This window comes from Triticum urartu, chromosome 1, assembly GCF_003073215.2.
Source record: "Triticum urartu cultivar G1812 chromosome 1, Tu2.1, whole genome shotgun sequence".
NCBI lineage: Eukaryota > Viridiplantae > Streptophyta > Magnoliopsida > Poales > Poaceae > Triticum > Triticum urartu.
In genome coordinates, this window is record NC_053022.1 from 226,812,176 (window position 1) to 226,884,264 (window position 72,089).

Sequence of the window (72,089 nt, forward strand, 5' to 3'; positions counted from 1 at the left end):
CCCGGGGTTAATTAAGGCGCGGGCCCATAGTCAGTGAGAGAGGAGGGTTAGTTAGCTGGGTCATTAGTGGCTAATGACAGCGCCACATCAGCGTCACGGGAGTTACGCCGGTGGCGACCAAAAACGCGCCGGAGGCACACTGGAGGGGCTCGGGTTTCGCCTATGGTGCACCGCTCGGTGCGCCCTTTGGCCCTACGAAGAGCTGGCGCGATAGCGCGTCGGAAGGGGGTGGTCTCCGGGCCTGGGGTGGCTGGAGTCAACGGCGGCGAGCTCGGTTGCGGTCGCCGGAGTTCGAGCGCGAGCTGGGACGCGGTTGTGGTGGCCGTGGCGGAGGGTCATCGGAGACGAGCGCGGGCGGCGGCGGGTTCTATTGCAGACGAGGTGACGGCTACGGCACATGAGGAGGAAAACGGAGAGAGGGAGCAGGAGCAAGGGCTCACGGCGAGGTCGTAGAGCAGCTCAGGGTGCTCGGGGAGGCGGCGGAGTCGGCGAATCGACGGGCAGCAATTGTCGGGGCAGAGGATGATGACGATGACGATGACGGCGTTCCAGGGCACCCGGCGTTGCGTGACTCGGCGAGGAGGACGAAGGCGATGAGGCGGACCCCTGGGGCACGTCGGGGAGGTGAGAGGGGGGCAGTGGCCATGGTGAACGGCGATGGTGGCGACGAGCTCCGCTCGGTGGTGCGTGCGAGAGGGGAGCAGAGGAGGTGAGAGGAACGGGGAGAGTGAGTATCGAGTGAGGGAGTGGAGAGAGGGGTCTTGAGGCATCTCCGTGGCATGTCCGGAGGGGTCGGGGCTGCGCGGCTGAAGCAGGAGGTGGCAAGGCGTCGTTGGCGCGCAAGCCACACACCTGTCTGTCCTCCTGGCAGGAGGAAGAAGACCACTCAGCCCCTGGTGGGCTGGGCCTCTTCTGCCAGGTAAGGCCCAGGTAGGTTTCCTCTCTCTCACTTCTATTTTCTAATTTGTTTTTGTTTTCTATTTATTTTGATTTGTTTTGAATTAGTAAAAATACTAACTCATTTTGTAAAATCCTGAAAAAAATTGTGGGCACTATTTGAATTATTTCCAACAGCCCCCGATTGTTTTCAGAAGTATTGAAGCATTTAAAATATTTATAGACATTAAATGCTCCAATTCAAATACAATATGATTTAACTCAAAAATCCATAAATGTCCAAGAAATATGCTCATCATTTTTGACAGAGGTTTTCACGTTTATCATAAATCATGAACATTTTCAAAAGGCATTTTGGGTTTATTGAAAATGATTTTATGTTGAACCTATTTGATTTGATTTGGTGCTAGAGTTTGATCAATCCCCATTTCAAGTTTCTGAGAAAATTAAACATGATGATATGATGATCATGCATGGACAAGCAAAGGCTAAGCTAGGGCTATGACACACGCGAAGATCTCCCCCCTATCGATTCACGTCCTAAATTAGCTAAGATCTCATGAACTAACTCGATGAACTCTCAATAGAAAGGACACAAGATTTATACTGGTTCGGTCCACCGTTGTGGTGTAATACCCTACTCCAATGTGGTGATGGTGGATTGGCTCTTGGGATGAAGACGAACAGTACAAGGGGAAGAGCAACCTCCTGAGGTTGAGGTGTTCTTGTGTGTGGTGAATTTGCGTGGTTGAGGATGAACTTGATGATCTGTCCCTGCCTATGGTGGTGGCTAGTCCTATTTATAGAGGCCCTGGTCGTCTCCCCAAATATTGAACGGGAAGGGAGCCAACAATGACCAATTTGAAAGGGGACAGCTAGTATAAGCTATCCTGACAAAAGGTGGTCTTTGCCTGCCAAAGGCTCTGGTGGTGAGGCCATCCTAGGCTCCATGGTGACCTCCGTCTTGCCGTCCTTCTGGTCTTGGTCTCGTTGCAGCAATATGGAAAGCTTTGCTTGATGCCTCGGTACTCCGCGCCTGTGCTTGCCCCCTTAGCACCAAAGAGGAAACAAGGACGCCACGCGCGCTGGCGCCCGCCTGGTCTCGATCGTCATGGCTTATGTCACAAGAACCTCGCGAGGTTTGCCCGACCTTGAACTCTCCGCCCCTCACGAGCCAGCCTGGAGGGGCCGCTCTTGAGGCTTGGCCCCTCGCGAGGGTCTTGATTCCTGGTTGATGAAGATGGGCCGTACATGCCTGCTAGCAAAGCCACGTCGTGGGCCGTAGGTAGGCAAGTCTGGGGAGCCCTGTTCCCAGAACACCGACAAATACCTCTGCTGCTGAGAACATGGGGGAACCGACCCCCATGGAAGCCGGCGACGGGAGCCATGCCAAATTCGGCCCCCAACCAAATATCATTTCGGAGACCGATACGGCTCCGGAATCCGGCGAGCAGCCTCCTTCGAAAGAAGGGGGTGCGTCGACTCCACCGGCGACCTCTGTTAATCTAGAGGCGCCGGGCACTCTGATGGAAGCGCTTTAGAGCGCCTCCATTGTTGAGGAACATCGTACCCTTATGGGTAAGGTGGTTGAAAACATTCAGTCCACTAAAAGGGGATTGAACGAGGCCTATATTAGCCTTCTGATAGGCTTTGAGGTACATGATGAAATATTTTTTAGCTATAAAAAGAATGCATGTGTATAGTCAGTAGCCTCTGAGACTCTGTTCGGCATTCGTTTATGAAAGGCCAAACGGAGGATCAAATAGTCCTCGCAGGAACATACACATGTATTTGAACAAACAATTGTCGAAGTTAGCGGCAGCCGCCCATGCCGATGAAGTGTCCAAACTAAAGTGGCGGCTGGAGCGGGCCGATGAATAGCTCATCCGCACCAACAAATTATTGGAGGACAAGCAAGGTATGCGATACGTGTTCACATGTGACATGATATGGCTTGTTGTTGTGCTAGGTTGCTGAGTTTTGTAATTATGCTCACAGTTGAGGCGTGTGAGGTCGAGACCCTCAAGAACACGCTGGCCGAGGCCAAGAAGGAGGCGGAGGGGGATCGAGCCGCCCGCTAAAAGCATGAATCACGGGTGGAGGAAGTCCAGCAAGAGCTCCGAGATGCCATAGGCAAATGTGAGTCATTGGAGCGCAAGATTACTGATCAAGATGCCGAACTTGCTAAGGCCCTCCAAAGCGCGTAAGAGGCCCAGGTTGAGGCCCAAGGCGCCTGCCGGGAGATTCAAGAGGCCAAGAAGATCGCGGCTGGTAAGGCCTTTAATATGTAGAGAAAATTTGTGAGGAGAAGGTACCTCTTACTGATCTGCCCCGGAGTATCGCTGATGCTGCAGAGCTCTTCTGAGCCGAAGAGGGGAGCTCAACGAAGAAGCTGTTCTGGTCACAGTACCTTGCGCCAGAGCATCCGGTGGCCCTTAGTGATCAGCTGAAATAGTTGACCTGTAACGCCCCGAGACCGATATGCCAGGTGTCGTCCAGTTATTCGTTGTTGTTGCCTTGTCATTGCTTGCGTGTCATTCATTGCATATCATGTCATCATGTGCATTTCATTTTCATACATGTTTGTCTCATGCATCCGAGCTTTTTCCCCGTTGTCCGTTTTGCATTCCGGCGCTTCGTTCTCCTCCGGTGGTCATTTCTAGCTTTCTTTCTTGTGTGGGGGTTAAACATTTCCGGATTGGACCGAGTCTTGCCAAGCGGCCTTGGTTTACTACTGGTAGACCGCCTGTCAAGTTTCGTACCATTTGGACTTCGTTTGATACTCCAACGGTTAACCGAGGGATCGTGAAGGCCTCGTGTATGTTGCAGCTCAACACCCTTCCAATTTGGCCCAAAACCCACCTAACTCTGCTCCATCATCTCGGTCGTTCGATCACGATCGCGTGGCCGAAAACCGCACCTCATTTGGACTCTCCTAGCTCCCTCTATGCCTATATATACACCCCCCCTCCGAAATTCGCGGTTCATTCTTCCCCTAACCCTAAAAATTCTCAGATCCGCGCCGCCGGACGTTTCTTCCCGTGCCAGACATGTCCGCGCCGCCCGCCGCGACCAACCACGGCGTGCCACGTCAGCGCCGCCGTCCTCTCTCTCCTCCTCCACCGCGCCAGGCCCGCCGGGCCCGAATCGGACCCGCGGAACCCAATCAATCGCCGCCGCCCGAGTCTCCCCGCCGCCACTCAGATCCGCCGCCGCCCGAGTCTTCCTCCGCCGCCGCCTCCGAGCCTCGTCGCCGGCGCCAACTCTCGCCGCCTCGCTGCCTCCGTCGCCGGATCTTCACCACCGCGGCCGGAAACGGACGGATCCCGTTCGGATCCGCACCTCAGGGGCCTCCTCTGCTCCTCCCCGAAGGTAAGCCGCCGCTGCCGCCTCGCCGTTGACCTCGGGCGCTGCCGCCCTTGCCTCCTGGGATCCCATCGGGATCGAGGGAGACGAGCGCCTCTGCCTCCTCCCCGCATGGGCCAAAGCTCCAAGGCCCAGCATCGCCGGCCCAGCTTCCCACAGCCAGCGCCAGGCCTCCTCTCCAGTCGCAGGCGCCAAGGCCCAGCGCCGCCTTGGCCTGCCAGGCCAGCTCCATCCGGCCCAGCGCGTCGTCCCCGCCTCGGCGTGCCTCCTCCTCTCTGCTAACGGGCCGGGCCCATGGGTGAGCCACCCCAGCGCCCTGCCTCTGTTTTTTTTCATGCGGTTGGGCCAGACAGATTCAGCCCGATCATGTTTTTTTCTCGTTCTGTGAATTTGTCCAATTATCCAGAGATTGCCAGTTTTACAGATTAGACCCTCATGTTCATGCATATGAAAACTCACTAACCGTGCATCGGATTAAAATGTTTTATATATGAAACTTGCTCAGAATTTTGTGTAGATTAATAATATCCAACTTTCATCTATGTTTGAAATGTTTAAAATGCTGTTTGTGTAACTTTGTCCATATGCCATGTTAAAATGATCTAATTCATAACTAAGTAATCGTAGCTTCGAATTTAATAAACTTTATATGTAAATGGGGTAGAAAAATGCATAGATTAACATGTTGCACTTTATTTTCCTGTTTAACAACAATAAAATAATGTTTAGGGCAGAACAGTACCAAACCTAATATATGCATATGAGGAGTTTCTGGAATTGTTGTTCGTTGCTTCCGGCCTCATTTAACCTTGACTAGATAGGTAGTTTACATTTGCTTCACCCTCTTGCCATGTTAATCAACATTTAATATTGTTGGGGTACATAAACAAGAGAGAACTAAATAATTGATGTGGTGTTTTGTCAATATGCATCCCGTTGCATATTGCGCTCCACTTAATTCGTAGGGTTGCTTGTGCGCTTTTCCATGCCATGCATACTTAAACCGGACATGCATCATTCTCGATTGTGCATCATGCCATGTCTATGTGGTGGTTGTTTACTATGTTGTGTGCTTCTTTCCGGTGTTTGCTTCTTCGGGTTGGTTCCGGTAACGTCGTGTTGTGAGGACTGTTCGACTACGTCCGTTTGTCTTCTTCATGGACTCGTTCTTCTTCCTTGCGGGATTTCAGGCAAGATGATCATACCCTCGGAACCACTACTATCTTTGCTATGCTAGTTTGCTCGCTCTTGCTATGCCAATGCTACGATGCCTACCTTTCTCTTGTCAGCCTCCCCATTGCCATGTCAAACCTCTAACCCACCATGTCCTAGCAAACCGTTGATTGGCTATGTTACCGCTTTGCTCAGCCCCTCTTATAGCGTTGTTAGTTGCAGGTGAAGATTGAAGTTTGTTCCTTGTTGGAACATGGAGATGTTGTTCCTTGTTGGAACATTGTTTACTTGTTGGGATATCACAATATATCTTATTTAATTAATGCATCTATATACTTGGTAAAGGGTGGAAGGCTCGGCCTTATGCCTGGTGTTTTGTTCCACTCTTGCCGCCCTAGTTTCCGTCATATCGGTGTTATGTTCCCGGATTTTGCGTTCCTCACGCGGTTGGGCTATAATGGGAACCCCTTGACAGTTCGCCTTAAGTAAAGCTCTTCCAGCAATGCCCAACATTGGTTTTACCATTCGCCACCTAGCCCTTTTCTTTCCCTGGGTTCTGCAGACTCAAGGGTCATCTTATTTTACCCCCCCCCGGGCCAGTGCTCCTCTGAGTGTTGGTCCAACTTGTCAGCCGTCGGTGGCCACCAGGGGCAACTCTGGGCTGGCCTACCGGAAGTTTAGGCAATCCGGTGTGCCCTAAGAAAGAGATATGTGCAGCTCCTATCGGGATTTGTCGGTCGGGCGGTGTTGCTGGTTTAGTTTTACCCTGTCGAAATGTCTGGTTGTACCGGGATACCGAGTCTGATCGGAACGTCTCGGGTGGAGGTCTATTCCTTCGTTGACCGTGAGAGCTTGTTATGGGCTAAGTTGGGACACCCCTGCAGGGATTTGAACTTTCGAAAGCCGTGCCCGCGGTTATGGGCAGATGGGAATTTGTTAACGTCCGGTTGTAGAAAACTTGAAGTCGACCTTAATTAAAATGAATCAACCGCGTGCGTAACCGTGATGGTCTCTTTTCGGCGGAGTCCGGGAAGTGAACATAGTTGTTGGAGTTATGCTTGACGTAGGTTGTCCAGGATCACTTCTTGATCATACTTTTATCGACCGTGCTTTGCCTTCTCTTCTCGCTCTCATTTGCGTATGTTAGCCACCATATATGCTAGTCGCTTGCTGTAGCTCCACCTCATACCTTTTACCTTACCCATAAGCTTAAATAGTCTTGATCGCGAGGGTGCGAGATTGCTAAGTCCCCGTGGCTCACAGATACTTCCAAAACCAGCTTGCAGGTGCCGATGAGTCTGTGCAGATGATGCAACCAAGCTCAGGAGGAGCTCGATGAAGATCTTGTCCTTTGTGTGGTTTCGTTCTAGTTGATCAGTAGTGGAGCCCAGTTGGGGTCGATCGGGGACCTTTGTCGCATTTGGGGTTCTTCTTTTATTTTGGTTCCGTAGTCAGACCATGAGTGTATTTGATTGATGTAATGTTTATTCAGGTAATTGTGTGAAGTGGCGATTGTAAGCCAACTATGTATCTTTTTCCCTTATGTATTACATGGGTTGTGTGAATATTACCTCACTTGCGACATATGCCTTCAATGCGATTATGTCTCTAAGTCGTGCCTCGACACGTGGGAGCTATAGTCGCATCGAGGGTGTTACAAGTTGGTATCAGAGCCTTCCCCGACCTTAGGAGCCCCATTGGTTGATCGTTATTAGCGGCCAAGTTGTGTCTAGAAAAATGTTTTGAGTCATTTAGGAATTATATATCGGAGAGTTTAGGAATTCTTTTTACTTCGAGTCTCCTCATCGCTCTGGTAAGGCATCCTGACGTAGAGTTTTGACTCTTCTCTTCTCAAATTTCACAAGAAAAATATTTAGTATCACGCGGGTATCTTGGAATCGTTCCGATGGTTTTATGATGAGAACATTGTCTTGGTGCCTCCTGTCAGGGGTTTTGTGGAAGTGTCCCGGGGAGTTGAGCTCTAAGGTGTTGTCATCATAATTTTATCGTTGCAGTTCTGGAATACCTGAGCTTAGTACGCCGACACCGAAAATCTCTTTTATGTAGTTCGTTCGTGAGATAACCTCGACGCCACCCAGTACTGGAGCGGGAGTTCGGGAGTATTGCCATAACTTGTATAACGGATGCTTTTCGAAGGTTGAGGTAGATGGTTTCCGAAGGATTCTTGGTTATGTGTTGAAGGATGGATACACCTGGATGTAGGATTTGCTAGTTTGGGTGACATATTATGCTTCCCCTGTATCCCCAACACCTGATTGCATAACCGGAAAATTTCGGGAGGTTCATAGGTGGGAAGTGAAGTAGCGCTTAGGATATCTTTTCGACAGATGTATGATATGAAATTGGGGTTCGACGTCTAGTGGTCCGCCTATTCACGGTCGGTTTTACAGTGGTCTCGTTGTGTCTTAAAGAGTCCTTGGCTATGCCGACTCAGGGACGCTTCGTACGTCATGTGCACTGCCTTGTACATGATGGTGCTGTACGATCGAGCCCGTGTAGGCCCCACCATGAAAACTTCGGACGAAATCTCTATCATATGTTTTTTCCCGCTTATTCTGCAAGCCAACCCCTTGTTTTTGTTTTGAGTTATGGTATTCGAGTTGCTTCAATGTCAAATGTTGATTCAATACCTTCTCTAAATGGTGTTCTCATACTTAGATGTGGATACCAATCCTTATTGATCATCAAGATTGTCTTGTCAATCCTTTTTACCGGAGTGTTTCTCTTCAAGTGGGTCCGATCATTTAAATATCAGCAAGTTTCAATCTCAGCTTTCTCAACGGTGTTCGTTTCATCCATCCCAAGTTGTCTTTATTGTCCCTCCCACCCAACCCTTGTTTCTTCAAGGACTCGGATTGCTTTATCAAGTATCCATCTTATTGATGTGAAGTCTTTCCATTCTTTTCTTTCAATGTTCTACCCGGTGGGTTCACATGAAGAAGCTTCAAGTTCGTCACTCTTCACTCATTTTTCTTCTCCGGTGGAACCAAGTCAAGCTTTGTGTATCATATCCTTTTTCCTTGTTTCAAATACCTTTTCTTACCGGTGCACCTCTTTATCATCTACTCCTCGCTATTAATTTGTTTCGGAGTGCAGAAGATATCTCAGAAGATTCCTGTTTCCACTCTGCTATCCTTCCAGCTCTTTCGAGGATGTTATCTCTTTCAAGTCATTTAATTCAACAGGTGCAATCTTTTTTTTTCAAGTAATCGTTCAACGGTGTTTCTTTTAAGTGGGCCCTAACCCATAGGTCTTTTCCCAGGATCTTACCTGACTCTTCTTATTCTCCCGGAGTTAGTCTCAAATTCTTTCCAAAAGTTTGACGTAAGATTGAATTATCATCAGTCAAATGCTTTTCTTCAAGATCTATCGAATTCTTTTCATAGTTGTCTCAACCTCTTCGCTTTTGATTCTCCCGGAGTGTCTAAATTATTTTTGGTGATGTTTCTCGTCGTCATTCTCGGAAGTTGAAGACCGAAGAAGAGTTTCTCTTTAATCTTGCTCCATTCTCTTCAAGAATCATGGTGCTAGCTTGTTGCCATCCTCTCATAATTGTTTTCGATTGTGAAAATTCTTTTCACCCATCCGAAGCAATTCAAGAGTCTTCTCAGTTTGTTATCCGGAGTTCATCAATTCAGGGATATTCATTCACAACTTTGAGTGATGGTTCTCCAAATCTTACCGGTGCATAATGCAAGTGATCTCTAATCAGTTCGTGATCTCTTCATTCTCATGTATAAAATTCCCTCAAGTAACTTCATTCGTTCTTTAATTCCTTCTTCCCGGTGTTTCCTTACCTTTTCTTCAATCGTTTTCAATTCTTACGGTGGTTCATGCAAGAGTTCTCGTCATTCGTCATCATATCAACTCTTTCGTTATTTTCAATCCTACCGGTGGATCATTGAAGACCTTTCTCAAGTTTATGTTATATCTCTATTAATCTTTTCTACGAGAATAAGTAATATGTCAAATCCGTTGTTTGTCATCAATTTAATTGGTGAAGGATACACATAACATAATTCTTATTCTTGTTTCATCAAGTTTATTCAATTTCTTTTCCGGAGTGGTTCATCGTATCACATTCTCAGTTCGAGTTGCTCATCTTTTCTTTCCCGGAGTTCCAAGCTCTAATTATCATTCCAAAGATCTATCTAACCATTGCAAGGGTTCAACTTGTGTTTTCAACTTCTCCTTCATTTCGTTTTGATCATCTTTTTGTTACCGGAGTTCTTCATGGAAGTTCTACATGATGGTTCATCAAGGATTTAATTTCTTCTCGAAGTGTTCATCAATATTCTGTTCAAGGGAACTCAAGTTTTTCTTCATCTTGCAATCCGGAGTGCAATTCTTTCACGCATATCTTTTGAGGTGGTGTTATGTCATTCTTGATAATTCCCCTTCGTGCTTCGTGTTTCACAAGTTACCAAGATGAGGTATTTTAATCCATTAATCTCATCATTGGAGTTATCTTGGGTTATATTTCACGTTAAGCTTTCCCTAAGGATTGTTTCTATCTATGGTGCTCATAAGTGACCCAAGTTCTTCATTTATCCTCCCAGAGAAATAAGTTTTCTCATCTCCTTGTTCATTCCAATCCAATTCTTTTCCCGTGATTGGCAGGTTGTCACCTCATATATTTAAGATATATTCCATAAGACCATATCAAGCTTAGTATTTTCATTGTTGGTTTTCCAACAACTCCGTTCGACCCTTCTCCTAAAGATGCCTTTTCAAACTCTTTTGTGGCAAAAATTGGCATTTTCTTCTCAATTCTCTTATTTCAATTATCTATCTTCTATTCTTTTGTTCCGGAGGCTTTCTGATGTTGCTCTCTTTAACCCATCTTTTCGTTCTGTCAGGATCATGTTCTTTTCATGCCTATCCTTTTAACCGGAGTGTTGTGTCCTCTTTTCAAGTATCCTCTCATCTTGTCAATTCCATTTACAGGCGGAGTGCTGTCCAAATTATATCACTCTTATTCCTTCCCTATCTTGTTTAACCGGAGTGTTGTGCCTTTTTGCTCAAGTTCTTTTCGCCTTATCAAGCCTTGCATCTCCTTTCAACCGGAGTGCTGCCTGAATTTGGTCTTCCTTGATCCCCTTCTTTAACCGGAGTGTTTTCAATATATATCTTGCCCTTCAACCTCAAGGTTTTTCGCAATGCTCTTTGTCCTTTTTTTTTCTAACGGAGTGTTTTTGACCTAGTTCACCTTCGTTGTATTCTTTTCTCGAACTTGTTCAACCTTTGTAAGGTTCTTTGGTTTCACTCGTTTGTCAAGAAGCAACTTAGTTTCACCTCTTCTCTTTCTCCTCCGTTTTCCCCTCCGGTGCCATTCTAGATCTCGGGACGAGATCCTTTCGTAGTGGTGGAGTGTTGTAACGCCCCGAGACCGATGTGCCAGGTGTCGTCCAGTTATTCGTTGTTGTTGCCTTGTCATTGCTTGCGTGTCATGCATTGCATATCATGTCATTATGTGAATTTCATTTGCATACGTGTTCATCTCATGCATCCGAGCTTTTTCCCCGTTGTCTGTTTTGCATTCCGGCGCTTCGTTCTCCTCCGGTGGTCATTTCTACCTTTCTTTCTTGTGTGGGGGTTAAACATTTCCGGATTGGACCGAGTCTTGCCAAGCGGCCTTGGTTTACTACCGGTAGACCGCCTGTCAAGTTTCGTACCATTTGGACTTCGTTTGATACTCCAACGGTTAACCGAGGGACCATGAAGGCCTCGTGTGTGTCGTTCGATCACGATCGCGTGGCCGAAAACCGCACCTCATTTGGACTCTCCTAGCTCCCTCTATGCCTATATATACACCCCCCTCCGAAATTCGCGGTTCATTCTTCCCCTAACCCTAAAAATTCTCAGATCCGCACCGCCGGACGTTTCTTCCCGCGCCGGACATGTCCGCGCCGCCCGCCGCGACCAACCACGGCGTGCCACGTCAGCGCCGCCGTCCTCTCTCTCCTGCTCCACCGCGCCAGGCCCGCCGGGCCCGGATCGCACCCGCGGAGCCCAATCGGTCGCCGCCGCCCGAGTCTCCCCGCCGCCACTCAGATCCGCCGCCGCTGCCTCCGAGCCTCGTCGCCGGCGCCGACTCTCGCCGCCTCGCTGCCTCCGTCGCCGGATCTTCACCACCGCGGCCGGAAACAGACGGATCCCGTCCGGATCCGCACCTCAGGGGCCTCCTCTGCTCCTCCCCGATGGCAAGCCGCCGCTGCTGCCTCGCCGTTGACCTCGGGCGCCGCCGCCCTTGCCTCCTGGGATCCCATCGGGATCGAGGGAGACGAGCGCCTCCGCCTCCTCCCCGCATGGGCCGAACCTCCAAGGCCCAGCATCGCCGGCCCAGCTTCCCGCAGCCAGCGCCAGGCCTCCTCTCCAGTCGCAGGCGCCAAGGCCCAGCGCCGCCTTGGCCTCCCAGGCCAGCTCCATACGGCCCAGCTCGCCGTCCCCGCCTCGGCCTGCCTCCTCCTCTCTGCTAACGGGCCAGGCCCATGGGTGAGCCGCCCCAGCGCCCCGCCTCTGTTTTTTTTCATGCGGTTGGGCCAGACAGATTCAGCCCGATCATGTTTTTTTCTCGTTCTGTGAATTTGTCCAATTATCCACAGATTGCCAGTTTTACAGATTAGACCCTCATGTTCATGCATATAAAAACTCACTAACCGTGCATCGGATTAAAATGTTTTATATATGAAACTTGCTCAGAATTTTGTGTAGATTAATAATATCCAACTTTCATCTATGTTTGAAATGTTTAAAATGCTGTTTGTGTAACTTTGTCCATATGCCATGTTAAAATGATCTAATTCATAACTAAGTAATCGTAGCTTCGAATTTAATAAACTTTATATGTAAATGGGGTAGAAAAATGCATAGATTAACATGTTGCACTTTATTTTCCTGTTTAACAACAATAAAATAATGTTTAGGGCAGAACAGTACCAAACCTAATATATGCATATGAGGAGTTTCTGGAATTGTTGTTCGTTGCTTCCGGCCTCATTTAACCTTGACTAGATAGGTAGTTTACATTTGCTTCACCCTCTTGCCATGTTAATCAACATTTAATATTGTTGGGGTACATAAACAAGAGAGAACTAAATAATTGATGTGGTGTTTTGTCAATATGCATCCCGTTGCATATTGCGCTCCACTTAATTCGTAGGGTTGCTTGTGCGCTTTGCCATGCCATGCATACTTAAACTGGACATGCATCATTCTCGATTGTGCATCATGCCATGTCTATGTGGTGGTTGTTTACTATGTTGTGTGCTTCTTTCCAGTGTTTGCTTCTTCGGGTTGGTTCCGGTAACGTCGTGTTGTGAGGACTGTTCGACTACGTCTGTTTGTCTTCTTCATGGACTCGTTCTTCTTCCTTGCGGGATTTCAGGCAAGATGATCATACCCTCGGAATCACTACTATCTTTGCTATGCTAGTTTGCTCGCTCTTGCTATGCCAATGCTACGATGCCTACCTTTTGCTTGTCAGCCTCCCCATTGCCATGTCAAACCTCTAACCCACCATGTCCTAGCAAACCGTTGATTGGCTATGTTACCGCTTTGCTCAGCCCCTCTTATAGCGTTGTTAGTTGCAGGTGAAGATTGAAGTTTGTTCCTTGTTGGAACATGGAGATGTTGTTCCTTGTTGGAACATTGTTTACTTGTTGGGATATCACTATATATCTTATTTAATTAATGCATCTATATACTTGGTAAAGGGTGGAAGGCTCGTCCTTATGCCTGGTGTTTTGTTCCACTCTTGCCGCCCTAGTTTCCGTCATATCGGTGTTATGTTCCCGGATTTTGTGTTCCTCACGCGGTTGGGCTATAATGGGAACCCCTTGACAGTTCGCCTTAAGTAAAGCTCTTCCGGCAATGCCCAACATTGGTTTTACCATTTTCCACCTAGCCTTTTCTTTTCCCTTGGGGGTCGTGCGCCCAAGGGTCATCATTATTTTCCCCCCCCCCCCCCGGGCCAGTGCTCCTCTGAGTGTTGGTCCAACTTGTCAGCCGCCGGTGGCCACCAGGGGCAACTCTGGGCTGGCCTACCGGAAGTTTAGACAATCCGGTGTGCCCTGAGAAAGAGATATGTGCAGCTCCTATCGGGATTTGTCGGCACATTCGGGCGGTGTTGCTGGTTTAGTTTTACCCTGTCGAAATGTCTTGTTGTACCGGGATACCGAGTCTGATCGGAACGTCTCGGGTGGAGGTCTATTCCTTCGTTGACCGTGAGAGCTTGTTATGGGCTAAGTTGGGACACCCCTGCAGGGATTTGAACTTTCGAAAGCCATGCCCGCGGTTATGGGCAGATGGGAATTTGTTAACGTCCGGTTGTAGAAAACCTGAAGTCGACCTTAATTAAAATGAATCAACCGCGTGCGTAAACCGTGATGGTCTCTTTCCGGCGGAGTCCGGGAAGTGAACACGGTTGTTGGAGTTAGGCTTGACGTAGGTAGTCCGTGCTTTGCCTTCTCTTCTCGCTCTCATTTGCGTATGTTAGCCACCATATATGCTAGTCGCTTGCTGCAGCTCCACCTCATACCTTTTACCTTACCCATAAGCTTAAATAGTCTTGATCGCGAGGGTGCGAGATTGCTGAGTCCCCGTGGCTCATAGATACTTCCAAAACCAGCTTGCAGGTGCCGATGAGTATGTGCAGATGACGCAACCAAGCTCAGGAGGAGCTCGATGAAGATCTTGTCCTTTGTGTGGTTTCGTTCTAGTTGATCAGTAGTGGAGCCCAGTTGGGGTCGATCGGGGACCTTTGTCGCATTTGGTATTCTTCTTTTATTTTGGTTCCATAGTCGGACCATGAGTGTATTTGATTTATGTAATGTTTATTCAGGTAATTGTGTGAAGTGGCGATTGTAAGCCAACTATGTATCTTTTTCCCTTATGTATTACATGGGTTGTGTGAAGATTACCTCACTTGCGACATATGCCTTCAATGCGATTATGTCTCTAAGTCGTGCCTCGACATGTGGGAGCTATAGTCGCATCGAGGGTGTTACATGACCGTACTGCATAGGGTGGACGGATTAGCTATGAGGGATATTACAATCCTTCTCTGGCCCACTGAGTCCATACCCGGAAGCTACTTCGGGCTCGTGAAGCGAATAGTCAGTGCCTGCCCCCGACTTGATGCCATAAAGCGGCCAGTCTGTATCGAAGGTGCCCGGATGGCCTTCGCCCGTGTCAAGGTACAGTGGGCGAAGTTGAACGCCGTCAAGCTGGCAACCGAGGGACCGCTCGCAGGCAAGGAGCACGGCACTCCGGAGCGGTATTTTGTTGATGTCTTGGAAGGTTCTCGCATTGTAGAGGGCCAGTGTTCGATGGACATTATCTTCGAATGAATGTACCCGTGCTGCCCGAACTTTGTATTATGAAAAAAGTCTTATGTGTAATATGTTGCTTGTTTTACCTCTAATTATTTTCCTCCTGTGCGGCCGATTATGGTATCTGAGAGTTGGTTAGTCGTCGGCTTCAGCCCCCACGTAGCTAGTACGGGGGTGTTCGTAATGGCACCTGGACACACTTGACCCAACAGCTTGGTCCTCGAAGGAGGTGTTAGTGCGGCAAACCAAGCAATCAGACTATGTGGCTTTATCGCTCTCACTTAGCCATAGGAGATTGACAGTGAGATTGTAGGCGCAGCCCCTAGTATTATTCAATTATCAAAACATGGGTGCTATAGACACCTACCCGGGTGGAGACCGGTTCTTCGTGTAATGCGGAAAAAATCATGAGAGATTTATATTTAGTCACCGAATAGCTGACCAGCTCTCGCCGCATCATGACAGTCAGTTTTTGGCTTTCTCTACTGAGGTGTTTATCCCTATGAACCGGAAACACAATCGCAGTAGTTCTCCCATTACTACCGTAGCCGAACAAGCGGAACATAAGGTAGTAACCACAGGAGCCGGGCAACCCAACTATTGACCAAAGACATGATTCGGAGACGATGCATATAATGCTATATTCGAGACGCCAAATTGTACTATAAAAGTGTTTGGACTAATTTTATTTTTAAGAAATGTATGTGGCTGAATATAGCCCCTGGCGATTTAAGTCGTACCAAGGTGTACAAGGCGATCAGACAAAAAAAGGGAATACGGATTAGGAAATAAGCTAGTACCGAATATGTTGGGTGAAAAATTGTTTCCGTTATAGTCTGATTGATACGTCAAAACGTATTATGAACAAGCCTATTTTAAATGCCGGGCGCCGGGAAAAACTGTGTGCGGGTCCTAAAAAGGAAGAGGTAATATTTAAAGATTATTTAGATACTCTGCCACACATCTATGTTGTTTTTCCATGTTGGTGTATTATCCTTCGTTAGGATCAACGATCGGGTTCTCATGAGGGACCTAGAAAAGGGCCCTTGGCACCGTCGGAAGGTGATGATGGTTGTAAGGCACTTGTAAAAGAAAAAATAAGAAAAAAGAAAGATGAGGGTCCAGATAGGGTCGAGCCGTATTGTGGACTTTGTCTTTACTATGCCTCCATCTTGGCCCATGGTATCTTTAGTGCGTATTTATGTACGCGTGGCACATATGCCGCAATTCGGTTGGGGCTGAGGCAGAGGCCGAATTGCTAATCGAGCTTTGGACGAGTTGGACCGTCGCTCTACCGAGTAGCCCGGACGTGTTTAACCGTGTCTGGGTGCTTGGTTGCTGATGTAGTGTTTGGCTTGATAAGGCCGCCCTGGACTTCCGCTGCAAGGGCCGCGGTGTGCTCCTCAATATGGACGGAGCGCTTCGTGTTTCCATTGGCTGTTATAACACCACGTGGTCCGGGCATCTTCAGTTTAAGATATGCATAATAAGGGATCACGTTGAAGCGAGCGAACGCGGTTCGTCCGAGCAGTGCTTGATAGCCAATACGGAAGGGGATGACATCGAAGATCAAGTCATTGCTTCGGAAGTTGTCCGGCGAACCAAAGACGACTTCCAATGTGATTGAGCGCGTGCAACGGGCCTCTACACCAGGAATTACTCCTTTAAAGGTACTTTTGGTGGGTTTAATTCTTGACGAATCAATACCAATTTTGTGGACCGTGTCCTAATAGAGCAAGTTAAGGCTAGTGGCGCCATCCATGAGGACCCACATAAGGTGGAATCCATCGATAATTGGGTTGAGTACCAATGCCGCCCAGCCTCCGTGACGGATACTAGTCGGATGGTCGCTACGATCGAAAGTGACCGGACAGGCTAACCATGGATTGAATTTTGGGGCGACTAGCTCTATCGCATAGACGTCCCTTAGAGCGCACTTGCACTCCCACTTGGGGATGTGAGTAGCGTATATCATATTCACCATTTTGAACTCGGGGGGAAATTTCTTCTATCCCCCGGTGTTCGGTGGGCGAGGCTCATCTTCATCGTCCTCACTGGGCGACCCCTCCTCCTTATGTCCGGTGTTTAGCTTACCGGCTTGTCTAAAGACCCAACAGCTTCTGTTGGTATGATTGGCAGACTTGTCGGGGGTGCCGTTAATTTGGCAAGGTCAATTGAGTATTCGGTCTAGGCTAGATGAACCGTCTTTATTTCTTTTAAACGGCTTCTTTCGTTGACAGGATTTGGAGCCACTGAATCTGGCATTGACCGCCATGTCTTCGGTATTATCATTGTTAATTCGACGCTTGTGTTTGTTGCATCGGGGCCTGTCACTTCCGTTTCTGGTTGGAGAAGTACTAGGGCCACTAGTACCATTGTTGCTACAGGCTAACCTACTATCCTCTCCCGCTCAAAAGCCGGTCATGAGTGTTGTATGTGCTGCCATGCACTTTGGCTTCTCTTGGCCGAGGTGTCGGGTGAGCCATTTGTCATGGATGCTATATTTAAAGGCCGCTAGGGCTTCAACGTCCGGCAGTCGACGATTTGGTTCTTTTTAATTAAGAACCTTGTCCAGAATTTGCAGGCTGACTCTCTGGGTTGGTGGACTATGTGACTAAGGTCATTGGTGTCCGAGGGCCGTGCATAGGTACCTTGGAAGTTGTATCTGAAGGATCTTCCAAATCTTCCTAGCTTCCAATAGAATTTTCTCAGAGGCTATTTAACCAGTGCCGAGCTGGTCCCTTAAGGTATTGGGGGAGGTATTTTGATGGCATGTAGATCGTCAACGCGAGCCATGTGAATGTGGAGAAGAAAATCTTTTGTCCATATTGCGGGATCTGTTGTACCATCATATGATTCAATGTTCACATGTTTTAAACCCTTCTGGGAATTGGTGCTCCGTTACCTCATCGGTGAAGCATAGGGGGTGTGTGGCACCTCTGTACCGGGTGACATCGCGGCGTAATTCAGACGGGGGTCGTATGTGGCTTTTGGCTAGTGCGAGGTTGTGTCTGTCCCGCCAAGTCTGAAGGTCGCCCTCGCGCGTTCGAGCATGCCCTCTCAATCCGTATATTGATCTTGTGAGACAGACTCTATTGTCCAGGTCCTTACATAAGTCGTAGGTATAGCCCGGGGCCGTTACCTCCTTGCCTCGAGGGCGGGGTGGCATTGGATCGTATTCGGCACAAGTAGCTGGTCTGTCCCGTCCAGGTGGTGGTCAGTCAGGCTCGTCAGCAGTTCTATGCTTTAGCAGTGTGGGATCAAGGGCCTCGTCATCAAATTGAGGCAATAGCTTGCGCTTTGGGTAACTCTTGTTTGGGCGTTAGAGGTCGTATTCCTCTGCACCCAGGACGTTAGTCCATCTGTCATTGAGTAGATCCTGAATAGCTCGAAGTTGTTGCTACTTTTTTTAGGCTTCTTGCAGTGGCGGTTCTCTGGCGTTTAAAGCATTCTTGTTTGAGGAGTTCCTCTGGCATGCTGAAATCTTCGTCACCGAGGCTCACATCCTCTTTGGAGATCAGTAGGTAATTACTGTCCTCCATGCCCTCGTGCTTGATAGGATCGTCGGCATTAACATGCACATCCTCCCAATCATCATGTTCAGATGTTTGCTCGACAGGGGCTGGGCTGGGCATAATTGGGAAGCGATTCTTCTGTAATGGCGAGTGATCGCATTAAGTCCAGAGCATCATTTAAAGGCGAGGGTTGGACAGAGAAGCGAGAGTCCGTGGGGCTGTCCAGAGTTGGAGCCTCCTGGCAGCACCCGCTTAACACGGACCTCGAGAGTTCGGGCTGAGAGTCTGGCGGAATGTCCGGTGCTTGAAGGACAAGGCGAATTTCGTTCGTCTTCGGGTTAGCCGACGACGCCATGCCCTCCGGATCTCCAATAACAAGTTCCATAATTGCAAAGGATCTGGCAGGCTCTAATCTCCCGTCTTTGGACCTGACAGCCTGCTCTGGATCTAATGCCAGAGCGGTGATTGGGGACGCGAACCCTTCAAAGATCATATCTCCTCGGATATCGCCGACATAGTTTAGGTTCCTGAAACTGATCTGATGACAGGGGCATAGCTGTCGATCTGCTCGAGGTGGCCAATCGAGCTGACACATAGTGCGAAGCCGCCGAATACAAATATCTGGCCCGAGGGAAAGTCTCCCCCGAAGCAGCATCATTGTGGATGATTGAACGAGCCATCGAATCCTTTGTCGACAGCATAGAGGAAGTCTCAATGAAAGCACCAATGCCAGTGTCAAAATCGGCTGATCTTGGGTAGGGGGTCCCGAACTGTGCGTCTAAGGATTAAAGGTAACAGGAGGCAGGGGACACGATGTTTACCCAGGTTCGGGCCCTCTTGATGGAGGTAAAACCCTACGTCCTTCTTGATTGAATTTGATGACTATAGGGGTTATAAGAGTTTATCTACCTCGAGATCGTAATGGCTAAACCCTAGATGTCTAGCCTGCATGATTATGACTGCCTCTATGGACTAAACCCTCCGGTTTATATAGATACCGGTGGGGGCTAGGGTTTGTACAGAGTAGGTTTACAGAGAAAGTTATCTTCATATACGAATGCCAAGCTTGCCTTCCATGCCATGGAGAGTCCCATACGGATACGGGGGGAAACCTTCTATCTTGTATCTTCATGGCCCACCGGTCCGACCCACGTCACATAGCCCGGATGCCCAGGGACCCCCTAATCCAGGACTCCCTCAGCCGTCGCCGTAGATCAGTGGCCCGACGACACAAAGCACGGCAGAGGAGCCGCTTCCCACCACAAGACGCCCCTACCGCCACCGCGTAATCTAAATTTGCCATGAAAAACATTCAGATTGCCATGCTTAAAATCTGAACATTTATCATTTTTGTTTATTTTAGATCGATCGTCGTATGAATGTAAATTCGGAGTCAGACTGGATAAAATCTATGGTTTGATCGATTGAATGTTCTGCTAGAGCCGTATCAAACTAAATATAAAACGTCATCAAGACACATGTATTCCTTCTGATCCAACGACCTAGACTGTTTCAATGTCGAGCGCTCAACACGTTTAGCGTGTAGTTAATTTCATGCCAAAAATAGTGCTAATCACATAATAACAAGCAAATAATATCCTACTTAGTATCCGCATGCACTTAATATACTTCCAAATTAACATGCATTGCACGTACACATTGACTTGTACTACTAGTATGTGAAACTGGTGCCGTAACTTGTGAACGCGTCCAGATATGGTCAATGGCAACATCGCCCCCGAGTTCTTCGTGTTCGCCTGTGCGTCTAAACACAGAAGGGGAGGAGAGAGAGCACACATGGAACCCACCAGTAAGTGAAGGCGAATAGTATGTGCTAACGAGCTGGTCACACTAATGTACTAAAAATAATATTACATGTTATCCATTAAATAGGCTGTGGTAATATAAAAACATTATATGAACAAAGGGGGGTACAACAAACATTGATGTTCTACGTATGTTGCCTATTGACGTGCGGCTTGAAGGCCCTGGTCGCATGTTCGATCCTCATCTTTTATTTTTTAATTTGTATATGGGTCCAAAATTTTTTGATGACAGGTGGGCCCCTCGGTGTGTAGTTTGTAGCACTTTAATTTGTGGGTTGAAATTTGTTCCATTCCAGGTGGACTATCGGTGTGTAGTTTTGTAGCTTATTTCTAATAATTAAAGAGAACAACGGAGTTATTTGCAATAATACCATGGTGCAACAATGAAGGCGAGAAAGGACGTGTGAGAGAGCGATGACCGAGCCAGAGGGAAATCAATTGGCGGAGGTGCGGGGGTTGCAACGGTGTTCGGAGCAGTTGTGAGCTGAATGCTATGAGAATATAATCTAAACCCACCAGAATAAATGCCTACACAAATTAATCCAAGGTTGTAGTCCCCTTCGCAATATAAATAGCTCCAGATTTGCGAGGGATGGAGAGGTAGCTTCAATGTGTGGAAGATATGGCGTGAGAAAGCGAGGTTCATCGAGAGACATAGAGATAGAGAGACAAAGTGAGTATGGTCCGACATTCACTGAAAGTATATATATGCTCTGGAGAGATATTGTCGGATTGAGCTTTTGGGACGGGTGAGGGCTGTAAGATTGAGCTTGAGAGATGATCAAGTCACAGACATGTAGATATATTTTGTGTGTGGGAGGAAGCAAGGTCAATCGATTACATATATAAAGGGAGAGAGATTGAGCGAGTGTGGGTCGTCGTGCGATCGAAAGAGTGAGATGGGTTGGAGAGAGTGACCTAGATAGACAATGTGTGTGAGAGAGTATACAATATGAATATGTTGAATTGGGCTCAAACATGGAGACATATCGTTTGTGTCCGAGAAAGAGTGAGGTCAATCAAGACATACAAAGAGAGAGACAGAGAGAGAGATTGAGTGAGCGTAGCCCGCCATGAGGTCTAAAGAGTGGGGGCGGCTTGGATGGATTGACCTAGATAGACAATCTGTGTGAGCGAGTGTAGAGTGTGTCGATCGAGGCCCGAACAGGGAGATATATCATTTGTGTGTGAAAGAAAACGAGGTTAATCGAGACTTAGGTAAAGAGAGCGAGATTGAGCGAGTATGGCCCGCCGTGCGGAAGAAAGAGTGAGATATTCTCGAGGGAGTGACCTAGATAGACAACATGCGTGCGAGCGCATGAGAGGTTGGGATCTAGATAGGCAATGCATGTATCTAGCGAGAGAGGGTGGGAGGGAGAGAGAGAGAGAGAGCTCGGCACGGGGTGCAATGGCGGGTTTGTGAGGTAGATACATTTGGTAACAGGGTGGAAAAGGGGGGTTGTGTAGTTGAGAGTGTTAGAGATCAAAACATGGAGAGAAAGAATGAACATGTGTTGGAAACCGGTAGATTCCTAAGGTGGTTAGGAGAGGAAGATTGACCGATACATGAAGTATGTAGCGTGTGTGCCGGGGGGGGCATGGGGCTAAAAACAACATTTGAATGTAGATACTACGATACTTAATATCGATGTTTCAATTCTGTGTACATTGTAAGATTTGAACTGAGGACCATGCATATGGGTATTTATTTCAAATTCGTGCCATATTAGGTTTGGAAAAGTTGACATTGAATCGATTGTTGTGCTATTTTGTGGTCATATGTTTGAATCCATGCTAAGTTTTCTCACAACCTTGGTGTTCATCATATACATATGAATTTGTATTAAAAAGTAGCATGGATACCGTGAAATGTGAAATCCACATTAGAATTGGAGATTGCTATGTGACACACACTCTAAAATAAAATATCTAATTATGCAACACACTCTAATCCACGTTAGCGTGGATACCATTTCGATTTTTTTGTCAAATAACTCCTCATTAATTAATATATAGTATCTCGTTTCGAATGACTAATTATATGCAAGGAAAACACGGGCATGGTAATACATATAGATTCGTTTGCAAATGAAAGAAGATTCATTTGCATTCTCAAATGTAGGCACACCAGGCAGACCATGGTCGTGTCGTGGTGGTCACATGTGTCGTACGGACACTTAGCACCCAGCCACCCACCCCCTTCCCTCCCTCCCCCCCAAAAAAAGAACGACGAAAAAATGAGTTCATGCTTCCCAGTTTTGGATTGAAATATCTGGCGGCCCCAATTCCAGCCCTGCAAAATCTCCCTTTTCCATCGTCCCCTTCCGCACCCAAATTGCTCAAATCCCTAATTCGGCGCCAACCCAAGAAAAGTTTGAATCGCCCCTCGTCTCTTTCCCCACCTCTGTACCGAACGACGATGATGAAGACGACGGTCGCACTTGACCACCGCACCGGAGCTACCTCATCTACGCCCTCGTCCACCGCACCGGGTGGTCCACCGATAACGTCGGGCGCCGCAACCGACATGCCTCACAGACACCGACTTCCACCGCATCAGGTGCGCTTCATCGATGCCGTATCCCACCTCACCGGGGCTACTTCACCGACCACATCGTCGCACCTCCGCCCCCAGAGGCCGTTGGGGCTTCACCAATGGTCTCGTCCACCGCATCGTAGTGCTCTCCTGCCACTCAAGATCTGCATCCGTGCGCTGCCAGACAATGCCAGCGCATCACCCTCAACGGTTCTGAAGTGACCCACACTCTAGCTAGGCGAGCATTCCCAAACGCCGGCCCGAACTAGGTATCCACGCATCACTCCCTTGTGCACTGTTCCGACGATGTTTGGATATCCTTTCACTGCTCTCTTAGCTTACACGCATATGCAACTCTGACTTTATCTCTTGTTTCTTCTGGAGATATCATCTGAAACAAGCAAAACCATTTTTTTAGCGAAGCATGACGGTGCTACGGGATCTGGTACACATCCTGCACACCGGTATAATATTGTAATTATATGTCCTCCGGTACAAAAGCAAGGTGGATTCCTCTTATTTGATCAACCATCCGCCGTGTCAAAAATGCAGAGGGGGATGCAAGGAGCACAAGGCCTTCACATCCAAGCAAGCGGTAACATGGACTTGTACATGGAACATCCCAAGCGCAAGCAGAGCTGCAGTGAGCCTGTACAATGAGCTAGCATAAGTCCCTGCATTTCATTTAATTCGTACTGGCCAGCGTGTATGATTTGTGTAGTGGTGGATCCATGAATTCAAGTTACCAGGGGCGAACATTTAACTTAAAAAATACGAAGGCACTTGCACTTTGGAAATCAACATAACTTGAGAAATGTGAAGCTACATGCACTTTGAAAACTAGCTAATCATCCAAAGTAGTTCAGATTATAAAACACTAAATGATGCAAGAACCAAAAAACACAAAATGCAACATGGTGTACAAGGACTACTAACATGGTCTGTGCCTGCTTGAATTATTCGCTGGCTAAAAATTTTGAAGTGTAATTGCACCTATAACTAATGTGCAAACTACATATCAATATATCTATCCTGCACAAGTATGCCAATAGTTTCAAACAATAGATTAGAAAAGTATTTATGCTACATTCTCATGATACAGGGACTTTCTGGTAGATGGCCTCGACGTTTCCTCAAGCCATGAAAATCTACTATAATTTGCTTGTCATCAATGCCTGCAAATCTCTATGTCTCTCTCAACATGGTAGATCAGCATTAGACACTAAATCCTTTAATGGGAGCTTGCAAAATGCTTGCATTAGATCCCTCATTAGACACTATATGTTCATCACCAGGAGCATGAAAAATGTTTGCATCAAATCCTTCATTAGCTGTCTATTCATTAGACACTTCAGGCTCAAGAACAACATGAGCTTGTATGTTTGCACCGGAAACTTGATTAGATACATCAGATTCAGTCAGTTCAGTATTGATTGGTGGAGTTATAAAATAAGCAGAAATTGGTTTCATTTTCTCATAGATTCCCTACATACAAGCAGTTTTACAACACCGTCAGGTTTAACTATTGGCCAGAAATTGAACAGTTGAATTAGATATAATCAAGGATGTGATGTACTTGCTCGTTGCGCATGCTGCTCTTGCAAGCTTCGACTGTCCATTTGCGCAAGCTCGATACCATGACCGTGTTGCCGCCGCTGCCTCCCACGCAGGCTACACCCAGGGGTGGATCTTCATCTTCTTGTCCTTCCATTCTCTTGAAGCCCGGCGGCCACACTCCAACGAGGGTGCAGGGAAGTGTTGTGTCGGTCTATCAAGCGGCGGCTAGGTTAGGAGTGAAACAGACAAGAGGCTGGAGCGAAGGAATTTTCAAAGTGTGTTATATCGGCTAGAGGGGGTGAGTAGGCGATTTTTACAAATTCGTCACTGAGGAATTTCAGGGTGAGGACAATCGTAAGCAACGAACTACTTAGCAGCGGAATAAGTACTCAGATGCAAGCATAATAGAGTAGTAGCACAGTCATCATGAAGAAATGAAAACAAGCACAGAGTACAGAAAGCGTAAACACGGGATAAGTCGGCTGAATACAAACTGACTGAAGAAATTGAACTGAGGAAATTGAGAAAGTCTCCAGTCAAAGTCTTCAAATAGCAGCGATCAAGTACACAATACAGTAATGAGGAAATGAAAGGGTTGAGGAAATAGTACCAGTTAGCTTGATGAACACAATGATTTGGTAGACCAGTTCCAACTGCTATGACAGTTGTACGTCTGGTTGGAGCGGCTAGGTATTTAAACCTGAGGACACACAATCCCGGACACACAGTCCTCACCATATTCTCCTTGAGCTAAGGTCACACAGACCTCGCCCAATCACTCGTGGTAAGTCTTCAGGTGACTTCCAAACCTTGACAAACTTGGTCACCCGGCGATCCACAATTTCCTCATGGATTCTCTAGACCATGACGCCGAACTGTCTGTAGGATGCACAATCCTCAAAGCTAACAAGTGTCGGTTCCACACAGCAACAATCTCTTCACTGATGCTCAATCACTTTGGGTTTGTAGGTGTTTGGTTTGGGGGTTTGGGTTTTTCCTCACTTGATGACTTTCGCTCAAAGTCCTCGGAAGATGGGATGCTCTCAATGACAAGTGTCGGTTTCTCACGAAGCAACTAACCAGCTAGTGGTTGTAGGGGGCGGCTATTTATAGCCCAGGGAGCATCCCGACAAGATAAGACATAAGTGCCCTTCAATGATATGACCGTTAGGTGGATAAGATATTTTGGGACAGCTGGCACATAGCACAGCAACGGACGGAAATTTGAGGTTCAAATTCCTCAGGGCTATCATGTTCCTCACTTGTAGGCAATCCGCACTGGAGAATTCCTAACTCCTCAGTTAGAACAAATTCCTTAGAGACAATAAGAACTTCGTCTCTGTTACTGAATAAATTGACTGAACTGCATGAGATTTCCAATGACTTCACTCGAAGGAATTGGTATGTGTAGGATTTTGAGTTCAGCATCACATGGAAACTTTTCCTTAGTTTTACCTTGACCCCCTTTAATAGGACGATGTTTCCTATGACTCAAGAAGGAGAAAATGAAACTACAAAAACAAAAGTCTTCACGCTTCATGTTCCTCGCATCAATACCATGTCTTCGGGATCACACCAAATTTCTTCACTTTCAAAGTCTTTAGAAAACCAAAGTCTTCAGTTGAAGACATTCATTTTTAGGGGCCGACTTTCTCTGTAAATACCAAACTCCTCATAGACATATAGACCTGTGTACACTCACGAACACATTAGTCCCTTAACCTATAAGTCTTCAATACACCAAAATTACTAAGGGGCACTAGATGCACTTACAATCTCCCCCTTTTTCGTGATTGATGACAATATAGGTTAAGTTTTCAACGAGGTTAAACATATGAAGTGCAAATACCGATATTGAGGAATTTGATGGCAAGATATAGAAGAACTACCCCTGAAGATGTGCATATGTGAGGAATTTGCTTTTGAGAAGCAATGCACATTGAAGAGTAGTATCATGGAGAAATCCCCCTCTATCTTGTAATTCATACACACATTTAACATATGATATGAAGAATTTGAAATGCATGATGAAATATGGTGACTGATGTAATTCGGCCTGCGTGCATTAACATATATGAGAAAGCAACATGCAGAAGAGCATAACAAAAGTATCAGACCACCATCGGAGTTAAGATTACAACTCGATCCAACAAAGTTCTCAGAAGAACGAGAGTTGTAACTTAGCAAAAAACACCCATATAGATAGACCCGCTCGAAGACTAACTCAAATTTCTCCCCTTTGTCATTGAATGAACAAAAGGGATGAAAAGTGAGGACTAATGCCCCTGAAGAATATCATCATGAAGTCAATGGATGAGCACCAACGTTGTTTGGGTGGTTGTCGAAGTAGGGCTTGCCACATTGTCATCCAAGTCTTCATTTTCATCAGTCTCGCGTGATGAAGAATAAGAGCTGGCCACCAAGGTAGGAACTTTGACCTTCTTGAATTTCTTCGAAGGTGGCTGAGACCAGTCAAAGTCTTGCTTGAAGCCCATCTTCTTGAGGTCATCTTCACCGTAGAGATAAAGATAGTACAGCCTAGGTGTGATCAAATACTTCATGGAGGTAGTAATGGTTCTTCTTCATTGAATTCTGAGTAATGGTCATGTTCTCAAGAATTGAACCAAACTGACGCTTGACCCATTTATGGTTGCGATTGACCTTCTGGTGAATACTGAGGGGAAGCTCACGATTAGTCAGCACCCTTGGAGATATGCCTTGAGGATTTTGCTTTGAAGCATTGGTGGCAGAGTCATGAGTGGCAGAGTCATCATTGGTGGAGTAGGATGCAGCTTTGCAAAACTGTCCATCCAAAGGACGAATGCCTTCGTCGATAATAGCAGACTTGCCCTTTTCATGAGATGAGGAAATAGGTCGTTTGAAGACTTCAATGCGCGGCAAGTAGCTGAGATGATTCTGAAAGTCAGCCATGTAATTGATTGAAGACCTTGATATGAGGAGTCTCATAATCCAAGGAGCGTAGGGCTTCAACTGAAAAAGGTGACAGTGCAACATTGGCCAGAGTCCTAATGAAGAAATCATGGTAGTTGATTGGAACGCCATGAATGATGTTGAATAGCAAATTATCCATGATGCTAAGGACTTCTTCTTCATGGGAATCGTGGCTTTGATATGACTTAGGGTCCTGCTCAGAATGCGATAGATAGTCCTTGACACATATAGCAATTCCTTCATGAGGAATTTGGTTTTGGGAGCTTGACCAGGCTTCAGCGGCTTCATCAATACTTGCATGTAATGATCAGATATCTCAGGTTCATGGTAGATGAGCTACGCACCTTCAAGGGGAGGAATGAAAAGCAAGGCATGAAGCAATTCAGAGGCCGGTTCTTTGAAGTGAGGATTTTCTATCATCCAGTCCAACACCCAAGAATTCACATCTTCAGCATCGCCAGTGAAGTGCAGCTTCGCGTAGAACTGAAGAATTAGTTCTTCATTCCAGTCAATGATATCGGTGCAGAGGTTGAGTAGCCCAGCATCATGAAGAACACTGAGAACTGGGGTGAAGCAAGGCAGCGATTCCATGTCAACATGAGGAATATGCTCGTGGTCAAAGATCTTGTCTATGTCAAAAAGCAGAGAAGAATAGAAATTCATCTGACTTGATGTCCAGAAATGCTTCCTTCGAAGACGAGCAGAGTCATAAGGGGTGTAGTCAGTGAAGAATACATGCTCATGAAAGAAGTCATCTGCTTTGAATTTCTTCTTCTTTAAGAAGGGATTCTTTGGCTTGGGCCGAGGAGTATCAGTTAATGTCTTCGCAGCCTCTGGAATCAGAGTCTCAGGAGCCGCAGGCTAAGGAATTTCAGTGACAACATCTTCAGTGGCAGCCTGGGTCTCCATTTCTTCAGCAGCATGAGCATCAACACTAGTGGCTGGAATTTCTTCAGGTATGGTAAGAAGAGAAGCTTGAGGTTCTTCAGAGCCCATAGGAATTTCTTCAGTCTATACAGGGGACTGATGAATCTGTTGCAGTGGGGTGAACAGTGGTGAGTTGGGGTGCTGACTTTCCCAATAGTCATTGTTTAGAATAGGAGTGGAGCACCCAATGTCCACATCTTCTTCTTCATCATCAATTTCCTCAATGCCTACCTCTTCAGCTACGAAGTGAGGCATGGACAATGATACCAATGGAGTTGAAGGGATATCTTCCACTTCAATTTCTTCGTCGAACTGCTCTGACGAAGCAGCAGAACAAACATCTTCATCAGATCCGCTTGGGATCTCATAATCCTCACCAAAGGGAACAAGTTACTTTGATGGCATGCTCAAAACAGGAATAGCAGCAATGGGATAGTCAAAAGAGCTTGTCAAAGTATTCATCTTCTTTGGTACTGAAAACTCTGAGGCAGCTAATGCTTTGCTTTTCTTCATGGCTGCTCGCTCCACAACTTTGGTTTTCTTCTCTTCTAATGCATAAGAAAGAACTGGGCGTGGTGTTGGTGCAGGAGGAGCAGAGGAAATTGGTTCATTTTCCTCAGGCGCACCTGATTCAGTTGCCCTAGCATTGTCGGTGTCTTCGGGCATAGCGACAGATGCTTCAGCTGGCCTAGCTTATTCTCCAGGCGCAACACTAGTGGCTGCCCTGGCAATGTCATCAGCGGCTGGAATATCTTCATCAGCCCTGGTACTTTTAGTTTCTTTAGCAGCCTGATTTTCATCAGTGGTGCTGGCATGACCTTCAGTTGGCTGGGAAGATGCTTCAACCTGAGGAGATTCATGTTGCATTGGGGAAGCAACATTTGAGGTGAATCCCTCAGCTAGTTTCACAAATCTGACTTTGGCTCCAAGCCAATCTGCACGGTAGGTGCTGAATTCATCATTGAGTCGTTTGATCTTAGACTGTATAGCAACAAGTTCATCACTTGTCATTTTGACGACGTTCTTCTTCAGAAAGCGCTCCTTCTTGTACTAAGCTTTCTTCAGCTATCTGGCCTTCTTATATTTCAACTTTTCTTCGCCAATGAAGGCGGTCAGCATGTGACTCTGGTCAGGAGTGAGCTTGAAGTCTGGCATAGGTGTGTTGGGGTCCTTGTGCCAGAGATCAACTTGGGATCCAGAAGAAGAGGCAGTTCACTTCATTGGGCTCTAGCGGCCCTTTGTTGTCTATCTCTGTTGATTTTAGTGAGTTCGTCATCATCAGCTTCATCATCACTGGACGGCACATGAAAGGCAACCTGCTTCTTGTGAGGACTTGGTCGAGAGCCTCGTCAAGCAGTGGCCTTGGTCTTCAGCAGAGTGAGGCCTTTTGTGGATTTCGGAGGAGCTGAAGAACTTGCAGAAGTGCCTTTGGTCCTTTGACACGAGGTGAGATGCACAAGTGCTGAGGACATTGCCGGAGGAGCAGAGGTTTTTGCAACTTGAGGAACTGGGGCAGCTTGAGGAATTGGCCGTGAGGGCATTAATGAGCTTGGTCATGATGGCATTGGTGAAGAACTGGGCTCGCGAGCTGGCTTCTTTTGCATAGACTTCCTGGGCTTGCTAGCAGAAGCAGCAGAGTCTTCATTAAATTTCCTCACTGCTTCTTTAGCCATTTTGGCTAGCTTCGCTTGCCGTTTTTCCCATTCATCAAGATAGTCCTCACCGTGCTTGAGGCTGGTGGGATCAGCTTCTTGGCCAGGTGCCAAGGGAGGTCTTGGGAAAGGCGAGTGAAGAGTGAATTTGTTCATGTACTTTGGAGTGACATAGCGATATTCCCTCCAACCTCTGGCCCATCTCCTCACAATCTTCTGAATGCACACTTTGCGCTAATTCTTGCTCTCCTTGCCATGTTTAGCCTCATCAGGAGTACAATATTCTTCATAAATTTCCTCAGGGATATCAAATGTTGTGTTGACTTCCATTCTCTTGCCTCCCTTCTGAGGTTTCTTGCCATCTGCCGTGTTCTTCACCTGAGGATTTTGAACAATTGAGTTCTCTGAAGAAGTGTGCAATTTTTCTTTGAGGAATGTTGCAAATGAGTTAAGTTGATGAGAAACTAGTGATTCAGTAGCGAACATGAGTACCTGTGAAAAGAGTATAGGTGCAAAGAATTTGGAGAGGTCATATGCGTTCTCAGAAGTTTTTGCAAAAAGAACAAGTTTGAGGAATTTGACCAGAGAGGTCTTGAGGAATTTCACTAAGTGCTTTTTGACTTAGGTTCTAGAGTTGTATAGATTGAAAATCCACACAATTAGGAATTTTGAAGAAAAATGTTTCGTAAGAGAAATAGATCAAGAACAAATGCTTGTGTGAGGTGTTTATAGTGTGGAAGTTCAAGAATAAACACCTTTTGAAGATTTGTAGAAATCATCAGAATCAACAAGGGTGGTAAAAGTAACTTTTAATTACCCTTTACGACGAACACGACGAACTAGGAATGTGTCACACCCTATCTAGTTCAAGCATTAGAGTGTGCATCATGTTTAAATTCCTTTTAAATTTGAAATGGGGATGACAGAACCCCCAGCACCCCCCCCCCTGGAACAACTAGGGTTTACTAAAAACTTTTTCAATGAACCTGAAATGCCCTTCTAAAAAGCCCACCCTTTTTGTTTTGGGTTAAAACCTTTGACAAAAATCGTGCACATTTTTCTAGGACATCTAAGGTCATTGGATTAATCTTTATAGTATATGCATTTGGGCATTTGAATGCTATAAAATATTTTAAATGATCAAATAATCATAAACTAAAATGTTTGCTGTTGGATATATTCTAAGCAGTGGCCATGATTAATTTTATGATTTATGGTAATGCCCTGGCATTTTTAATAAAGCCCTGAAGTTACTGAAATAATAAATAAATAAAAAAAACAGAAAAGGAGAGAAAGAACAGGGACTTACCTGGCGCAGCCCACCAGCCCACCCGGCTCGGCCCAGTCCACTGGCTCATGCCAGTCGTCCTCCTCATCTTGCCAGGAGGAAGAGGAGCGCGTGGCCGACGCCCGCGGCCACATGCCGGCCTCCTCCTACTTCCGCTGACGCCCTGGAGGCGTCTATGAGTGCCACGCCGACCCCCACGTCTCCCTCTCTTTCTTCCCACTCTTCCCGTGGCCTCTCCCCCTCTCTGGCTCTCTCCCCATCTCCCTGCCGAGCGCAGCCGTCGCCGCCGACAAGCTCCACCCCAGCCACCGCCATCCATTCGTTGCCTCGTCATGCCAGGAAGCTCCGCCGTCGTCGACTACATCGAGTAGGCCGAGCCCCGAGCGCTCGCTCGCCCCGGAGACGCTGCACCGACCTCGTCCTCAACTCCGGCCACCGGAGATCCCCTTCGCCGTCCCCGCCGTGTCAGCTCATCCCCGACCGCTCCGACTGCCTCAACGAGACCCCCGTGAGCTCAGCTACCTCCCCACCCTCTCCGTTCTCTCTCTCGAGCCCCGTAGCGACCGCTCGTAGCTCACCCGCATGCACCGCCGCGGAGCTCATCGCCGACGAGGCTCCGGCCACCCAATGGCCACGCCACCCTGTCCACTAGTCCTACCGCACCTCCAGGAGCTCAACGCACCAAACCACGCGCCTCCCCGTGCCCCCTAGCGACTAGCTCGACCTCACCCGAGCTCCGGCCACCGCCAAACTCGTCGCCGGCGACGTTTCCTGCCGCCCCAGCTCCACCGGAGGTGCCACCACTCGACGCGGCTTCCTCCCCGCATCACGTAGATAGTCTCCGCCGTCCTTTTGGTCGCCGAAGTGCAAATCCCGCGGTGCTCCGCCGCATCTGGCCTCACCGGCGGCTAGACGCCAGCGAGTTGACCCTGTTTGACCCCGTGTGGGCCCAGGTTGACCCCCCTGAGTCTATGACAGGTGGGGCCAGTCTGCTAATTAGTTTAGGATTAGTTTTAACTAATTTTAATTAGTTTAGTCACTGACATGTGGGCCCAGGCCCCACTGACAGCTAATTAGTGTTAATTTAATTCTGTTAATTAGCTGAGTCACTGACAGACAGGGCCCACCAGTCAGGTTTGACCTGGCCGACCCAGTTGACCCGCAGACATCACACCTATGTCATGCTGACGCATTAATTCAATTACTGGATTTATTCTTTAATAGGAAATTCTAGAAAATAGCCAAAACTTCTAAAAATCATAGAAAATCAACCATAGCTACAAATGCAAAGATTTATATATGAAAAATGATCAGAAAAATTTAGTCTATCCATCTGTAATGGTTTCATGGATAACAAAACAAGATAACCTTGCGGTTTAAGCAATATAAGATAATGCACTAACAAGGCTAAGTTAAATGAGCTATCATTTGAATCTTTGATTCAAATGGGTTCATACCTCTCTGTTTTAGCTTGCATTAGGCCAAGACACATTCATTTTGCCATGTCATAGCATGCATCATATTGTTGCATATTGCCATGTGTTGATTATGTTCGGTGTGTCTTTCATGGTAGGTTCTGCCACCGAGGATAACCCCGAGTATCCGTCTGAAGGGCAGTACCCTACTACCACTACATCAGGCAAGCAACCCATTGATCATTACGATACAAACCCATGTTCTTGCTTCTGCTCTTGTTTACTGCATTAAGACAACGCGATTCAAACTGCTGTGTGCTACGGTAGTTGAACCCTTATCCTCAGCATGAACTGTCATTGCCACAGTAACTAGATGAAACCCACTAGCATGTGTAGGAGTTGATTGAGCCATGTATGTGATTCCTACGTTGCTATGCCTGCTATGCTTAGAGTTGTGTCAGGTCTGGTTCATCTGGGTGATGGGCTAGAGTGAAATGATTATGTCGGTAATATGAGGGATGTGTTGAACATGTGTTGGTAAAGGTATCGATGAGAGGCCATGTAGGAGTACATGGTGGGTTGTTTTATTGAGGCCGTCCATAAGAACTGAGATCTGTATGTGTGATTTAAGATTCAGCTACTACCACACATTGGGCCCTGAAATATGACCCCGCTCGACTTACTGACCCCTCTCGCCCTCTGTCCAGGAGTTGCAACTAGTTTCTGGTGTTTGTAGGTTATGTGTTGGCGGCCGTGCGTAGCGCTGACCCTAGGGGTGGTCTATGATGCGGTAGATACACTGTGGCCGGGTATGCCGGGCTCCTGTTTGGCGTCTCGGGTCCCTGTACACATCATTTGGGGCCGTTTAGGACAACCCGGCCGGATTTCCTTGCGGATGGAACCTGAATAGGCGATAAACCTGGACTAGAGACTAGTGCGGTTAGTCAGGTCGTGGTCTACACCCACGTCGGTTTTCGCTTGAAGTCTGCCGAGCACATGTCATGTGCAGACGCTAAGTGGTGGAAACATGTGTGATGAAGTACACCCCTGCAGGGTATAAACTATTCGAATAGCCGCGTCTGAGGTAAAGGACTACTTGGTTGCCTATCCAGTTCATAGACAAGTTAATGGTTACCACTAAAAGACTCAAGATAAGTGTGAGTACCGAGGATGGCCCCTCGTAGGATGACGAGGGAGGATCCCCGATGGAGTATTGTGTTGGTGGCTAGTGGAATTGTGTGTGAAAAATATTTTTACTAGTGGAGTCTCGTAGGATAGCTTAGCCAAGAGTCAAAGCTGGCTTGCTGCAATAACTCCACCACCTTCTTGAGAATGAGCATGTATAGTAGGTTCTGTTGTAAGACTTGCTGAGTACCTTTGTACTCATGTTTGCTTAATTACTGTTTTTAGACGACAACACCGCCCCCTCCGATGGGTTCTGCGTAGACCTTAATGTCGATGAGTGACTAGCCACCCAGGTGGTGATCTTGGCCATGGAGGGCCCTATGTAGATAGACAGGCTTCAGTAGCCTTCTTGCTTTCTAGTGTCTGTACTCAGACTATTTACTTCCGCTTGTGCTTGTATGCTTGTATGACTTGAGTGTCGGGTCATGTGACCCCTACCTGTATGAACTTGTTATGTATGGCTCTCTGCAGCCTTTAAATAAAGTTCTTGAGTTGTAGAGTTTTGTTGTGATGCCATGTTGTATGTACTCATATCGGGCATATTGTGTGTATGATTGAAATGCTTGGTATGAGTGGGATCCGACAATCTAGTTGTTTATCCTTGGCAACCTTTCTTATGGGGAAATGTAGTCTAGTGTTCCTCGAGCCATAGTAATCCGCTACAGCCCGGTTCACCGGAGTCCTGCTAGCCCGTCACTACTGCTCAGGACACTTGACTGGCCGGCATGTGTTTCACTTCGTTTCTATGTCTGTCCCTTCGGGGAAATGTCACGCGGTGACATCCGGAGTCCTGCCTAGCCTGCTACAGCCCGGGTTCCCCGGAGTCCTGTTAGCCCAGTGCTACAGCCCGGATTCACTCGCTGATGACCGACATGCTCGATGTGATTCATGTATGCCTGTCTCCATAGGTCTGTGCCACTTTGGGTTCACGACTAGCCATGTCGGCCCGGGTTCTCTGTCATATGGATGCTAGCGACACTATCATATACGTGAGCCAAAAGGTGCAAATGGTCCCGGGTCATGGTAAGGCGACACCCGTGGGATACCGTGCGTGAGGCCCCAATGTGATATGAGGTGTTACCGGCTAGATCGACGTGACTTGGAATCGGGGTCCTGACAGCGTTGGCATCAGAGCCGGACTGCCTGTAGGTTCGTTGAGCCAAAATGGTCAATGTCGAGTCTAGAAATGCTTTAGTTATATGTAGGGGAATTGATTGTGGGAGGGAACGTAAGGCTCTTTTACTCCTTTAACTTATGCCTTCTTATCTAAGTCATTCTCTTCTCATTCAACGTGGGTTAAGGACTAGGCTCTCTTCCTGTGTCAGGTTCACGTGTTACTAATCCGTAGTAGCTTATAGGATTGTTGTTACAAGCCTCAGTACAGTTTCTACTTACTTTAGTATGTTGCCAATTGATTCAGAACCTTGATATGATGTTGTTGAGTGGTATTGCAAACTGTTGTGGATGTCTCAAATCTTTTTCTGAGCATTTACAGTTGTTATGCTGTCCAATTTTTCCTAGAAATTCTAATGTCTTTGCATTGTGGTTGTGCTTTCAGATGGCCACTCGTGCTCAAAACCAAGTGGTTCGCCTGACCCGGTGCCTTGATGTGCCCGGTCATACTGCTATGTTAGTCCGGGTAATGATCGAGAGGGTTACCATTGGTATCCTGAATACACTGTCGAAGAGCAGTTCCGAGACTTTAATCAAAGCCAATATTTCTGCACCGTCAGGATATTTCCTTCTTATCCTGGATCTACCGAGCCCCTCCACTCTTCCTATGGACTCGGGGTTACTGTTGAGATGGCTGTGCAGGATGCTGCCTATTCCATGATGACCATCATGCAAGTCCGGACTGGCCTGCTTCGGAACACTGACTTCCGTTACATGCCAGCTTCACTTCCGGGAGCGCAAGGGTATCTTCAGGCTATCTATACTGACTCCACTCAGGAGGACTCATTAACTCGTACCACTGTCGAGATGCTCGAGGATAAGGACCGAGAGAATCGGTCCTTGAGACTGGAGCTTTTCAATACCCGTGCTGATCATTGGGCCACATTGACTCGGTTTGCACCTACGGTGCAAGCAGGATGTATGGATACAAGGGATCTGTATCTTGTGAGATCTGCTCTGCCAAACATGGTGGATTGGCGTGATGTGGGAGGCATCACCCCTCCCTGTGGTCCCCGCAGGCCACCGTTTGTTGGTCCAAGACCTCATCCTAGCCCCTTTGGTCCACAAGCTCCTCAGGACCGTCTGTTCCCGGATGATCACGTTGAACTTCCAGGCTATGGAGGTGACTTCTATGAGGACTACTATGGAGCTGTCTGAGTTAGTAGTAGTATCACTAGTATTGTAATAGTTGTATCTCCACTGTCCTGCGTGACTTGTGGAATATGACTTTGTGTGTAATCAATTCCGGAGGTGTAGACAAATAATGTATAGGAGCTTGGAATGCCTCCGATGAGATGTAACGTCTTTCATCATAGTTGTACTGTAGCCTGGGCTTGTACTAAACTATGTATGGTGTGTATGACCGTTGGTATATATATGGCAGTTTTATATTACCATGACATACGGATGAACATCTCTGCATTCCGTGTTATCCATTACATTATGCACTTCCTTGGTAAGTTTGAGCCATCCTTACTTAAAACGTTGTCTTGTTTTCTCCTAGGATGGTCAACACCCGCAGCAACCCTGCTGCCCCGGAGCAGGGGGAAGCCAGTGCAGCTAGGGGTGAAAATCTGCCTCAACCGCCTTCTCTGGCCGAAGTGATGCTGGAGGCAGAAAGAAACAAGCGTGAGGCTAACCGCTTACTGGAGCGGATTGAGCAGAACACTGCACGCCATCCGCGAAATGACTTGGTGTCAATCAATGACTTTATCAAGCTGTACCCACCAAAGTTTAACCATTCCATCGAGCCCCTCGACGCGGATGATTGGCTTCGCAGCATCATCCACAAGCTACGTTCTGCCAATGTAGCCGAAGCTGATAAGGTTACTTATGCTGCCTACCATCTCGAAGGCCCTGCTAGCCTCTGGTGGGAAAATTTTGAAGCTATGCGCCCGGTCGGCCAAATCACTACTTGGGCTGAATTCAGTGAGGCTTTCCGTGAGCATCACATTCCGGAAGGTCTCATAGATCGCAAGAGGGAGGAGTTCTGCAATTTCACCCAAGGAAGACTGACTGTGGATGCTTATAGTCGTGAATTTTGGAATCTGGCATGTTATGCTCCTGAAGAAGTATCTACCGACGCTAAGAAGCAGGCAAGGTTCCGCAAGGGACTTAGCCCTGAGCTTTGCCGCGATCTTCATCTGCATGAGTGCACCTCCTTTCAGAAGTTGGTAAATAAAGCCATCAGTGCTGAGTCAGGCCAGTCTGACTATGACGCTTCATGCAAGCACTCACATGATTTTGGCTCTTCATCCGGCTCTGGAGCTCAGAAGCGCCGGGTTTGGATCCCAAGCATGGCACTGCCACCCAGGTTCATTCCGAGGCCATCCTTTGAGGCACCTCGTCCCATCCAGCAGTTTGCACCGCCCAAGCCCTATGGTGGCCCCGCTGGTAATGCTGCTCCACGCCCCAATGTGGTGACATGCTTCAAGTGTGGAGAGCCGGGTCACTATAGTCAAGAGTGTCCCTAGAACAACCCCAATTAGACTGGAAAGTCCGTTGGCCGTGGTAAGCCAGCGGGAAAGACATTCTACGCCAAGCCGGTCACCACTGCACGTGGCCATGTCAACTATGTTTCAGCCGAGGAGGCTCATGAGTATCCTAACGTCGTCCTTGGTACGCATCTTGTTAATTGCCATCCGGCATCTGTTCTTTTCGATACTGGAGCATCTCATTCATTCATATCCGAGAACTATGCTCGATTGCATAACACGACATTCTATGACATGCCCTCTACCATGGAAATTCAAACCCCTGGCTCTAGATGGCAAACTTCTAGAGTAAGCCATGGGAACGAAATTCTTGTCGATAGACTTGTCTTCCTTGCATCCTTAATAGCTCTCAAGTCCTCGGACATAAACATCATCTTGGGTATGGACTGGATGTCAGCTCATTACGCTAAGATTGATTGTGCCACTAGAACCGTTCAAATTACTCACCCATCGGGCAAGACAGTCAATGTCTTAACTCGAGTGGCCAAGCGCCAGCTTTACTCCCTAAATGCCAACCACCTTCCAGACCTTGAAGATGTTCCGGTAGTCCGAGACTTTCCGGATGTCTTTCCAGAAGAACTGCCGGGTGTTCCACCTGATAGGGATGTCGAGTTTGTGATAGACCTTGTTCCAGGAACCGTTCCAATTTCTAGGAGACCCTATAAGATGGCACCCTTAGAACTAGCCGAGCTTAAGAACCAACTCGATGAGTCCTTGAAAAAGGGTTTCATCATTCCTAGTTCCTCTCCTTGGGCTTGCCCTGTCCTCTTCGTCAAGAAGAAGGATGGAACGGATCGAATGGTTGTAGATTACCGACCTGTCAACTTGGTCAGTATCAAGAACAAGTATCCGCTTCCCAGGATCAATGATCTGTATGATTAGCTCGCTGGATCCTCAGTCTTTTCCAAGATGGATTTGAGGTTGGGCTACCATCAAATCAAAATCAGAAACAGGGACATTGCCAAAACGGCCTTTGTTACTCGTTATGGCCAATACGAGTACACCATTATGTCCTTCGGAGTTAACCAATGCCCCAGCCACCTTCTCTCGGTTAATGAACTCGGTATTCATGGAGTATTTGGATAAATTCATCGTAGTATACCTCGATGACATACTCATCTACTCCAAGAATGAAGAGGAACATGCCGAACATCTAAGGCTGGTATTGACGAAACTTCGAGAGCATCGCCTTTATGCCAAATTCTCCAAGTGTGAATTTTGGTTGCCAGAAGTGACCTATCTAGGACATGTAATCTCTGGTAAGGGTATTGCTGTCAATCCCGAGCGAGTTCAAGCTGTCCTTGATTAGACTCCACCTGAGACGGTCAAGCAAGTTCAGAGCTTCCTTGGCTTAGCAAGGTACTGCCGCCGCTTCGTCAAGAATTTCTCCAAGGTTGCTAAACCTCTAACTGAACTCCTCAAGAAAGATAAAAAGTTCGAGTGGACTCCACAGTGCGAGTTCATCTTTCAGGAACTGAAAAGACGCCTGACATCTGCTCCCGTACTGGTACCACCAGATTTCTCCAAGGACTTTATTATCTATTGCGACGCCTCGTGACAAGGACTAGGTTGCATACTCATGCAAGATCGTCAGGTAATTGCCTATGCTTCACGACAATTACACCCACATGAGGAAAATTATCCCACACATGATCTAGAGCATGCAGCTGTAGTCCATGGACTTAAAACTTGGCGACATTACCTCCTCGGTAATCGTTGCGAGATCTTCACCGATCACCAAAGTTTGAAATATATCTTCACCCAACCAGATTTGAATCTCAGGCAAAGACGTTGGGTCGAGTTGATCTCGGATTACGACTTAGGAATAACTTACACCCCGGGAAAGCCAATGTCATGGCTGATGCACTTAGTCGCAAGTCCTATTGTAACAACCTGATGTTACAACAAAGTCAACCACTTCTCCATGAGGAATTTCGTAAGCTTAATCTTCACATTGTTCCTCGAGGTTTTCTATCCACCCTGGTGGCAAAACCTACCCTTATGGATCAAATCATAGCTGCCCAGAAGCGTGATAAGGGCATATTCCGGATTAAGGAAAACATTGCTAGCGGAGTTGCTAAATGTTTTTTTCCATGGATGAGCGAGGTGTTGTCTTCTTCGAGAACCGCTTGGTGGTTCCCAAGAAACAACATCTACGCCAGTTGATTCTCAAGGAAGCTCATGACTCCCCTCTCACCATTCATCCCGGTAGTACCAAGATGTATCATGACCTACGCCAGAGGTTTTGGTGGACTAGGATGAAGAGAGAAATTGCTCAATACATTGCTAGCTGCGACGCCTGTCGTCGTGTTAAAGCAGAGCATCAACGGCCTGCTGGCACCCTTCACCCTTTGGCTATTCCTGAGTGGAAATGGGATAAAATCAGTATGGATTTCATCACTGGGTTTCCCAGGACCAAGAGAGGGAATAATGCCATCTTCATCGTGATCGACCATCTTTCCAAAGTAGCCCACTTTCTACCTGTTCGTGAGAGTATCACCGCTAGCCAGCTAGCCGATTTATACATCTCCCGAATAGTGTCTTTTCATGGTGTTCCATTGGAAATTAACTCAGACCGTGGGAGTCTCTTCACCTCTTGATTTTGGGAAAGTTTCCAAAATGCTATGGGAACTCGTCTCTCTTTTAGCACCTCCTTCCATCCTCAATCAAGTGGTCAAGTAGAGCGAGTCAATCAAATTCTGGAAGATATGCTCCGAGCTTCTGTCATCTCGTTCGGAATGGGTTGGGAGAATTGCCTTCCATTCGCGGAGTTTGCTTATAACAAAAGTTATCAAGCTAGCTTGGGCAAGGCTCGTTTCGAAGTTCTCTATGGAAGAAAATGTCAAACGCCTCTTAACTGGTCAGAAACCGGGGAAAGACAACTCTTTGGCCCAGATATGATTCAGGAAGCAGAAAGAGCAGGTTCGCGTTATTCGTGAGAAATTGAAAACAGCCCAATCTCGTCAAAAGAGCCAATATGATCGTAAACATAAGCTCATGACTTTTGAAGTCGGCGAGAAGGCTTACCTTCGGGTTACTCCGTTAAAGGGAACCCATCGTTTCAGTATCAAAGGAAAATTGGCTCCTCGCTACATCGGACCCTTTCGCATTCTTGCCAAACGAGGAGAATTTGCCTACCAATTGGAACTACCTTTGCATCTTTCCAGAATTCACGATGTCTTCCATGTTTCTCAACTCAGGCGTTGCTTCGCGGATCCTATCCGTGGAGTGGACCACGAAACGCTTGATCTATAAGATAACCTCTCATATCGGGAATATCCCATTCGTATCCTTGATCAAGCCGAGCGTACCACTCGACATCATAATATCAAGTTTCTCAAGGTTCAATGGTCACACCATTCCGAGAAAGAAGCCACTTGGGAAAGGGAGGATCGTCTTCGACCCGAGTACCCCACCTTCTTTCCGGAGGATCCTAAATCTCGGGACGAGATTCTTTTGAGTGGGGGTGAGTTGTCACACCCTAGCTAGTTCAAGCATTAGAGTGTGCATCATGTTTAAATTCCTTTTAAATTTGAAATGGGGATGACAGAACCCCCAGCATCCCCCCCTGGAACAACTAGGTTTACTAAAAACTTTTTCAATGAACCTGAAATGCCCTTCTAAAAAGCCCACCCTTTTTTTTGGGTTAAAACCTTTGACAAAAATGGTGCACATTTTTCTAGGACATCTAAGGTCATTGGATTAATCCTTATAGTATTTGCATTTTGGCATTTAAATGCTATAAAATATTTTAAATGCTCAAATAATGATAAACTAAAATGTTTGTTGTTGGATATATTCTAAGCAGTGGCCATGATTAATTTTATGAGTTATGGTAATTCTGTGGCATTTTTAATAAAGCCCTGAAGTTACAGAAATAATAAATAAATAAATAAAACAGAAAAGGAGAGAAAGAACAGGGACTTACCTGGCGCAGCCCACCAGCCCACCTGGCTCGGCCCGGTCCACTGGCTCATGCCAGTCGTCCTCCTCCTCTCGCCAGGAGGACGAGGAGCGCGTGGCCGGCGCCCGCGGCCACACGCCGGCCACCTCCTGCTTCTGCCGACGCCCTGGAGGCGTCTATGAGTGCCACGCCGACCCCCACGTCTCCCTCTCTTTCTTCCCACTCTCCCCGTGGCCTCTCCCCCTCTCTGGCTCTCTCCCCATCTCCCTGCCGAGCGCAGCCGTCACCGCCGACAAGCTCCACCGCAGACACCGCCATCCATTCGTTGCCTGGTCATGCCAGGAAGCTCCACCATCGTCGACTATATCGAGTAGGCCGAGCCCCGAGAGCCCGCTCGCCCCGGAGACGCTGCACCAAGCTCGTCATCAACTCCGACCACCGGAGATCCCCTCCGCTGTCCCCGCCACGTCAGCTCATCCCCGACCTCTCCGACTGCCTCGACGAGACCCCTGTGAGCTCAGCTACATCCCCACCTTCTCCGTTCTCTCTCTCGAGCCCCGTAGCGACCACACGTAGCTCACCCGCACGCACCGCCGCGGAGCTCGTCGCCGACAAGGCTCTGGCCACCCAATGGCCACGCCACCCTGTCCACTAGTCCTACCGCACCTCTAGGAGCTCAACGCACCAAACCACGCGCCTCCTCGTGCCCCCTAGCGACTAGCTCGACCTCACCCGAGCTTCGGCTGCCGCCAAACTCGTCGCCGGCGACGTTTCCGGCCACCCCAGCACCACCCACTGCCACCACTCGACGCGGCTTCCTCCCTGCATCACGTAGATAGTCTCTGCCGTCCTTTTGGTCGCCGGAGTGCAAATCCCGCGCTGCTCCACCGCGTCTGGCCTCGCAAGCGGCTAGACGCCGGCGAGTTGACCCTATTTGACCCCGTGTGGGCCCAGGTTGACCCCCCTGAGTCTATGACAGGTGGGGCCGGTCTGCTAATTAGTTTAAGATTAGTTTTAACTAATTTTAATTAGTTTAGTCACTGACATGTGAGCCCAGGCCCCACTGACAGCTATTTAGTGTTAATTTAATTCTGTTAATTAGCTGAGTCACTGACAGACAGGGCCCGCCAGTCAGGTTTGACCTGGCCGACCCAGTTGACCTGCTGACGTCACACCTATGTCATGCTGACGCATTAATTCAATTACTGGATTTATTCTTTAATAGGAAATTCTAGAAAATAGCCAAAACATCTAAAAATCATAGAAAATCAACCATAGCTCCAAATGCAAAGATTTATATATGAAAAATAATCAGAAAAATTCAATCTATACATCTGTAATGGTTTCATGCATGACAAAACAAGATAACCATGCTGTTTAAGCAATATAAGATAATGCACTAATAAGGCCAAGTTAAATGAGCTATCATTTGAATCTTTGATTCAAATGGGTTCATACCTCTCTGTTTTAGCTTGCATTAGGCCAAGACACATTCATTTAGCAATGTCATAGCATGCATCATATTGTTGCATATTGCCATGTGTTGATTATGTTCGGTGGGTCTTTCGTGGTAGGTTCTGCCACCGAGGATAACCCCGAGTATCTGTCTGAAGGGCTACCCTACTACCACTACATCAGGCAAGCAACCCATTGATCATTATGATACAAACCCATCTTCTCGCTTCTGCTCTTGTTTACTGCATTAAGACAACGCGATTCAAACTGCTGTGTGCTACGGTAGTTGAACCCTTATCCTCTGCATAACCTGTCATTACCAAAGTAACTAGATGAAACCCACTAGCATGTGTAGGAGTTGATTGAGCCATGTATGTGATTCCTACCTTGCTATGCCTGCTATGCTTAGAGTTGTGTCAGGTCTGGTTCATCTGGGTGATGGGCTAGAGTGAAATGATTATGTCGGTAATACCAGGGATGTGTTGAACATGTGTTGGTAAAGGTATCGATGAGAGGCCATGTAGGAGTACATGGTGGGTTGTTTCATTGAGGCCGTCCATAAGAACTAAGATCTGTATGCATGATTTAAGATTCAGCTGCTACCACACATTGGGCCCTTAAATATGACCCCGCTCGACTTACTGACCCCTCTCGCCCTCTGTCCAGGAGTTGCAACTTGTTTCTGGTGTTTGTAGGTTATGTTTGGCGGCCGAGCATAGCGCTGACCCTAGGGGTGGGCTATGATGCGGTAGATACACTGTGGCCGGGTATGCCGGGCGCCCGCTTGGCGTCTCGGGACCCTGTACACATCGTTTGGGGCCACTGAGGACACCCCGGCCGGATTTCCTTGCGGATGGAACCTGAATAGGCGATAAACCTGGACTAGAGACTTTTGCGGTTAGTCAGGTCGTGGTCTACACCCACGTCGGTTTTCTCTTGAAGTCTGCTGAGCACATGTCGTGTGCAGACACTAAGTGGTGGAAACATGTGTGACGAAGTACACCCCTACAGGGTATAAACTATTCTAATATCCGCGTCCGCGGTAAAGGACTACTTGGTTGCCTATACAGTTCATAGACAAGTTAATGGTTACTACTAAAAGACTCAAGATAAGTGTGAGTACCGAGGATGGCCCCTCGTAGGATGACGAGGGAGGATCCCCGGTGGAGTATTGTGTTGGTGGGTAGTGGACTCGTGTGCGAAAACTATTTTTACTAGTGGAGTCTCGTAGGATAGCTTAGCCAAGAGTCAAAGCTAGCTTACTGCAATAACTCCACCACCTTCTTGAGAATGAGCATGTATAGTAGGTTCTGTTGTAAGACTTGCTGAGTACCTTTGTACTCATGTTTGCTTAATTACTGTTTTCAGACGACAACACCGCCCCCTCCGATGGGTTCTATGTAGACCTTGATGTCGACGAGTGACTAGCCACCCAGGTGGTGATCCTGGCCATGGAGGGCCCTATGTAGATAGACAGGCTTCGGAAGCCTTCTTGCTTTCTAGTGTCTATACTCAGACTATTTACTTCCACTTGTGCTTGTATGCTTGTATGACTTGATTGTCGGTCATGTTACCCCTACCTATATGAACTTGTTATGTATGGCTCTCTGGAGCCTTTAAATAAAGTACTTGAGTTGTAGAGTTTTGTTGTGATGCCATGTTGTATGTACTCATATCGGGCATATTGTGTGTATGATTGAAATGCTTGGTATGAGTGGGATCTGACAATCTAGTTGTTTATCCTTGGTAGCCTTTCTTATGGGGAAATGTAGTCTAGTGTTCCTCGAGCCATAGTAGTCCGCTACAGCCTGGTTCACCGGAGTCCTGCTAGCCCGGCACTACTGCTCAGGACACTTGACTGGCCGGCATGTGTTTCACTTCGTTCCTATGTCTGTCCCTTCGGGGAAATGTCACGTGGTGACATCCGGAGTCCTGCCTAGCCTGCTACAGCCCGGGTTCCCCGGAGTCCTATTAGCCCAGTGCTACAGCCCGGATTCACTCGCTAATGACCGACATGCTCAATGTGATTCATGTATGCCTGTCTCCATAGGTCTGTGCCGCTTTGGGTTCACGACTAGCCATGTCGGCCCGGGTTCTCTTTCATATGGATGCTAGCGACACTATCATATACATGAGCCAAAAGGCGCAAACGGTCCCGGGCCATGGTAAGGCGACACCCGTGGGATACCGTGCATGAGGCCGCAATGTGATATGAGGTGTTACCGGCTAGATCGATGTGACTTGGAATCGCGGTCCTGACAGAATGTAGATTGGAAGTTCGTCAGTCCAGATCTTCCACGCCCTAACTTGGCAGAGGAAGACAGCTACGGCGGCGATAGAGTGAAGAAATCCGCGGCCGGCGCGAGTATGACGACGATAAGGTCGAGGTAGTGAAGCTCTTCCTCACCGGCGATGATGGAAGTAGCAACGGCGCTAGGTCAGGAAGCTCAAGCAAGGGGAAGTGAGGTCGAGCAAGGTAAATGCAGTCTGAGGAGGTGAGGGGTATATATAGCTGAGGTGAAAAACCGCTCGCCCGAAGAAATTTGACAAACGTGCCCGTGACTCTTCTCATCGTAGCGACATGTGTCACCCACGTACAGAGCAGTGGCAATCGTGTGAGATCGTGGGTGATTAGATAAATCCTATCGTGGGATGTAGAACGGTTTAGGCGGCAAAAACTAAAAATTTAGATAAGAAAATTTTAATGTTTCGTTCACAAATTCTTCAGCTGACATGGACACAGTGAAGACTTTGAACGGATTTCAAATAGAACACACATGAAGAATATGTGAACAGACTGGGTTGAGTTTAGCATAGGGGGGGAAGGGTTCGATCACAATCACTTAGCAGAAAAGGCAACTTGAAGAAATAGGAATAAGTGAATGCTGTAGAGGGCTAAAAACTCAAATATATATAGTCAATGAAGAACACAATCGGAAAGAGTGAAGACAATGCAAAGTTGAAGAATTTGAACAACTAAGGAATTTCAAAACTGAAGAAATATTCAAATTGAAGATTTTCAACTTTTGTTGACGGCCTGACCCACCGTATAAGAATGATGATTTCAGGCGCCTCGTACAATTGTTGTAGGGCTCTAAGAATCAAACTCTTCGTTAATTTCTTCACACGTAGAGGGTTAGTCTTCATTGATTGAAGAAAAAAGTTACTTTGTGTGTTGCACATCTAAGTCATCAATTTTGCATAAGTGTTAGGATGTGTGTCCTCTTCAAAGGACATTCGAAGATTCTAAGATATTTAGCTCACACCGCAACTTGCTAAAGTTATTCTCATACAAGGGATTTGTGATGATATCAACTAGCTGTTCTTCAGTCTTCACGATCTCGATGGAGATATCGCCCTTCAACACATGATCACGAAGAAAATGATGATGAATCTGAATGTGCTTAGTCTTCGATTGCTGAACTAGGTCATGAGCAATCTTGATGGAACTCTCATTGTCACAGTAGAGAGGCACATTCTTCACATTAACGTCGCAGTTGCTGAGGGTTTGCTTCATCCATAGCAATTGAGCACAGCACGAACCGACATCAATGTACTCAGCTTCAGCAGTAGAGAGTGATATGAAGTTCTCCTTTTTCGAGGACCAACATACCAAGGAGCATATGAGGAAATGGCATGTTCCTGATGTTGACTTGCGGTCCACACGATCACCAGCATAGTCAGAGTCTGAATATCCAATGAGATCAAAAGCCGAGCCCTTAGGATACCATAATCCAAGTGTTGTAGCGTGAGCTAGATATCGAAGAATATGCTTCACAGCCTTATGGTGTGATTCCTTTGGTGTAGCTTGAAAATGGGCACACATGCTAACACTAAGCATAATATCTGGCCTAGATGCACACAAATACAATAAAGAGCCAATGATGGAGCGGTATACCTTTTGATTGAACTCAATACCATTTTCATCTGTGCATAAATGGCCATTTTTGGGCATAGGGATTTTGATGCCTTTGCAATCTTGCATGCCGAATTTCCTCAATACATCCTTGAGGTATTTCTCCTGAGATATGAAGATGTCGTTGTGCTGTTGACGTATCTGAAGACCTAAGAAGAATTTCAATTCTCCCATCATAGACATTTGATATTCTTCACTCATCATATAGGCAAATTCATCACTATAACATTGGTCAGTACAGCCAAAAATGATTTCATCAACATATATTTGCCACACGAATAGTTTGTCATCATAAGTTTTGGAGAAAAGAGTTGGGTCAAGTGAACCGGGTTCGAAGCCTTTATTCATGAGGAATTCCTTCAAAGTATCATACCATGCCCGAGGGGCCTGCTTGAGGCCATAGAGGGCCTTATTGAGTTTGAAGACTTTGTCAGGATGCTTTGGATCTTCAAAACCTGGGGGTTGAGCAACATATACTTCTTCCTCAAGCATACCATTGAGGAATGCACTTTTCACATCCATTTGACATAGGATGATATTGTGATGGTTAGCATAAGCAAGTAATATGCAAATAGCCTCAATTCTAGCAACAGGTGCAGAAGTTTCATTGAAGTCAATTCTTCAACCTGTGTGTAGCCTTGAGCTACCAGCCATGCCTTATTCCTCACCACAAGGCCATTTTCATCTTGCTTCTTGCGGTAGATCCATTTGGTGCCGATGATATTGTGCTTGCATGGGTCTAGTCGCTTGACAAGTTCCCACAAATTGTTGAGCTCAAACTAATGTAATTCCTCTTGCATCGCTTGAATCCACTCAGGCTCCAGAAATGCTTCATCTACTTTGGTGGGTTCTGTGATAGAGACAAAAGCAAAGTGCCCACAAAAGTTAGAAAAATGTGAAGCTTTTGAGCATGTGAGAGGACCTGATGCTTTGATGTCGTTGATGATTCTCTCAATCTCCACTTCATTAGCAACGCGAGGATATGATTTTGTAGGGATAACTTATTCTAGCATTGATATTTTGAAAGACATGGTTGCTTTGTCGATATACTTGAGTATCTAAATTATTATGTCAACACTAGACTATTGCCTTGAATCACATAAAAGTCCAATTGTCCATGCTATAAAAGAAAAAAATATGATATGACACGTTAAACAGCACTCCACATCAAAGATTCTGTTTTTATCACTTACCTACTCGAGGACGAGTAGGAGTTAAGCTTGGGGATGCTGATACGTCTCCAATGTATCTATAATTTTTGATTGTTTAATGCTTTTATATTATCAATCTTGGATGTTTTATAATCATTTTATAGTCATTTTATATCATTTTTTGGTACTCACCTATTCACATAGTGCCAAATGGCAGTTCCTGTTTTTTCTATGTTTTTTACATCGTAGTAAATCAATATCAAACGGAGTCCAAATACCACGAAACATTACAGAAATTTTTTATGGGCAAGAAGGAACACAACGGGCCCTGGTTGGACCTGGGGGAGTCCCGAGGAGGGGACAACTCACCAGGGCGTGCCAGGAGGCCCAGCCACGCCCTGGTGGGTTGTGCCCACCTCGGGTGCCCCCCGGACCACCTATTTGCTCTATAAATACCCAAACATTTCATAAACCCTAGGGGAGTCAACAAAATATTCATCCAGCCACCGTAGAGTCCAGAACCACCAGATCCAATCGAGACACCATCTCGGATGGGGTTCACCACCTCCATTGGTGTCTTTTCGATGATGCGTGAGTAGTTCTTTGTAGACCTTCGGGTTCGTTGTTAGTAGCTAGATGGCTTCATCTCTCTCTCTGTCTCTTGATTCTCAATACAATGGTCTCTTGGAGATCCATATGATGTCACTCTTTTTGTGGTGTGTTTTTGGGGATCTGATGAACTTTGAGGTTATGATCAGTCATATCTTTTTATATCCATGAAAGTTATTTAAGTTTCTTTGATCTCTAATATGCATGATCTCTTATAGCCTCGTATTTCTTCTCCGATGTTTGGGTTTTGTCTGGCCAACTTGACCTATTTATCTTGCAATGGGAAGAGGTGCCCGGTAGTGGGTTCGATCTTACGGTGCTTGATCCCAGTGACAGAAAAGGGAACCGGCACGTATGTAATATTGCTACTAAGGATAAAAAGACGGGATCTATATCTATGCAATAGATAAACAGATCTTGTCTACATCATGTCATCATTCTTATTGCATTACTCTGTTTTTCCATGAACTTAATACACTAGATGCATGCTGGATAGCGGTCGATGTGTGGAGTAATAGTAGTAGATGCAATCAGGAGTCGGTCTACTAATCTTGGACGTGATGCCTATGTAATGTAATTGCCTCGATATTTTCATAATTATTTGAGGTTCTATCAATTGCCAAATAGTAATTTGTTTACTCACCATTTGCTATTTTTTCTCGAGAGAAGCCACTAGTGAAACCTACGGCCCCAGGGCCCCTTACTCATATATTTGCTTGTGATCTACTTTTCCATTGCATTTTTATTCAAATCTATTAAACTAAAAATAAAAAAAATACTTTTCTGCAATTTATTTTATTTGCGATTATTTCAATCTACTAGAATTTTCTGGCATCGTTACCCGAAAGGGATTGACACCCCCTTTAACACGTCGAGTTGCGTGGTCTTGTTATTTGTGTGCAGGTGTCGTTTACGTTGTGTTGTTTGGTTCTCCTACTGGTTTGATAACCTTGGTTTCTTCACTGAGGGAAATACCTACCGTCGCTATGCTACATCATCCCTTCCTCTTTGGGGAAATACCGAAGTAGTCCAAGTAGACAGGAGCTTTTCTGGCGTTATAACCAGAGAGCAATCAAAAGGAATTTCTAGCGCCGTTGCCGGGGAGGATCTTCTTCACAACCAGGTTCCTAATCACAAATCTCATCTCCTCGCAATTTACATTATTTTCCATTTGCCTCTCATTTTCCTCTCCCCCACTTCACAAAAAATTGCTGTTTTATTCGCCTCTCTTTTCCGTTCACCGTTTTCTTGCCGGGTCTGTTTTTGTGTGCACTCTTATTTGAGTAGTCATGATGCCCCAAGGAAAATATTATGATGTTCCTTACCCAAATATTTTTCTTGAAATTGAGAACATTACTAAGGAATATATGACTACACAATTTGAGCATAATAAGTATTTTACTGAAGAACTTAAGGTGCACTCTGTTTTTCTTGATGCTACTACAAAACAACTTGATGATATCAGTAGAGAAGTTTGCAATCTTCAATCTAAGTATGCTTTTGCCGAAAGTTTGCTAGGAAAAATATCCGATCGACAAGCTACCTTAGTAAATCAAACGGCCGCTAAACCAATCTCACTAGAGGATAAAATTGGTGAAGATCTTAAAATGATTGGTGTTTCTTCTATATATTCCTTGTTTAGTAAATTTAATATTGATGAAAAAGGGACTTGAAAAGAGTCAACTTTAGGTAGAAGGCGTCCCCATATTTCAGAGGGTGAAAATCTTGTTGAAAAAATTGATGAAAGTGGGATTGAAGAGGTCAAAACTTTAGCTAGTGATGTGCCCACTCTTTTGGATTACGAAGACTTTAATTATGATAGTTGCTCTTTGATTAGTTGAATTTCTTTGTTGCAATCCATGATAAATTCACCCCATGCTTATGAACAAAATAAAGCTTTTACTACACATATAGTTGATGCTATGATGAGAGATCTTGAAGAAAAATTGGAATTAGAAGTTTCAATTCCTAGAAAATTGCATGATGAATGGGAACCTACTATCAAAGTCTAGATTAAAAATTATGAGTGTTTTTCTTTGTGTGAATTGGGTGCTAGTGTTTCTACAATTCCGAAATCTTTATGTGATGTGCTTTGTCTTACCGATCTTGAATCATGCTCTTTGAATTTGCACTTGGCGGATTCTACTATTAAAAAGCCTATGGGAAGAATTAATGATGTTCTTATTCTTGCAAATAGGAATTATGTGCCTACAGATTTTATTGTTCTTGATATTGACTGCAATCCGTCTTGTCCAATTCTTCTTGGTAGACTTCTTGATATGAAAGAAGACAATATTAAGTCCAATTTCCTATGAGGAAGGGTATGGAACACTTTCCTAGAACGAGAATTAAGCCACCCTATGAATCAATTATGAGGGCATCTTATGCATCTCGAACCAAAGATGACAAAACTTAGATCCTTGCTTTATGCCTAGCTAAGGGCGTAAAACTATAGCGCTTGTTGGGAGGCAACCCAATGAATACAATTTATTTTTGCTCTTTGCTTCCTGTTTTTGTGTGTTAGCACAATTATGCTACTGCTATGATTGTGTGTTTTATGTTTTAATTAGTATTTGTGGCAAGTAAAGCCTTTAGGATCTTCTGGGGTGATAGTTGTTTGATCTTGCTAGAAAAAAAAGAAACTTTCACGCTCACGAAATTAATTTTCATATTTTATCAGAGAGTAATAAAATACCCAATTCGACCTGGAGTAGATCAATATACAAATTTCTTAGGTCATCCTAATTTTTCAGAATTTTTGGAGTTACAGAAGTGTTCAAAATAGTCATATTCCTATAGACTGTTCTGTTTTGACAAATTCGGTTTTCTTCGTGTTGTGTGCTTATTTTGCTGCCTCTATGGTTTTTTTAATGAGTTTTTGCCATAGAAAAGTTGGAATACAGTAGATATAATACAAAAACAAAATATGAGTTGGTTTTATACATCACTTATAGTAGTGGTTTATTATTCTTATACTAACGGATCTCACGAAGGTTTTGTTGAGTTTTGTGTGATTGAAGTTTTCTAGTTTTGGGTTTTCTTATGATGGATAAAGGAAGGATGGAATAGCCTAAGCTTGGGGATGCCCCGGCATCCCAAGATATTATCAAAAAATGAGCAACCAACTAAACTTGGGGATGCCCCCGAGTGGCATCCCCTCTTTGTTCCAACAAGTAAGGTATTTTACTCAAGACTATATTTTTATTCGTCACATGATATGTGTTTTTCTTGGAGCTTCTTGTATGATATGAGTCTTTGCTTGTTTTATTTTGTGTTTTATGTCATCAATCCTTGCTGGACACACCTATTTGAGAGAGCCAAAATTATATCATGACTTGTTAGAATTGCTCTCTGTGCTTCACTTAAATCTTTTACGAGCTAGGACTTGCTCTAGTTCATCACTTATATATTTTTGAGCATGGTGTGCTCAGTATTTTTGAAAATATGCTCTCTTGCTTCACTTAGATTTATTTGAGTGTTAGTAAATTTTTTAAGAAATTCTCTCTTGCTTCACTTAAATTATTTTGAGAGAAAGAAATATTATGCTCATGATCTTCACTTATATTTGTTTGAGCTTATGAAAAGCAACACATGAAAATTAGTCCCAAAGAGATAGATATCCAAGCAGGATAAAGAAAAGAAAAATGTCATGAATATCACTGGACAAAAAAACATGATTCTTAGTAATAGTTTTGAGATTTGATGATGTGATATGTGAGTTATGTTGATGAGTAATTATGCTCTAGTAGGAAAATTGGTGTTAAGGTTTGTGATTCCTGAAGCATGCACGTATATTCTCTCGTTATGCTATGATGTTGGAGCATGATTTATTTTTTCTTGTCTTCCTTATGAGTGGCGATCGGGGACGAGCGATGGTCTTTTCCTACCAATCTATCCCCCTAGGGGCATGCGTAGTAGTACTTTGCTTCGAGGGCTAATTAACTTTTGCAATAAGTACATGAGTTCTTTATGACTAATGTGAGTCCATGGATTATACACACCCTTACCTTTTTGCAATTTGCTAGCCTCTACGGTACCGTGCATTGCCCTTTCTCACATTGAGATGTGGTGCAAACTTCGCAGGTGCATCCAAACCCCGTGATATGATATGCTCTATTACACATAAGCCTCATTATATCTTCCTCAAAATAACCACCATACCTAACTATTATGGCTTTTCCATGGCCATTCCGAGATATATTGCCATGCAACTTCCACCTCTTCCGTTTGATGACTTAAGCATTCATTGTCATATTGCTTTGCATGATCATATAGCTGGCATAGTGTTTGTGGCTCAGCCACCGTTCATCATTTTTCATACATGTTACGCTAGATTATCGCCAAAGGAATTTATATAGAGTCATATTTTTTCATAGGTATCGAGTTATAATTTTTATTTATTTTGAATTATAAGTAAATAGAAGTGTGATGATCATCATTATTCATTTTTAGAGCAGTGCCCCAGTGAGGAAAGGATGATGGAGACTATGATTCCCCCACAGGTCGGGATGAGACTTCGGACAATGAGAGAAGAAAAAAAGTAAAGAAAAGAAAAAATAGAAAAATAGAAAAAAGAAAAAATAAATAAACAAACAGGGAAGGGGCATTGCTAGTATCCTTTACCACACTTGTGCTTCAAAGTAGCACCAAGTTTTTCATATGGAGAGTCTCCTATGTTGTCACTTTCATATACTAGTGGGAATATTTCATTATAGGATTAGATGCACACCCACTCAGTTTTCATATTGATCTTTCATACAATTATAGCTCTTGGTGCATTCATTGCATGGCAATCCCTACTCCTCACGTTGATATCGATTGATGGGCATCTCCATAGCCCGTTGGTTAGCCGCATCGATGTGAGACTTTCTTACCTTTTTGTCTTCTCTATATTTACCCCTATTATCATACTCTATTCCACCCATAGTGCTATATCCATGGCATGCGCTCATGTATTGCATAAGAGTTGAAAAAGCTGAAGCGCGTTAGAAAGTACGAACTAATTGCTCGGCTTGTCATCGGGGTTGTGCATGATAAATACTTTGTGTTAGGAAGACAGAGCATGACAAGAGTATATGATTTTGTAGGGATAACTTATTTTAGCATTGATATTCTGAAAGACATGGTTGCTTGTTGATATACTTGTGTATCTAAATTATGATGTCAACACTAGACTATTGCCATGAATCACTTAAACGTCCAATTGTCCATGCTATAAAAGAAAATAATATGATATGACATGTTAAATAGCACTCCACATCAAAAATTCTGTTCTTATCACTTACCTGCTCGAGGACGAGTAGGAGTTAAGCTTGGGGATGCTGATATGTCACCAACGTATCTATAATTTTTGATTGTTTCATGCTGTTATATTATCAATCTTGGATGTTTTATAATAATTTCATAGTCATTTTATATCATTTTTTGGTGCTAACCTATTGACATAGTGCCAAGTGCCAGTTCCTGTTTTTTTTCTGTGTTTTTTACATCGCAGAAAATCAATATCAAATGCATTCCAAATTCCACAAATCTTTACGGAGATTTTTTATGGGCCAGAAGGAACACAACGGGCCCTGGTTGCACATGGGGGGAGTCCCGAGGAGGGGACAACCAACCAGGGCACGCCAAGAGGCCCAGGCGTGCCCTGGTGGGTTGTGCCCCCCGGACCGCCTCTTTGTTCTATAAATACCCAAATATTCCAAAAACCCTAGGGCAGTCGACGAAATATTCATCCAGCCACCGCAGAGTCCAGAACCACCAAATCCAATCTAGACACCATCTCGGATGGGGTTCACCACCTCCATTGGTGCCTCTCCGATGATGCGTGAGTCGTTCTTTGTACACCTTCAGGTCTGTAGTTAGTAGCTAGATGGCTTCATCTCTCTCTCTTGATTCTCAATACAATGGTCTCTTGGAGATCCATATGATGTAACTCTTTTTGCAGTGTGTTTGTTGGGATCTGATGAACTTTGAGTTTATGATCAATCATATCTTTTTATATCCATGACATTTATTTGAGTTTCATTGATCCCTTATATGCATGATCTCTCATAGACTCGTATTTCTTCTCCGATATTTGGGTTTTGTTTGGCCAACTTGATCTATTTATCTTGCAATGGGAAGAGGTTCCCGATAGTGGGTTCGATCTTACGGTGCTTGATCCCAGTGACAGAAATGGGAACCAACACGTATGTATCGTTTCTACTAAGGATCAAAAGACGGGATCTATATCTACGCAATAGATAAACGGATCTAGTCTACGTCATGTCATCATTCTTATTGCATTACTCCGTTTTTCCATGAACTTAATATATAGATGCATGGTAATAGTAGTAGATGCAGGCAGGAGTCGGTATACTAATCTTGGACGTGATGCCTATGTAATGATCATTGCCTAGATATCATCATAATTATTGAGGTTCTAACAATTGCCCAACAGTAATTTGTTTACCCACCGTTTGCTATTTTTCTCGAGAGACGCCACAAGTGAAACCTACGGCCACTGGGTCTTCTTCCTCATATATTTGCTTGCAGTCTACTTTTCCTTTGCATTTTCATTCAGATCTATTAAACCAAAAATACAAATACACTTTGGTACAATTTATTTTATTGGCGATCTATTATTTCAATCTACTACAATTTTCTAACATCGTTACCGGCAAGGGATTGACACCCCCTTTAACACGTCGGGTTGCGAGGTTTTGTTATTTGTGTCCAAGTGTTTTTTACGTTGTGTTCCTTGGTTCTCCTACTGGTTCAATAACCTTGGTTTCTTCACTAAGGGAAATACCTACCGTCGCTGTGTTGCGTCATCCCTTCCTCTTTGGGGAAATACCGACGTAGTCCAAGCAGATAGGAGATTTTTTGGCGCTATAACCAGAGAGCAATCAGGGGGCACTGTCGCGGGAGAGGAGTGGCAGGGGTGCCACCGAGAGAGAGGAGAAGCAGGGGCACCATTGTTTTTGGACTATATATTGTAGAGCAACAACCCCACAGTCCTTTTTATTCTAGAATTTTTTTCCTAGGCCTATTTAAATCCGCTCCCACCGGCCTGGGGTGCTACTAAGGTCGCTGCAACCACTAGGCTACAGGCCTGTTCGCCTATGGAGGGGAGCAATGTTACCTATGGAGGAAGAGAGAGCAGCAATCGCCAAGGGAAGGGCAGACGATGTGTAGATGGAGGTTGGGGAGATCAACGATGACATTGTGGGGCGAGGGCGTGGTAGCATGCGGTGTAGAGCCATGTAGGGGAGAGAAGGCGGGCAACGTCTTGGCTTGCACAGGAGCAGTAGGCGGAGCCACCGATTGAGGGGAGAGGAGGCGGACGATGACGTGAAGTTGAAGGGAGGTGGCAGGGAGGTGAGATGTGAGTGTGAGCAGGCTGCAGGGAGGCAAGCAAGGCTTGTGTTGTCCACCTGTGCCTATGCATGTGCGGTGAGAGAGTGAGAGAAGTACTCATTTTTTCCTTCGAGAAAAGTAGCAGATGTCATGCCATGAGAGAATTTCACTGTTTTATTTCAAAATTGGAGAGAAATTTCACTTCGCCTAACATGTTACTTTTGTTATGACTAGCACATATGCCCGTGCATTGCAACAGGAGAGATATTTCTTTGCGAGAAGCAATTGGAGATATAATTGATGTACTCACCAAAAATGATCTCCATAGCGGTGCGATAGAGAGAGGAATTGTGATCTTCTCGCTGGTCATGTTTGTCCCACGAGATCTTGATAGTTGTGGGGTTAGTCGGCGTGGCGGGAACCATCCTACTCGTGCATTCTTTCCTCGAGGTCCGCCTCTATCTCAGGGTTGTGTCTGCCTCCTCATTTTGTAGCTATGCGGCGAACTTCGAGGCACAGTTGCTTCAACCACTCTATCTTAGGAAGGCGTGACCGGATGGATTACCAATTGTAGGGCATAAATCCAATTTCATTATCATATTTAGCGCATAACCAGACATCAATGTCCCCTTTTTTAGGATTTATTCTTGATCAATACTGTTTTAGCACTCACGTGCCCATAAATGTTTATTTGAAGCAAACCAACATATTCTCTTTTATTGGCCCATGAAAAAAATTGCTCCCTCGGAAGACATAGTATGGGAGTGTGGCTGAGACCCAATAGTGCCTATGCAACGGAGCAATTTTTTCTTGGGCCAACTACGTGGGGGCTACTATTCTGAATATGTGAACATTTCACCAAAACAAGAATATTTCTTCTTATTTAGCACATTTTTTTACTGCAATTTTTGCTGAAAGAACTTGAACAATTTTGAAAAACACCCAGAAAAATGGATCATTTTAAAAAATGAACCAATTTTGGAATGAGAACAAAGATTTAATGTTCTCAATATTTTTCAAAGTGGAATATTTTTTTTAATTTTGAACATTTTTCAAAAATCAAAAATTTCTCAACTCATGACATTTTATAAAATTTCAAATTTACGAAAAAAAGGAAGAAAGAAAAATAAACTTGAAAGGAAAAAAGATAAAAGAAACATGAAAGAAAAGGAGAATGAAATAGGAAAAATAAAAATAAAAACATAAAACATAAAAAAAGTGGAAAACGGTTCAGCCTAGCTTGGGCGGCCTGTGCAAATTTGCGACTATTTCACGCTCGATGCGAATAATAGGGATATCTCACCTGCGTGGGCATGGAAATAAATGGGCTGGCTTTGTGGGGCCACACTGCGGGGGGCGCATGTACGAAATTCTTGCGTTTTACCTTTTCTAATAGATAAACGGACAAAAATTTAGTACCACCTTGTGACGCCCCAAGACTGGAGCTCCAGTTGCCTTCCAGGGTTTTCAGGTTTTCGATGTGTGATTTGTTTAACTTATTGCATTCATCTTTGCATTTTTGGATTGCATCATTTCATGCATGACATTTTGTTGCATGCCCCATGTGAGATCCACGCATCACCACCTTCCTTCGTTCTCTTTTCTTTCTTTTTGCAAGTGCCATCTTGCCCTCCTTCCTTCCTTCTTATTTCTTTCATTTTGGCAAGTGTCCTTTTCCTCCTCCTCCACTAATGTTCATTATTTTCCTGGTGCTGGTTCTCCATTCCTAAACCCTCTCTATCAAATTTCAAATCCTTTGGAGTTGTTTTGGTTAGGTTCAAAAATGCCTCAAGTTTGAATCATATTTAAACTTGTTTTATTTTTCTACCTCTAAAAATGTCCAAACCAATTTTATCAAATAGGGCATGAATTCAAGGTCATGAGGATATTTTTATATTTCTCATACACCTCTTCTTTTCCCCGGTGATTTTATCTTTATTTTCTGATTGAAGAAAATTAGAGAGAGGAAACAGCAGTTTCGGGACAGCCGCAGCCCACCTGGGCCTCTCCATCACCAACCGGCCTGGTAGACCTCCTCTCACTGGGCCTCTCGCGCCGGCCCAACAGCCCCGCTGTAGTCCCTAACCCTAGCCCCAGCCTCTCCCGATCGCATTCCCTCCTCCCCCACATCTTCCCTCGCGCCGCCAGGTCCTCTCGCCCGAACCCATCTCTTCGATCCCCATCTCCCTCGCGCAGCTACCGCCCGATCCCCTCGCCACCTCCACCGCGAGAACCCCTCATACCAGTGCCCGCTCCCCAGCACGGCCTCTTGTCCTAGCAGCGTCATCGAACCAACCTCGTCCCTCCCGCACGCTCTCGGCTCCTCTCGCCATCCTCTGCTTCGACCGTCACCGACATCCGCCGCCGCTTGGAGCTGCTTGAGCCCACCGGGTTCCCAGTGCCGCCCCATGGCGCCCGCGGCCCCCCTGGTCCAGTGAGCCCTAGCCCCGCCGCCACTGAAGGTCGACCCGGCGCCCGATCTCCTCCATGGCCTCCTCCTTGTCCAGGAGAGCCGACGCCCTGTTCGGAAGCCATGGCGCCACTGCGAGTCTCTCTCTTGATGTCATGCCGTGCTACATCCCGCGAACCTGCCTGCCTCCTTGACCTCCAGGCCACCCAGTCGCGCCCTTCTTCTCTTGACTGAGGCCGCCGCCGGCGCCCCAAGCGCCCAGCGCCCGCTTCTGCCATGGACTTTCTCCTCCCGTGCCTATAGCCACTCCATCCTACTGCTGCTCTTCCCGTGATGCGCCGCGCCGTCGTCGACCTCCTGTTTTCGTGGGACCACTGCCTCGCTGCCTCGTGGGCCTCCGCCTCTGTTGCCTCCATTTGGGGCTGTTTCGTTTTGGGCTTCATGGAAACGTCCTCTCCGACAAGTGTACGAGTATACAGTGTCGCGTCCAGTACCTTTGCCGGCGTCTCCGGAACCGCCAAGGCTTGCAAGTCCACCAAGACCTCGACCTCAGTACATGTACGACTATAACGTGAACGAGTACCACGATGACCCTCAAAGAGCTCGGATCCGTCAAGTTCGACTACAACATGTGTACAACTACGCGGACTCGCCAAGTACCATCGAACCGCGAAGACTCTGTGGTCGTCAAGATCCTCGTTGTGACCTCGAACATCTACGGAATGTGCACAACTACAAAAATGGGTTCCACTACCGGTGCCGAAGACCCGTGTAACGGTATCGTCAAGTCCGACCACCATCGTGTGAACAACTACTTCCACTACCGCTGTCGCGAGAACGCCTACCTCCCTCTACGAACTTGATCTGTTCCGATAAGGCACGCTTCGAAAGGTATAACCTTCGACACGACCGTCCGTGGACCGAATGCATGTTTTGTGATACGAGATGAACCCCGTGTTTGCAGCGTGCCCGTTTGTTACGTGTACGACCCTCGGTTGCCATGCCGCCGACACCTAGGACACCCGGTATCCGGGAGCGCCCCACCTTCTTTCGCTCGCTCCCGCCACTTCCTTTTGCACCAGTATCTCTATAAGCTACCGGAACCGATATGTTGCCGTGGCATCACTTTCAGATTCGTTGCCGTGGCACCCCTTTCGTTTCCGCCACGATGACAAATGCCTCGTATCTAATCATGCCAACATTTTCATAAATATTGCATAAAACTTGCTCATGTCACCCGCATCATGATAACAACAACTAAAATGTTTAAAATTGTTGTTTTCATTAAATTGCTAAATGCATATGGGGATTTTCCGAACTTGTCGTTTTGTTGTTCTGGCATCATTTAAACTTGCCTAGATAGATAATTTCTTATGCTTCCCATCTTGCCATGCTAACAACATTTAATATTGTTGAGTACCTAAACAAGAGAGAACTAAATAAGTCATGTGGTGTTTCGTCAATATGCAACTCGTTGCATATCGAGCTCCATTTAATTTGTAGGATTGTTTGTGCATTTTGCCATGCCATGCCTCATTTAAACCGGACATGCATCATACCTGGTTGTGCATCATGCCATGCTTATGTGATGGTTGTTTACTTTGTTGTTTGCTTCTTTCCGAGTTGCTTCTCGCGTTAGCTTTGGTTTCGTTCCGGAGATGTGGGGATTCGTTCGACTACGTCCGTTTATCTTCTTCATGGACTCGTTCTTCTTCCTTGCGGGATCTCAGGCAAGATGACCATACCCTCGAAATCACTTCTATCTTTTCTTGCTAGTTGCTCGCTCTTTTGCTATGCCTATGCTGCGATACCTACCACTTGCTTATCATGCCTCCCATATTGTTAAACCAAGCCTCTAACCCACCTTGTCCTAGCAAACCGTTGTTTGATAATGTTACCGCTTTGCTCAGCCCCTCTTATAGCGTTGTTAGTTGCAGGTGAAGATTGAAGTTTGTTCCTTGTGGGAACATGGAGATGTTGTTCCTTGTTGGAACATGTTTACTTGTTGGGATATCACAATATCTCCTATCTAATTAATGCACCTATATACTTGGTAAAGGGTGGAAGGCTCGGCCTTATGCCTGGTGTTTTGTTCCACTCTTGCCACCCTAGATTCCATCATATCGGTGTTATGTTCCTGGATTTTGCGTTCCTTACGCGGTTGGGTCATAACGGGAACCCCTTGATAGTTCGCCTTGAATAAAACTCCTCCAGCAAGGCCCAACATTGGTTTTACCATTGGGCACCTAGCCTTTTCTTTCCCTTGGGTTGGCCAGCCCAAGGGTCATCTTTATTAAACCCCCCGGGCCAGTGCTTCTCTAAGTGTTGGTCCAACCCAGAGCACCATGCGGGGCCGTCCCTGGGCAACTTGGGTTACGTTGGCTCCTGCACGCTTAGCTTATCTGGTGTGCCCTGAGAACGAGATATGTGCAGCTCCTATCGGGATTTGTCGGCACAGCGGGTGGTCTTGATGGACTTGTTTTACCATTGTCGAGGATGTCTTGTAACCAGGATTCCGAGTCTGATCGGGATTTCCCGCTAGAAGGAATATCCTTCGTTGACCATGAGAGCTTGTGATGGGCTAAGTTGGGACATCCCTACAAGGATTTGAAATTTCGAAAGCCGTGCCCGCGGTTATGGGTAGATGGGAATTTGTTAACGTCCGGTTGTAGAAAACCTGAAGTTGACCTTAATTAAAATACATCAACCGTCTGTGTTACCGTGATGGTCTCTTCTCGGCGGGGTCCGGGAAGTGAACACGGTGTTGGAGTTATGCTTGACGTAGGTTGTTCTAGGATCACTCCTTGATCATAGATTCTTGACCGTGCTTTTGCCTTCTCTTCTCGCTCTCTTTTGCGTATAGGTTAGCCACCATATTTGCTAGTCGCTTGCTGCAGCTCCACCTCATACCTTTATCTTACCTATAAGCTTAAATAGTCTTGATCGCGAGGGTGCGAGATTGCTGAGTCCCCGTGACTCACAGATACTTCCAAAACCAGTTTGCAGGTGCCGATGTTACCGAGCAGGTGACGCAACCAAGCTCAGGAGGAGCTCGATGAAGTTTGTCTCGCTATGTTGTTTCGTTTCCAGTTGATCAGTAGTGGAGCCCAGTCGGGACGATCGGGGATCTGTGTAGCTTTTGGGGTAGTCTTCTTTTATTTTGGTTCCGTAGTCGGACCTTGATTGTATCTGGTTGTTGTAATGCTTTATATTCATGTATTGTGTGAAGTGGCGATTGTAAGCCAACTATGTATCTCTTTTCCCTTATGTATTACATGGGTTGTGTGAAGATTACCTCATTTGCGACATTGCTTTCAATGCGGTTATGCCTCTAAGTCGTGCTTCGACACGTGGGAGATATAGCCGCATTGAGGGCGTTACACACCTCGAACAGAAGAAAAATATTTTCAGTGGCGAAGGAATGAAAAAACCCAGAGAAAGGCACATTGCTTTATTAGTAGGTATACAAAAGAAACTTGTATATGTTGGAGGTCAAAGTCACAATATATATGATGTGCATACCAAGTCACCTCTGTCGTCAGAAGAGCCATAGCTCTCAACTCAGCCTTTGCACTCGAACGAGAAACTGCAGTCTATTTCTTTGTTTTCCAGGCAATGAGAGAACCACCAAGAAAAACATAGTAAGCAGAAAGTTAACGGCGATCAGAAGGATCACTGGCCCATGTATCATCTGAATAGGTATGGAGTTGTAATGAGCTAGAATGATGAAAAAAGAGGCGATGAGAGGTCATGCCATGAAGAAATCTTAGAACAAGAAGAAGGTGAATGTAGTGAACTGAAGTGGTTTCAGAAACAAACTGACTCAGAATATGGACATGATAGGAGATATCCAGGCGAGTGACAGCAAGACACACAAGATTCCTAACAAGATGACGATAATGTGTCGGATCAAACAAGAGCTCACCATCAGACGCGTGAAGGTTAACACTGAGCTCCATAGGAGTCTCAGCAGTGCACTAATCACTAAGAGCCGCATGAGAAAGAAGATCCTGGTTATACTTTTCTTGGGAAATAGGAAAGCCATTAGAGGTGGAGGAAACCTCAATCCCAAGAAAGTAACCAAGGGGACCAAGATCAGACATAAGAAACTGCTCACTGAGACGTTCCTTGACAAAGGCAATGCAGTTAGAATCGTCGCCAGTGATGATCATGTCATCAACATATAGAACAAGAAGAGAGCGACCACGAGAGGGAAGGTGGACAAATAGCGCTCGGGGGCTTGCATAAGGACATATAGAGAGTGACGAAGATGGCTGCACTAGCGGCCTGGTACGGCCCAGTTCCAGTAGCACGACTCAAGACCCTCATGAGGGGCCAAGCCTTATGAGGCGGACGACGCGAAGACCTCCCTGGGGGCAGCCTCGCTAGGCTGGCTCCCGAGGAGCGGAGATATCTATCCAGGGCACACCTCACGAGGTTCACACGACGTGAGCCATGATGACCAAGGCCAGGCGAGTGCCAGCGGGCGCAGCGTACCATTTTCCTCTTTGGTGCCAAGGGGGCAAGCGCAGGCGCAGAGTCCCGAGGAATCAAGCAAAGGTTTCCCTATTTGCGCAATAATACCAAGACCTCCAGGACAGAGATCATTGCGGATCCCACTACAACGTCACCACCAGAGTCTGTACAGGAGAAGACTACTTTTGTCAGGATAGCTTGTACTAGTTGTCTCCCTTCAAGCTTGACCGTTGTGGGATCCCTTCCCGCTTATATTTGGGAATAGGACCAAGGCTACTATAAATAGGACTTATCCACCACCGTAGAATGGACGGATGATTCAGACCTTCCTCTCACCCACCAGCTCATAGAGCTCAAGAACACCTCACCTCTTGAGGTTGTTCAACCACTATAATAGTTCATCCTCAGCCCCTAGAGGCAATCCACCATGAAGTTGGAGTAGGGTATTACACTGCAAGGTGGCCCGAACCATAAACTGATGTGTCCCTTGTCCCTTGGGTTTGTTGAGTTAAGCTATGGAATCGTTTGGCAGGCAGGTCGAGGAGAAAGAGTTCTTCCTACGCACCCCAGTGTTCGAACTTCTCAAGGGTCCGCGGAGCCCTGAATCCGACAAATACCAAGGTGGTGGCTGCATACAAACTTGCTCACGCAACTCACCATTAAGAAAGGCCTTCATAACATCGAGCTGAGACATGTACTAGTGGCAAACAAAGGCCACAATGAGAATTGTGTGGACAGTGGTCATATGGGCCATAGGAGCAGAAGTCTCATCATAATCACGACCATGCTCCTGCTGGAATCCACAAGCCACAGAGAACCATTAGAGCGAGTCTTAATCTTATAGACCCACTTACAGGTTGGGACAAACACTAGGAGTAGGAGAAACCACCTCCCATGTGCCGGTGCACTCAGGGGAAACCATCTCTTCTGCCATCACAAACTGCCATTCAGGATGAACAATATCATCCTGATAAGAAGTTGGCTCAAGAACGGTCGAAAGAGCATAGTGAGAAGAAGAATATCAGTCAAGGCATGGACAAAGCCGAGAATGAAAAACATAAGTCGGTTGAGAGGAGGAAGATGAGACACCAGAAGTAGAGGGAACATCGGTAGACTCATCCACAACACGTGAATGACGAGTATAATGGAAAGGAAATGATTGAAAAGGTGGAATCACTTGCGGTGGAGACTGGGAATGTATTAGTGATGAAGGTGAAGAAGGGGAAAGTATCGATGATGAAGGTGGAGAGAGATGCGATGAGGGAGGAGAATAAACCATAGGAGAGGACGACGTCAGATCTGCAATAGTGGGACGAGGAGTAGGAATACTGGGCATAGAGGGAGGTGTATCCGGAAACATAAGAAAAGAGATGCCCTCTTTGGAAAACGCCGAGGAGGCTGCACTACAAAAAAAGACACATCCGTGACATTATGGGTTGAACGAATTATTTTTGTCATGCTTATGACACTTCTATGACGCTAATTGTGACAAAAACACGTATCATCATAGATGAGGTGGGCTCCAACTTCTATGAAAAAAATCATGACAAAAAATGGGCTTTTCGTTCTAGGCAGGCCGGACACGCACCTGCATGACATTCTTTGGGCCCTCCATGACGGAAACAATCGTGATAGAAGCGATGGCGAGGAAAATATCGGGGAGTTCCCGGTTATGGTGGGTGGTTGGGGCCGAGCGATGCACTTTGGTTTGTGAGTATCTCTCTCATACGTGCGTGTGTGCGAGGCGTTGGCTCTAACTGAACTCGAGCGACCGCAGAAGTTACATTACTGAACCCGAACGATCGATCCCTTGGTTGTTAGCTGAACCCGAGCGATCGCACTAGTTACGTTACTGAACCCGAGCGATCTATCCCTTGGCTCTTAACTGAACCCGAACGATTCACTCGCTGTCGCTGCTAACTGAACCCGAGCTACTCCTTCGCTGGTACTGATAACTGAACCCGAGTGATCAATCACTACTGATGCTTACTGAAGCCGATCGAGCCCGTGTACGAGACCTAGCCAGCCGGGGTTGGGTTTCCTCTAGATGAACAATGACCGTTGCTACCGTGCATGCGGTACGTAGAACGAGTCGAGACGTGGTGAGTCAAGCCGGTTGGTTGGCTGTTGATGAACAGTTCTCAGTGGGGGTTGGATGAACAGGACCCCGTGGTAGTAGGCCGTTGCCGCTGGATGAACAAGACCCCGTGGAGGTGGACACACCCCAGCCGTTGGGATTGGATGAGCAGGAGCTCATGGAGGCTATATGAACAATAGTTGGTGGAGCCTGGATGAAAAGTAGCTCATGGAAGAACAGTAGCTGGTGGAAGCAGGAGGAAGACGCGATGGATGAATAGTCGCAGGTGGAGGCTGGAGGAAGTCGACGGTGCATGAACAGTAGCCCATGGAGTCCCGTTTTGCGGTACGCCACACCCCTCCCGATGAACAAGACCCTGTTTCAGTGGTTGGCGCTCCAACAGAAGTCCATTTCCTCCATTTTGCCATACACCACACCCCTTCCGATGAACATGACCCTGTTTCAATCGTAGGCGCTCGGGCAGAAGCCAGTTTCCTCCGTTTTGCGATACGCTAGACCTCTCCTGATGAACAGGATCCCGTTTCGACTGTAGGCGGTCGAACATAAGGCCGTTTTCTCCGTTCTGCGGTACGCCATGCCTTATTTTGGCTTTTTCGTCCTAGCCGGTTGGCTCCCGATGAACAGGACGCATTCCGCTACTTCCAATGAACATCACGCAGTTTCTCTATTTCGACCCAGCAGGTTGGCTGCTGATGAACATGATGTCGTTGTTGCTGTCCGCTGCCTCTCCATGTACACGAGCCCCGTTCGTAAGTATGCGCGAGTAGGCATTCGAGACCCCGCCCGTATGTACGTACGTGGCTATTATTTTTTGGCATTTGACTGAACGTACATGTACACAATTTAGAAGGGACTGCCTAAACTGCTACGTTGGGGGCTCTACAACTACACATGCTGCTGCTTGCTCGGCCACGGTTCAATGTTGCATAGAGACTATCGGTGCAACATACCTTGGGTCTGTTGCCCACAGCGTGAATAGGCCTAAGAGCAAGATTGCAACATCCAAGACCAGACCAGGCAAAAGTGATTAGCTCTTAGAGGAATCAGAGTGAGGATCAAGAAGACCAAGTCAAGCCAAAGGAGCAAGACACCACTAAGTGGAAACCTCCCTTTTTGGGCAAGCGAGCCTGGCCAGGTCAAGGTTACCCTAAAGACAAGCCTCAAGACCGTCCCGGCATGCCTTCCAAGCCCTACGAAGGCAAACTACCCTGCCAAGGCTCCACCACTCCACCTCAAAGCGACGCAAGTCATAGATTAGTGCAGTGTCAAGCCCCCAAGTGACTAAGCGGCCGTCTCTTAACACATGGCAGCCACTTGTGAAGTGAATCGCCTCCAAATGACACCCGTCCAAAGACGTGTCAGGCAGACTGACAAGAAGGTGTCATAACAGCCTGGCAAGGCTTGCCAGGCATGCCATGATGTGACACTAAGCGGCGCATTTAACACGCTCTTCCCTCTCTGCAGAGTTAGGTATGATAGCATTGTTTGCTACCTAATCATTACACAATGACTGATTTGCCATTTTGGTGACCCTTTGATCTATAAAAGGAGGCCCATGGCAACCATAGAAAGGATTCGGACCCTTGTAAACTCATACGCGCGTAGCTGCTCTCACCCTGAGGTAACCCTGTCAGGCAAGAGCGCTGCTTCTCCACCATGGTCCTCCCATCAATCCACTAAACCAAGAGTCAGATTTTATGCCTCACGGCGGCCCGAACCTGGGTAAAATTGCCCGTGTGATCTCCGCCGTGCTGCGCGAAATTCTCCACTCTTTGTGCACTGTGCTCATTCCCCCTGCCGAAACATAAGGGGCTCATGGACCCATAGGTGGTCGTGGTTTCCCATGACATGTTTGGTGCACCAGGTAGGTGGAAGCGCTTGCGCGAACCCGAGAAGCGTACGCAGTGCGTCATCTTCACCGTCATTTTCTTGATCGACGACTCCATTGTCCATGGCGCCCAGGAAGAAGCCCGGTGCCGCAGCTCACCCGTCCACCTCGAAGGCCCCATTGCACGCGGCCGCCGATGCCGCGGGGGCTTCGGGGGCGCACGGGAATGTGGACGATGCAGGGGCTACAGGGGTGCACGGGAATGTGCTCCGCGCAGGCCGCGCCGGCACCACTTCCCCTACGGCAGAAATAGCAGCAGGAGGCACCGAAGAAGGAAAGGACCAACAACATCCTAGCGACCATGCTCCACAAGGTACTGGTGGAGAGATCATTTCGTCTGCACCTCTAGGACAGGACGAAGGGCACAACCGCAGCGATGGCAGTCGTTCGGGGGTGAATCGCAACTCTTTGGCCGCTCCCGCTTCGGGCGCGGCCGCAGGGCATGCGCTCCCCGGAAAGAGCTGACCCAGCCAATGCACCAAACGGAGCTGCTGGTCCTCAAGCAGCTCCACCTCGTCACAACACCATCCTGGCGACTGGCTCGAAATGATGATAACACGGCGCGACCACTATCGGCAGCATCAGGAGCTGAGAGACGTTACGATCTACAACATCATCCATGCCAAGAATCGCTTCGGAGGCCATGGTGCGGGCCCAGCTACTGTTGCGATTTCCACTGGCAGTTGATCCGATGGATGAGTGGAGAGCCACCATTCAAAGCCTGATTGGTTTTGCCGAGGCGGGAAGATGACAGTGAGCTGGCCCGCCATGGCCTCCCCAGGCGACGACGATAGCCCACGCTGCTAGCCGTGTGGGAGGGGCGACCCACATAGTGCAATCCCCTCCACGGCAGCCGACACGGGAGCCACGCGACCAAGAACCCGACGATGTCTCGATGGCTTTGTCTGACCCTCGAGCACATCAAGGCCAATGTCGAGTCCTAGAGGACAGGGAAAGGGAAGGCGCACGCGTCACCATCGAGCGACGCCACGACACCCACCGCCACTCCAATGTGCGTGATAGACCCGACGTCGACGAGCCCATGCTCGGTGAAGGTGCGTACCTGCCTTTCGAGGTTAGGTGCCCCACCTTCACTCGTGAGTTGTGGCATGTCCGTTGGCCATCTACTCGCTCGTTTAGGCTAGAAATACTAGAGAAGTATGATGGGAGACTGAACCGAGTAGAGTTCTTGAGAATCTACCCCATCGATGTTTAAGCTGCCAGGGGAAAGAGATGAAAAGGTGTTCGCCAACTACTTCCCTTTGGATCTCAAGCCAAATGTGAGGTCTTCATTGATGCACCTGCCGGAGAACTCGATTTCGACCTGGGCTGACCTGTGCCATGAGTTTGTTGGCGCCTTCATTGGCAGCCATTAAGAACCAGGGTGACCCAGCGACTTGCAACTCCTCCCGCAGAAGGAAGGAGAGACTCTATGGAAGTATATGCAGTGATTCAGCCGAGTGCACAGGAACATTCCATACATCCACCCGACAGTTGTGATAGCTACGTTCCAGTCCAACGTGTGCAATCACCGGATACGTTCTAGGATGAACGTTCGGTTGCCGAAGACTATGAAGGGGCTATACACTTTGGTGGATAAGTGTTCTCGGGTAGAGCAGGGGAGGCCGCTCCCCGGTGAAGAGGATTGCATCAACATCGACTCAAAGGATGATGACGAGGCCACAAATTAGAAGAGGAGAACAGAAGCATAGCAAAAGGCGCAAAAATAAGGTGGCGATGACAGTTGAGGGGTCGAGCGCACCTAGTAGCGGCAAGAAGGCCAAGACCAAGGTTCCCGGCAAGGAAGTTGCCTCGTGCACTGATTACCGGGAAGCCGCGGTTGCCGAGAGGGCTAAGAAAGGTGATGGGCCGTACTGCAAGATTCATGGGATGAAGGGCTATGATCTCCAGGAGTGTCATCATGTTGAGCAACTCGTCAAGAAGCAGAGGGCTGAATATGAGAAGCGTGATAAGGAGAAAGGTCAAAGAGGTGCTGGCGGGAAGGGCCAAGGCGGCGGAGCAAGCCGCCCCGGCAAGGCTTCTCAGAATTAAGGAACACCCGCTGGAGGCTGTGAGAAGGAGGATTGCCATGAAGTCACCGCCAACTTAAATAGTGGTGCGTGAAGTCAACGCCATGGAGCCAGCAGAAGATTCTTGGAGGCCGCTCAAGTGGTCCTTCATGCCGCCGTAGGATGCTTCCCGTTGTTGGTCTCACCAACAACCCGCAACCTCAAAGTCACAAAGATGTTGGTTGATGCCAGGACCGGGTTGAATCTGATTTCTCCAAAGGCCATCAGCAAACTTCAGATAGTAGAGGAAGATCTCAAAGTTACTGGCACGTTTGAAGGGATCAACCCCGGCAGGATTCGTCCTAAGGGGAAGATAACACTATCGGCGATATTCAGGGGGGTGGGGAGTTGAATTACCAGACTGAGAAGATTGTGTTTGATGTGGTCGACCTCCCCCTATTACACCTTTCATCCTTGGCCACCCAGCCTCTGGCCAAAAATTCATGGTGACATCCCACTATGCCTACTACACCTTGAAGATGCCAGGGCCGATAGGCGTCATTTCCATTCCATCAGACGAGAAGGAAGGAATCATTTGCGTGGACATGATGTACCAGGAAGTAGTCGCGCCAAAGGCCGCTGAAGCCATTGTTCCTGCTAAGGAAAGTAAAGGAAACAAGAAAGCTAACAAGGATACTAGCAAGTAATCCGGGAAGCGTACCTCTTCGGAGTACGCTGCTCCTGTTGATGACTTGCTGGAGAGTTCCAATAGCAAGAGACCCAAAGCTGCTGCACCCGCTGTGAAAAAGGTCCCAGCAAGGCTGGTTGGCTGGCAGTGATGGTACCTTCACTATCAGTGCCACCCTCGATGACAAATAGGAAACCGTGCTCGTTGCCTTCCTGTGGGAAAATATCGATGTGTTTGCCTGGCAAGCATCTGATATCCCCGGTGTTCCCATGGAGGTAATCGAGCCGTACCTTCCTATCTGCCCACATGCCTGACCCGTCAAGCAAAAGGTCCGGAAGAAAGCTTTGGAGCGGTATTAGTTCATTGTCGAGGAGATCAAGAAACTTGAGGCAACTGGTCTGGTTAGAGGAGTACTCTATCTAATGTGGTTAGCAAATCCTATGGTGGTACGCAAGGCTAATGGAAAATGGAGGCTTTGCATAGATTTTACGGATCTGAAAAAGTCATGCCCAAAGGACCCATTTCCCTTGCCGCGAATCGACCATATTGTGGATTCCACCTCCGGGTGTGACCTGCTTTCTTTCTTGGATGCATACTCTTGGTACCACCAGGTCTTTATGTCCAAGGAAGATGAAGAGAATGCCATGTTAATAACCCCATGTGGCATGTACTGCTTTGTATCGATGCCCTTCGGATTGAAGAGCACCGGTTCCACTTTTGCAAGGGCAATCCAGAGTGGCTTTTAATCACAATTGCACAGAAACATTGAAGCTTACATGGATGATATTGTTGTCAAGACCAAGGACGAATCAACCCTCATTCAGGATTTGGAAGAAACCTTTGCTAATCTGCGCAAGATCAATTTGAAGCTGAACTCGGAGAAGTGTGTGTTTGGCGTTCCCTCCGGCAAGCTACTTGGCCTCCTTGTCTCCCATCGGGGTATAGGGGCCAACCACGACAAGATCAAACCTATCGAGCAGATTCAAGCACACAAGATAGTCAAGGACGCGAGGCGTTTGACTGGATGTGTTGCCATGCTTAGCAGATTCATTTCCAAGTCTGCTGAGCACGCCTTGCCGTACTTCAAAATCTTGAAGAAGGCAGGAACTATGGAGTGGACCCCGGAGAAAGATTCGACTCTACAAGATTTAAATACCTACCTTTCCTCCGTGCCTAATTTGGTCACTCCCAAACCACAAGAGTCGTTGTTGCTATACTTAGCAGCGACTAATCAAGTGGTTAATGCACCACTAGTGGCACAACAGGAAGTAGATGAAGCAGCAACCACAACCTTTGTCCCCTCTAGAGAGGAAAGTGAACACGTCCTGGCAAGGTCAGATGTAGTTCAAGACAAGGGAGAGCAAGGCAACAGAGACAGTCCCAAGGTTGCGGCAAGGAAGAAAGTTGTGCAACACCTAGTGTACTTCGTCATCTCCCTATTGTAGGGGGCTATGTCGAGGTACTCTGGCATGCAAAAGTTGATTTTTGGCCTTGTCATGGCCTCAAGGAAACTGCGCCACTACTTCTAAGCCCACGAGATCACGGTAGTCACCCGCTTTCCTTTGCAATGCATACTCAGAAACCCCGAGGCCACAGGCAGGATAGTGGAGTGGGCCTTGGAGTTATCCAGCTTTGGTTTGAAGTTTGAGAGCGCATCAACTATTCAAAGCAGAGCACTGGCAGAGTTTATTGCAGAATGGACACCAAGTCCCGATGAAGAAGTGTTGGAGACAGTTATTCCCGGCAAAGAAGCGCCCCAAGATTGGATTATGTATTTCAATGGTGCCTTCTCCCTACAAGGTGCAGTGGCTGGCATGCTTCTCGTTGCTCACACTAGGGAACACCTTAAGTACATCGACCAAATGCATTTTCCCCGGGAGAAGGCTACCAACAATACTACAGAGTATGAAGGGCTCCTTGCTGGGCTCAGGATTGCAACAGGACTGGGAATCAAGAAGCTGATCATCCGTGGAGACTCACAACTTGTGGTGAGACAAGTGAACAAGGATTACCAAAGTCCATTGATGGAGGCATACATTGATAAAGTGAGTAAGTTGGAGGAGCGCTTTGATGGTTTACAAACAGACCATGTACACCGTGCGGAAAACAACATTGTTGATCATATGTTAATATGCGATGCGCAAAAACTCCCTGTGGAACCAGGGAATTTTGTTCTTTGTTTGACTCGGCCCTCCGTATCCCCGGCAACAATGGCCAGAAAGAGGAGGAAACTAGACTCCGGCAAGCCTCTCCTGGTAGAACCTCCAGAGGCTCCCGATAAAGAGCTTGGTGGGAACAACTCCCCCTTTGGTCACTGAGCTACACCCTCCCGCCAGACCACTGGTCCCCGTGGTCAAGGAGTGCGCTCCCATGAATGAGGAGGTGTCGCTAGTTGTAACACCCCGGATATGACTTTCCCAATATGTATTTCAACTCTTGTCGTTTTCGGCCTTAAGTGATTTCATTTTCTTGGGTTCGGGTTTTTGTCTCCGTGTGTTGTTGTCGTCGTCATGCATCTCATATCATGTCATCATGTGCATTGCATTTGCATACGTGTTCATCTCATGCATTCGAGCATTTTCCCCGTTGTCCGTTTTGCATTCCGGTGCTTCGTTCTCCTCCGGTGGTCATTTCTACGTTTCTTTCGTGTGTGGGGATTAAACATTTTTGGATTGGACCGAGACTTGCCAAGCGGCATTGGTTTACTACCGGTAGACCGCCTGTCAAGTTTTGTATCATTTGGACTTCGTTTGATACTCCAACGGTTAACCGAGGGACCGTAAAGGCCTCGTGTGTGATTGCAGCCCAACACCCTTCCAATTTGTCCCAAAACCCAC